At 37.8% G+C, this 71,938-nt stretch overlaps 4 protein-coding genes across 7 annotated transcripts; all 4 read right to left on the bottom strand.

Annotated features, from left to right (window-relative positions):
- Window positions 1-30,877: 30,877 nt before the first annotated feature.
- Window positions 30,878-41,074, bottom strand: LOC117423276 (glucagon-like peptide 1 receptor). 2 transcript variants are annotated; one of them, XM_034038804.3, is made up of 13 exons: window positions 40,674-41,073; window positions 40,008-40,107; window positions 39,799-39,906; window positions 39,284-39,408; window positions 38,544-38,650; window positions 37,499-37,655; window positions 36,587-36,746; window positions 35,834-35,894; window positions 35,387-35,456; window positions 34,691-34,779; window positions 34,205-34,343; window positions 34,044-34,085; window positions 30,878-33,602 (listed from the first exon to the last, which is right to left on the bottom strand). In XM_034038804.3, exons 1-13 carry the CDS (start codon window positions 40,716-40,718, stop codon window positions 33,420-33,422), a joined length of 1,386 nt encoding a protein of 461 aa, XP_033894695.1. In that variant the 5' UTR covers window positions 40,719-41,073; the 3' UTR covers window positions 30,878-33,419. The 2 variants fall into 2 exon arrangements, with proteins under 2 accessions (XP_033894695.1, XP_058845865.1); XM_058989882.1 differs by lacking the exon at window positions 39,799-39,906 and having other exon boundaries at window positions 40,674-41,074.
- Window positions 41,075-42,437: 1,363 nt separating this feature from the next.
- LOC117423093 (mapk-regulated corepressor-interacting protein 1-like) lies at window positions 42,438-47,963 on the bottom strand. Of its 2 annotated transcripts, none has more exons than XM_034038526.3 (5): window positions 47,828-47,963; window positions 46,498-46,598; window positions 45,622-45,740; window positions 45,226-45,324; window positions 42,438-44,712 (listed from the first exon to the last, which is right to left on the bottom strand). In XM_034038526.3, exons 2-5 carry the CDS (start codon window positions 46,503-46,505, stop codon window positions 44,648-44,650), a joined length of 291 nt encoding a protein of 96 aa, XP_033894417.1. In that variant the 5' UTR covers window positions 46,506-46,598; window positions 47,828-47,963; the 3' UTR covers window positions 42,438-44,647. The 2 variants fall into 2 exon arrangements, with proteins under 2 accessions (XP_033894417.1, XP_058845864.1); XM_058989881.1 differs by having other exon boundaries at window positions 46,498-46,593; window positions 47,824-47,959.
- Window positions 47,964-48,271: 308 nt separating this feature from the next.
- Window positions 48,272-50,730, bottom strand: LOC117422890 (protein phosphatase 1 regulatory subunit 27-like). Its single transcript, XM_034038104.3, has 3 exons — window positions 50,244-50,730; window positions 49,628-49,778; window positions 48,272-49,460 (listed from the first exon to the last, which is right to left on the bottom strand). The coding sequence occupies exons 1-3, from the start codon at window positions 50,425-50,427 to the stop codon at window positions 49,337-49,339; spliced, it is 459 nt and encodes a 152-aa protein (XP_033893995.1). The 5' UTR covers window positions 50,428-50,730; the 3' UTR covers window positions 48,272-49,336.
- A 2,659-nt stretch (window positions 50,731-53,389) lies between these two features.
- Window positions 53,390-70,662, bottom strand: LOC117423582 (protein disulfide-isomerase). 2 transcript variants are annotated; one of them, XM_034039624.3, is made up of 11 exons: window positions 70,362-70,662; window positions 67,886-68,092; window positions 67,501-67,634; window positions 67,164-67,301; window positions 59,052-59,156; window positions 58,798-58,923; window positions 57,236-57,436; window positions 56,814-56,934; window positions 56,087-56,268; window positions 55,316-55,405; window positions 53,390-53,800 (listed from the first exon to the last, which is right to left on the bottom strand). In XM_034039624.3, exons 1-11 carry the CDS (start codon window positions 70,498-70,500, stop codon window positions 53,723-53,725), a joined length of 1,521 nt encoding a protein of 506 aa, XP_033895515.3. In that variant the 5' UTR covers window positions 70,501-70,662; the 3' UTR covers window positions 53,390-53,722. The 2 variants fall into 2 exon arrangements, with proteins under 2 accessions (XP_033895515.3, XP_033895514.3); XM_034039623.3 differs by having other exon boundaries at window positions 53,390-53,803; window positions 70,362-70,661.
- Window positions 70,663-71,938: the final 1,276 nt, after the last annotated feature.

Genomic DNA, 71,938 nt, shown 5'->3' with positions numbered 1-71,938 from the left:
ATTCTTACTTTACAGCATTTTTTCACACCTGCCTAAAACTTTGTATATATATATATATATATATATATATATATATATATATATATATATATATATATATATATAATCTGTGCACAATTTGTATCATTCCTGACATAATGACACATTTCACAGAGATGCACTGAGCTTGCACATGATAGCATTTTTTTCTTTTTTTAAATAGTCCAATTAGTTATAATATCCACTTTGCAAACTTCTTCTGAAGAAAAATAAACAATCTGGACTACCTAACTTAAAAATATGTAGCCCGTCGCAATGCAACATACAGTAAGTATAGATCACCGCTGGAAATTTGGAAAAATGCGCATTTAGTACAATCTAAGGAAACTAGATGGAATAACAAACTCCCTGTGTCACCAGGATATTCATACTGAACTTGGCATTTCACATAATATTTCCACTGCATTAAAGCTGGCCATGTTTGTTCTTTTCTGCCTTGTACATTTAGTGTCCATTTATGGAATATATCCTTTTTGAAACAATTGACACCATATTAGTAAATATGAATCTCTATCAGAAAATTAGGATGACATTATAGTAAATACATTTTGGCTAAATTCAAAAGTTTTTTCTTTGTTTTGTTTTGGGTTTTTTTTTTTTTGCACAATATAACGAGAAAAGCTTGGAAGTTAAATTACATTTCTGGTTTTGTAGACCCTTATTAGTACTTTACCTAAAATAACATTAGGTAGATCAATATTAGTGCTAATATAGGTCTCTGAAACCAGCCAAAAATGTTTAGAAAGCTTATTATAATGTTCAGTGAATGACAAAACAGAATCCCCACTATTCTATAAACTGATGCAGATGTGTTTTTTATAGCTCAGGAGTAAAACCATCATTATTAATAAAAAAGCATTATAATACTCTTAATGGATCCCAGATCTCTGCTGCATAACATTAATTGTGGTTCACCTTACCCATTCTTACAAGATCAGAGCTGAAATCTACATTTGACCTTTATGTAAGTGCTTAAATTGGACCAGAACCAAACAGTTAACACCAGCCATCAGAACTTAATCTTAACACAAATGGCTTTGTTAATTCATTATGACATAAATAAAGCCTCTGTTAATGAATTCATCTTCCCATCAAGCCATATTTCTTGCTCCATTAAAGTCTGGATTTCCCATAAGTGAATTTATATTTCCCATAAGTGATTTTATATCCACTATAACAATCTCTAATCGTCTTTGAACACATTTTTGTTAATAATTATTTTTATTTGAACCCATGAAGCCACAATCTATTCTGAATGTGAGTCGCAACCATAATCATCACATGTAAGGTGCATGCATTTCAAATCCAGGTTGTAGAATTCGGCTAAACCAGGCTTTTCAATTAGACGAACAGTTACTCTGCATTGAGAGCACCATCCAAGGTTATTAAATACAAATGTGTGTCAAATCCAATATGACTTTTAATGATGAGAATAAAGGATACCATGGAAACATGGACTTCTTGGCTGGGTCAGTCTTTTATTAGTCTTAGTAAAAGGGAATCTCTGTCGGATTATTAAGATCCATTGATCTATATCAGGAATAAAAGTGTTCATTAAAGTGCTCTATGTGCAACAGTAATTATGATTAATGGATGTACTGATGTCTATGTTGCATGCATTTTATATAATGTGTTCGTACATGGTTAAATCCTTTATTTCTATAAAACCCAACAATAGTAAAACAGAGACATACAATATAGGCTAATTACATGAAAACAAGCAGTACTGTTTAACTTCTCATTTATTCCCCATAGAAACAAAGGTTATAGATGCAGAAATAGCATGCTACATTCAAATTAGCATGAACAACTAGATGCACAAGCAAAATATGAATATACAAAATAGCACCAAAGCAAACATACCATACTGATATATTCAGTATCTGAAAAAAAAAAATGTAAAAGGAAGATAAAGGCAGAAATGGGTTTGGAAGGGCACATCTGCAAACTCCTATGACTCATACATATTCTTTTGTAAGGAACACCTAATATTCCACTGCATAACTAGTCAAACTGTAACTTAAAGATACAGGCCATTTATTTCGATAGGAGCATAGATTTCCTGTAACTAGTAGGTCGAGAGCTTAACCCCAGACCATGCACTTGCCACTTCACATCCCTGTCCTGGTCACTCAATAAAATACAATACAGAAGCATGCAAAAATGTCAGAGTCATTACACTGCACTTCTTATACCCAGCCTTAAGGCTTATCAACAATATGCAGACTGAAGACTTCACCCCCGCTGGGTATCGTTGGGTTGTTTATCAGCCTGGTTCAGAACAATATGTCATCTGTAGTGGGATACAGTTCTAAGGTGTACACTGATGCTTTTTATTAAACTGATCCTGTTTTTGATCAGCAATCAGCAATGTAATTAAAAGGAATAGGTCTTGATATCAAAATGGTATGAGTACACAGTATAAAAATAAATCGGAGGTGCAGATGCTTTTTAAATACTATATGAACTGACTTGCCGTTTTGAAGCAAGTATCCTACCTTTCTTTTCCTTTCTCATACACCCAGAACTATATACTGTAAATTTTACTATATCTAAAGTCCTGTAATACTACAAAACTAATTATAAAAAAGTTGGGTTTCAGTCTTCTTTTTTTTGGTCTCCATGTATTCACTACAGGGTACACAAATGACTGCATTCAATGCATGCAACAAGCTTTGTGAACATTTTCCCCCACTGTAATTACTGATAAAGGAGAAAGCTAGGGATCAGATTCAGTTGTCAATTAATGAGAAATGCAATTACAGAAATCACTAACCAAACACTCCTCTGATGGGAAACCAGCAGTGCAATCACATTCTGCTGCCAAAAAAACATTCTTATTTAGCAAAAAGATCCTTTTTTTCAAGACCATTTTTTCTATGAAAAGGGTAAGAAATTAGTCCTTGTTTTAATATTAATTGAGAAAAAATAGTCTTGCATTTTTCTTTTTATAGGAAAAACAGCCTTTCTAAGTTAAGACATGATTTATTGGCAGTGAAGTCATTGCCAGGCTTTCTTTGTATAAACTTTGAATCCTCATTTTTGATTTATTATTTAAGCAATGATATCCAACACAGCAGAAGGTGAGCGCACCCAGTGAAAGACGAACTTAATTGTATAGCAGGTAATGACCGCTGCCGGGGATATTAATAGAGGGTCAATATTCCAGAGTTTGTGTCTGTTCCAAGACACAGGCCTTGGTGGAGGTTATTTTTCAAAGTGCATCAGCTAGTTACTGCACTGTGGTATGCCAAGCAGATTTCAGTGAGCTACGATTACAAAGCTCAACATCTCTACAGACTGTTTCTTTTTTTAAAGCGATTCCTTTCATCTCCAACTCGTTATCAGACTAAAGACCTGTGGGTCTGAGGTGTCCACGTTTATTTTATTATTAATATCAACACTGCCTTGAATCAGAGGAACAATTATTTCAACTTCACAGCTAAATATTACCAGGACTGACTACGCAGTCATCCTGTAGAAACAATGATACATTGAACATGATCACTTACATTCTAGTACAAAGATCTAATTAATCAACTACTACGACTACTCAAAAGAATAAAATCACCATCACATTAACAGCAAACATCTTTCAGTAGGAATGAAGTGATTTAGATTCCAGAATCTTGTTCAAAAATAACTTACGTTAGTGAACTGGATCATGTCAATTTCACTAATTTCATATATAATGTTTTATGTAATAATCGATTTTTTGTCTTATAAAATGGTTCACATTATAATTATCACCCACATTTATTAACTATACTTTTAATACAGTATAAGGAATCTTCTAATTTCTGTCTAGACAGTCTAAACAAATAAACCCAAGTTGGTCCTTCGCCAGTTTGTATCATGTAATATCATTTTAGAATACAAAGGGCAGCTCGCTTGTGGAATCAGATTCATTAAAAAATAAGTTATTTGGAACGCAGAAAGAATTATTTTCAGTTTATCATAGCAGCTAGTATCAACGTCATTCATTTATACTTTCATTTATTACCAGCTGAGGTCTCATTTAGTCACATAAGGTTTTGAACACGATCATATTTATATATTTTTTAAAAATATTAGATTAAATGTGTAATGCATCAACACAAATAAAAAGTATAGCTCTGAACCTCCTGCTCCTAACTGATTGTATTCCTCTCAGCTCCCATTGTGGCTGAATTGCTGTCCACTGTACAGTCAGAGGCATAAATACCAACGCAATATAATCAACAATACTGGAGCTGGGGCTGTCTATTAAAGACTATACTGTTTCAAATCTTTCAATAATAAGGTTATGTAAAATAGTGTTTGTTACATGTATGTATGAACATAACATGTACTTCAGGATTAAGAATCGTTTGGGATCCCACGTCAATATAAAACTCTGAAAGCAGTGCAAACAAGGATAAAAATGTCTCCCTAATGTTTTAAAACTGCTGCATAATAGGTTAATTGTTGATTTTGTTTTAATTGTTTATAAATATGTTATATATATGTTATATATAAACCATTTGTTGTTAGTTTGTAATTCAGTTGTTTACAATAATTGAACTAGCGTACCTTAAAGAGTAGCGGGGTTCCAAAAAATATAGCATTATACGTCCCCATGTGTTGCCACAACTGTTTAAATAACGTACCTGTCATTTTAATTTTCATTGTTAACATGCTGACAACTTTTTACACTTATACCTTTAAAGTCAGTTTCAAAGCTGTTTTCAAAATGGCCACTCTAGTGCACTAGGGATTTAGGTGCACTAAAGCAGCCATTTTGAAAATAGCTTTGAAACAGAGTTTAATATGTAAATGGTTGTCAGGACGTGGGGACGTGTAATGCTATATGTTTCGGAACCCCACTACTTACTCTTTCAAATGAAGCTTGACCTAATGGGATACCTTCAACTCAACTATACACTATAATCATGATATGTTTAAGATCCACAAGCATTTATTTCCAATGGCCAAAGAAAGACAGAAGTGAGAAACTAATAAGCATTAACAGTGTGGTTCTTCACGGTAGTATCTCAAATAAACAAAGTCTTAAGGTTGAAGTAGTTGAACATTTGGTTGCAAGTTGGAATGGCCTAAATCCACAAGCTGTGTGTTCTTGTACAGTACTTGTAGAAAGGGGGGAGGTCTACAAATCAACTCTCTCTGGCAGGTAAGACATTGGCTTTCCTGGGTTGTTTATGCTCTCTATCAAACATTTCCATCTAAAATTCATTTCAGGGTGTCAATTTTATTACGAGGAACTGACAATATTTTTTAGATGTTCCACCTGGCTACCTCTGTGAGATTGAAAGCTTTTTTTCTTTTCTTTTTTTTTTTTTCTTTGACAACATACAAAATGTATGAGATGCCGTCAATTTTTCAGATTGTTTTTAGCAAGCAGCTCACGAAGAGATGATGGAAACACAGTTGGAAAGTTATAGCAAGGAATACACGTGTTTAGAATCTGGCAGAGCTAGAACTGAACTAGAACGGAAACTCTAGTTAACTGCACATAAATAAAGAGATTTCACCTGAGCAACATTGTTTCATACATGTTCTAATTGAAGCTATACCCATTGTTTTTGGTTTCAGAAATCTGAAGAATTGGTATTTAGGTTATGCTTCCAATATGCAAAACAATCTCTCTACAATGGCAAGCCACTGGTTCTGTACTAAATAGCTTAATGTAAAGGGTATGAGAGTACAGCTATGGCCAAAAGTTATGCATCACCCTATGAATTAACTCATTTTGCTTCATAAAGTTGAATGAAACCTGCTGAATATTGTTACGTTTTAAAATGTGACATTTCATAATCTAACATTAAATACTATACTACTATTATGGCTTCTTGTAGATTTTTGCAATATCATTTTGGAATTTATTTGATAACATGATGTTAAATATAATAACTAAATTATGTTCATATAGTTTTTTTTTTTTTTTAAATGATGTCTCAATCCTAAAATATTAGGTGATACTAAACGTTTGGCCACAGCTGAATGTTACCATAATGGTTAACATTTGGGCAGTTTGACATTGTAAGAAGCACAACTGGTTAATGGTGTTTTCCAGTAACAAACTATTCAGAGACCAAAAAAATATTAAGTTCAGCCCACAGTATACCCAATAAAGTTTACTCAACAGTTTTGTTTTTCCTTTTGAATCTGAAAACTGCTGAACCTCTCTACATTTTTTTAAAATTGCTGAGATCTGTACCTGTACATTATGTGGTGCAGGTGTTTTCCCTAATATCGATGTGTCAGTTGATAAATGGCCTTGAAAATGAACAATGTGAAAGGCAGGGCTTGCAATCACAGGGAGCGAACAATCCGATTTAGTGCCACTTCAGACAAATCCATCAGCCAGCCTCAGTCTGTTGACAAATCATGCTGAATGTAATTGACCATATCCGAATCAAGTCCCAACAGATGGATGCAGTAAGCAAATATTAACACAACTGTTTCAAATGCAGATGGTGTGGAAAAGCCTTTACTTAAAAAATGGTAGGGAGGATAAAAATTGCACATTTTTAGAAGAATTTGCTGACAGGTCCTTTGAGTTTACCATATTATCTGACAAATAGGTGCATGGATACACTATGCAATGTTTTCTGTGAAAATGCAGCTTGGTTTCATATAAAGCCAATGCTATTGTGTACTGTGTATAAATGGCCCCATGGCTGGAGAATGAAAATAAGGTGGATTTGTTTATTTGAGTTGTTCTGTATACAACCATGTGTGCTTTGTGTATAAATGATTGTTCGAGTTTACGTTTTTATTCAACAGGGCTTGTGATTTACTGGGACATCCTCCTGCGACGAATAAAAAACGCATATCACGAACGATCTTTCAGTATTCTGTTTATACATTTATATATTTAAAATAAATAGCAATAAAATGTGTTATTTGTTCATATTAAATCAAGTAAGGTATTATTTTATCTGGCAAATCTTTACTTTCATTGTCAACAGACTATGCTTCAACGTTTATGGCCTTTTCACAACTGTCTTTTAAGATAGAATCTTGAGCTCAGTCTATCAATTAGCAGCCTCTCTGCTGTTTTCTATAGTTACCGGTGTTACTGAAGGGGCTGCTGGCTTTTCAGATGAGTTAGACGCAGGTCGGTCGGTAGCTGGCATTTCTTGACTAAAGTCGTTCTTAAGGATATCGGAGTCCAAATCAAAACAACAATAAAGATTTTACATTATTTCAGACATTCTAAAGTTGTTATAAAACACGTAACTGGAACCCACCCGTCTTCACATGTAGCCTTGGAAACAAAAACAGACGTGGTTGAGAGTGACTTTCTTTTTTAACAAAGGAAAGCTGCACAATGCATTCAGATGGGGAAACCTAAGTAGTAAAGTCTCCAGTTATTTATTGGTTTGTGACACTCGCCTTTCACATTCAAATATATTTTTTGAGTGTCTAAAAGGCGTTACACAATTGATGTATGTCACAGGGGTTTTCAATAAGAAGAGAGAAGCAGGCTGTAGACTTTCACAGTAGATATAAACTATTATTATACAAACAGTAGAACAAGCTTTTAGACAAAAAAAATTCACCCAGAACTGCATGCTCACACACGGTCCTGCCACATCCATCCTAACGTACACTGGAGACTGCAAATAAGTCATGGGAATGCACTGGGCATGCATTTATGACTTTGCTTGTCGTTTTTGCATTACAATGTCATTCACTGTAGTGTATTTATTCACTGAATTGCTGAGTCCTGTTGTTGCACACAATTATGAAGAATATGCCGAGATTGTTCAATTCTGCTGTGGTGACAGACTGGCATAATATGCAATGTGGCACCAGTCATGGTACTATTATAGAAACATATTTGTGAGGTAAAAAAGGGATGAATCCTACTTTTTTGTGTGGCTTTACAGACTAAAGCAGATTTTATTTCAAGACGTCTTATTTGAGCAGCACCTATTCTTTCTATCTAGTTTTTTCTAGTCCTTCCTCAATAAACTCAATAATAATACTTAATAATAACTAGAAGTTGCAAGCAACTTTACGGCTTCCAAGGAGTTATTGTGAAATGTAAGCATTTTGCCATCCATTGGTTGCCATTCACTCATTTTATAAGCAATATGTGCAACTGGAGCAATGCTGAAATTTGACTGGCAACTTCATTTGGGCAAACTTTAATGAAAACCATACTTGGATCATGTATGCCAAGTTTTGCTTCGATCAGATTAGCGGTTTTGGAGAAGAAGACATTTGTGTGTTAATTAGGTTATCCAACATGGCTGCCATGCTACTGAACCAATCAGCACTGTGCATCTTGGACAATCCCTAACCATGTATACTAAGTTTCAGAACTCTGCGATAAGTGGTTTCCGACAAGAAGATGTTTGTAAATTGTCCAAAAATTGTCGTAAAATCCAATATGGCTGCCAAACCATATGACCAATCGAGTTCATTCAGCTGTGGACATTAGTTCCCATTGTGCAATGGTTTTCATTTTATGCAACTTTTAAGGTTTTGTTGGTGGAAAGAAAAATAATAATAATCTTAACAACAACAATAGGCTTCCTAGCCATGGGCTTGGAAACCTAATTATCACAAGATGTCTGCTAATCGGCATATGATAAACCAGACGTTTATGTTTAAGCCCTGTGTATGTGTATGACGTGTAGAGTTTTAAATGTGTATTCCGTGTTTTTATGTGATTGTAACTTTCTTTTGGGTGGGTCTGTAAATGAGCTACTTATTGCTCATATGGCCTTTTTTCCAATACAATTTAAAATGAAAAAATATTTAATCATAAAGTTTAGACATTCAAAGACCATTTAATTGCCTAGTAAGTTCAACATTGCTTGTTATGGGGGCAAGTTTTCTTCCCAATTTCTTCAAATTGAATCTGTAATTGGTTTTAGTCGCAGCCAGCACACTGAATCCCTGCCAGGTGTGTGAGTTTATTCACCATAAAGTACATTTCAATTTTTCATAATGAGGATGTTTTCCATGAGCTGTGTTTCTCATCATATGATGAAATATGCTATAGAATGAAAGATGCGTTCTCTTCTTATGTTCAAGACAGAACCATATATTTTTCCAGATCACATATTATTTTACTTCTTGGTTTTATAATGACGTTTAACAACTAGTTTAATTTCCAATTGTTTTTCATCTTTGTTAATTGGTATTTAATAGATAGTAGTCGATTCGTATAAGAAATAATGTGCACCAAGTGTAATAACCTAATAAAACACCTTTATTAATAAGGGCTGGCATAAAGGTGTTTAGATACGTGGTAGCTTATCTAGCCGGAATATAGCTCTGAATTCTGGTATTGGCACTGAACAGAGGAATAATAGACAGCTAATGCTTCAGCTTGTCTCATGTTTTCTACAGTAAACACCATTTTTATGGATCACGTTTGTTTGCAGCTGAAAACCCACACCTGTATTCTTCATCACCCACTCTCATTAACGTGGGAGTAGAAAACACAATCCTGGCAAGCAGAATTCGTTTTTGTCAAATTATAGTCTTTGTTAGACTTAATGGTCTGAATACAATCCTTTTTGCTTTATAAGTTTACACGTACTTTGCATTATTTGATATTATTCTATTTAGCTTTCAAAGAAACAGGCTGTATTGATTAGATTATGTCTAATGGCTCTATGTATGAAAGGATGTGGGTGTACTGTAGTTGCTCATGCCACGGTTTAACAGAAACTCAGGAGTTTGCAACAGCCTGCTGGTCTGCAGTTAGTCACAAATGTTTAATTCAGTGCAAATCAGTCTTTTTCAAAACTATAAAACACTCAATTAATAAGATAAGATCAAATACTTAAAAGAAAGGAGCAAAGTTATTTAACAAAATGTATCAATGTCTTAAATGGAAGCATTTTCGTCAAAGCATTTGCCAAAGAATTGAATTAGTTTTATTTTAGTATTTCCTTGATGTTTGCTATTTTTAAGGACTATTTTTGAGAATAGCCTCAACATGGCTTTGAGGTCAAAGATAAGGTTTACTGTAGGTGTGAAGAGATATCTACAATACCGAGTAGGGGTGCTATTAACATCTGGTTAAATGTGACCCCACAAATAAAGAACTTTTTCAGTAGTTATTAAGAATGTATTATTACTTCTGTTTATAACATGCTATATAGGGCCTTTCTGATACAATTCAAAGCATATATTAAAATATATATCCATATTTAATACAGTATGACTCCTTCAGTATGACTCCTTCAGAATGTGAGTAAATTCCCTCAGCAAATGATTTCTTTCGTTTAATATTTATTTTGTTTAATTGTTTGTTGCCTATTTCTATTAGTTTGTTACATTTTTTTGTCACTGGCCTCTTTTCTTTCAGTAGCAAATTTTTTAAAACACATACCTTCATTAAGACGAATTAATTAATCATTGGTGCCATATAAGGTAAATTTGTCATCTCCACTTGTTTCCTGCACTGGGCCATTCTGTCCGCTCTCTCTGATCACTGATGAAAAATGCTCAGGAGCGCTCTGAGCGGCTCAGCGGGAGAGGAACTGAGCGAGTCGTTAAATTGATTTTTTTACTGAGCCGCTCTGAGCCGCTCACTTACTTAACACACCCAGTGTGTTTTTTCCCCACTGTGAGCAAAGTTACCTCATTAATACAGTAACAGCCTTTTAGAATGTCAAAAATGACTTTTGACAGCTGGAAAATCTTCAGCTAAAAGGCTTAGAAATTAAAAACTAGCTCTAAAGTTGCAAGTAAGTCAGTTAGTTCCCTGTAGTAGGTATTTTTTGTTTGTTTGTTTTACCATAATGACGGATGGCTAATACAGAAACAAAATACAATAATTTGTTTTTTTGGAGTTTTTACTTATACAACCCATTTTTAAAGTTAACAATACTATTTTTTTCAATACAATTCAATAAAAAAAATACTCTTACTCCAATGTAGACGAACTCAAACCGAATGGAAAAAATGGTAAAAACTGAAATCACAAAATTCTGCCATAGTGCCCTAACTGTTATTTATGAACCTGTTTTTGCTTTAACTCGCTGTCAATGTTAATTTTTGATGTTAAAGCTGAAAATCATGTTAGAAATCACGTTAAAAATCTCAATTTCTGTAATGCTAATAATACTGAATACTAAAAAAACCTACTTTGTTTAATGATTATTGATGACCTTAGAATGCCATATATAAAAATGTGATACATTGCACATTCTATGAAAAAAAGATTTGATCAACTTATACCCTGCCACTATGTTACTATACCAGGAAATCCACAAGGTGCCTCAACACCGATCCTGGGAAAACAGCCTAGTGCTGTAAAAAAACCACTCAGATCCAGCTGTGACTTATTTCGGTGGAGTATATGATCCAATCAACCGCTTAGTCCAGGCTGAGTGTCTGTATTTATTTTCAAGCGAGAACTGGGATGCTGGGATGTAGCTCACTGAAACCGAGGTCTTTTCATTCATTATCTTTAGTTTTGTTTTTACAGAAAATACACTTCAAATGCTTAACTTATTATGCATACAAACACACATAAATACATACGTACATTGAATGAGCACAGAGATTAGTTGTATGATACACAATCATTGTATTGCTAAGACATGATGAAACTTACACTGAATAGCATTATATATTACGATTATATACCTGTAATGACATTTGTAGTTGTTCTAAATTGCATTCCTATGGCCTATTTTTAACAAAAGAATATCTTAATGTCAATATGTTGTATTGTTTGTATCCGTGGAAACCGAATGCTTCCAATTCAGATTGTAAAACCTGCATGCATAATGAATGATTTAGTATAGAGTTACTGGTACAGTAGGGTCATTGTTCCATTATGTTAATTATAAATTAGTCCTCCAGTGAGGATCATAAAATCCAATAATTTATTATTTTATTTGATGTTTTTCAGTCCAAATTTATTTAGATGATAAATTATGCAATTGGAATAAATTGGATGTAATAAAAAAAGATAATTTGATTAAAAGTATCCATAAACCTGGTTGTTTGTTTGTTTATGACTATGTTTGATTCTCATTCTAGCATTGGATTTCAGTGCTGATAAAACAAGTGATGAGTGTGTCACCTGCTTCATAAAAGATCTCAGCAGCCGTTCAATATCTCTTCTGTGTTACATGTTCTTGGCTTTGTTTAACGATTCTGTAGTGCATCCTTGTCTTTCTTTCACAAAAGAACTCAAAGACTTCAGCCAAGCTCTGAGATCACAAAAGCCTGTCTTTAGTCATTCCCTGTTCCCCCATGCTTGCTCAACAAATTCAATCAGATATAGTCCTAGCTTTTAAAAACAACATGGAATCCGAGAATGACTCATCCGGTTGGGATTTGTGACCTTTATGTTGCAGTCTATGGCTTCTTTGTCTCAAAGGTATTGTACAGTGTTTCTTTAGAATAAGCCCCCGCAAGTGTCCTTGATGCAGACATCTTTCTTTTGTAGGAACATCATTTGAAATTGAAAGAGCTTTTTAATGATGGTTGAGCACCTGAAGAATCTACTGTATATTCTGCCACATTTCATAAAATCTTTTTTATTTCTGTTATTGCAGCCATTGCTAGTTTAAGGCACAAATCACATTTTTTATTTACTTGATAGCATAGATATTGCACATTTTCCCTTATAAAAGTGTACCACTGTTTTTTGTTTTTTTTACCACGGCTATGTAGTTACCATACTTTACCTTGGTTTGCCATGTTCACTATTCTTTACAGTGCTTGTCTATGCTTTATCATGTTTTCACTGTGCTTCATTACACTTTGCTATGCTTTTACTATTGTTTTTGAAACTATGGAGGAACCACCTTAACCCTGACAAATCAAGCCTGGGTCTTGCTCCAGTATAGACTGAAAATTGTATCAAATTGAACAGTGGTTTTGTGATGAGGGCCAAATTCCACTGGGGGCTAAGCTGAGACCACCACACTCATTTCACTTGCGAGCTGAGATGGATTTAAACCTATTTTATTTATAACAGACCCTATTATATTTCTCTTTCAAAACCGCACATTTGAGACTATTATTATCAATGAAGGTGCATGACAGGTAAGATTTATGACAGGAAATTTGTTAGCAACAACCACTTTAGACAGAGGCTGTGTGGTCCAGTGGTTAAAGAAACATTCTTATACCCAGGAGGTCCCCGGTTCAAATCCCAGCTCAGCCACTGACTCATTGTGTGACCCTGAACAAGTCACATAACCTCCTTGTGCTCCGTCTTTTGGATGAGACATTGTTGTATGTGACTCTGATGCATAATTCACCCACCCTTGTCTCTGTAAGTTACCTTGGACAAAGGTGTCTGCTAAATAAGCTAATAATAATAATAATAATACAGCCTAATCAATCTTCAGCAGGTAAATATTAAACATACAAAGAGTCACACTATTGCAGTATTATCAGTAATAACCGCTTTAAATGATAGATGATGAGACAATAAACTGTATAAATAGTTAGCAGATACAGAATGAAGCTATGTTTGTTTCATAGCTTTGCACACATGTATGACAGATTGCAATTATCAGAGGAATAACCTGTCCAAATAAGATCACTAAATAAACTGAATAAAGCAAGCGCTAATCTACACCAAGGCCGTGAAGTGTGGAGCAGATCATACAGCACATTATGCACTTCATGAATATTTTACACAATCTCTGAAGCCTTAAAAAAAAAAAGAATCGAATACACTCATGTGGACTTTGAATAGATTTATAACCAATACAATTAAGCAATGCAGTGGTTCACATTTATAACCTCAGATCAAATCATCTAAACTTCAAGCACTTTAAGTGCTCAGATCAAATAGTTTCGGTCAAATAGCTGGTATTTTTTTAATTTGCTATTTCGATAAACAATATGTCCAATGATTGGCAAGGGAGGGATTTATATCTTACCCCAATCCATTCATCCCTGCTGTGCATCAGAGTTTGCCTCCTTCTCCCCAGCTTCCATCTGCTTTTTGGCTTCGTCTAACTGGGAGGGCAGCTATCTTGCACCCCTGCCCATGGCTTCCCTACGGTTAGCCCCTCCACTTATCTGAAAGCTAATTTTGGAGTAGGGGTACCTTGAAAGGTTAGGCCAAGGCCAACGAATGTGGTGTGAAAACCCGTATAGTATAAGGAACACCTATACACTCTATACTACTGTATTTCAATCCATTGGGAAATACTGTACATATTTGGTTTCCTATATAGTAATAGAAATATTTAATTATTGAAAAAACAGGGCAATTTACCAACCCTGTCAATGTTTTCCTTGTCACCCCATGCCTTTTTAGAAAACCCATCAATAAACTATTTAAATTGCACAACCCCCATGCATAAAATGAGGAGAAATGAAAAATATTCTTACTTGTTTTCACTTACTGTGCACCCCTTCTGAGATGGAAATCATTTTATTAATGGAGCCTTTTCTGGTTGTTGTCTGGATAGAATATATATTTTACATTATAAAGCATGCAATGACATTATCATGATCTACGAGAGATGCAATTGAATTTACTGTGTACTCCATACTTTTCTGCAAAGCTATTAATCATGTGGTGTGCTGGAAGCTAGAAGGACCTATTGCAAAAACAAAGCAATTTCAAGAAAATCTTTCCAGTCTTTTTTATTTAACCTTTTCAGTGCATTTCTGTGCATACCTTTTATTCCAACTCATCTATAGTAGACAGTGGCTTGGGTTAACGCCCATGATTGCCCATTAAATTTGTATTGCATTTAAGTGGGTTTATAAATCATCAGGAATAGAGTGGTGGTATTTAGATCTGCACTGTTTAGATGAAGTCTATCACTTAGTTGTTTAATCCTAAGAAATGCCTGTGAAATGTCATAATTTAAATAAACACATTGTAGATGCATTGATTATTGTTAATGTTTGGTTCTGAACAGACGACTGAAATATTGCATGGAAGTTTATTCTTTTTTTTCTTTGTTTTGTTCTCATTGTCAGACATTCTGGCTTATCAAGGTATGTGATATCCCAGTCTACATCTTCTGTCTTCTGTGATCGCTTGAATACCCACCCCCATCACCCCTACCCCCGAACTTAAATGATCTTCGGAACGTTTATTAGCAGAAAGTACAATTGGTTCTTTTTCAAAGTTTCTTCTGAACACTCAAAGCCTTTGGCAACACAACGCATGGATGTTATTGGAAAAGGATGCTGCCGTATGACTAAGCGGCAGAATTAATAGCACCACTAAAGTTGTTCCATCTGCTCCTCTGTACTTTGGAGAGAGAAAACAATCAAATTAATGTAATTTTGTGCAGGCTACTTGTTTTAATCTGATTGATGATAATCCCATGAGACAGAAAAAAATTGAACTGTGCTGGCGTCTACATTTTCCATTTTGGTTCTTCATTAAAAAAAAATATATATATATACAAATTATTTGATCGAATAAAAAATAATTGATTGATTAATCTGGTCTACCTGAGTGGGTATCAAAAACAGTGCACGAAAAATACTTCTAAAGACTTTGGCAGAAGGGCAACTGGAAGGTATACCTAAAATTTCATAATATCTCAGAATGAAGAAAAAAAGTCTGCTACTTGCAATATTTGCTCCTGTACTTTCCTTTCATCTTAGTCGCAAGTAAGCAGATTTTTTAATCAACATACTTCTTTCAAATAGCATCAGAAAATGAACAGCTCATATCATACTTTTTCTTCAGCTAACTAAATAAAAGAACACTCAAATTAAAATTCTCTTCAGCTAACCCAAATAAAATAGCACTTAGAAACATGAACGCTTACGGTATACAAAAAACAGTTCTGTTAAATACCGTATGCTAGGTTGTAGTGCAGCTGGTCATTTACAGTAATATATATATACAGTCTTGGTGTATTTTTAGTCTTTTGGCTGAAGGAAATGTAAACGGGCAATACAGCTCAAAAGAAAATGCCAGATTACACCACTAAAAGTGATTACTTGTCACTAGCAAACAGGTGTGATTAATCAATTAATCGACCTTAGATCGGATGATTAATCGACCAATAGAAAAATGTACAAATGTATCCTTTCTGCCAGGCAAACAAAATAATACACTGTAGGGTGTTTGATTATGGACTTTATATTAATCTTGGCAGAATACATATTTTCTTTATGGTACAGTCTGGTGGACAATGATATAAATTATATATTAGCTGTGTAAATATTTTCTTTATTCCAATACTATGGTAGATATTCAATATAATGAATGATCTTACATGAACTATTACATTCTCACTATTTTATAGTTCTGTCGCTGAGCAGCAGGAAAATGTCCACACATTTCAAAGCAATTACAATAGCAGCACACGTCTGTGGTCAACAGGGTCATTATAGTCATATTCAAAGGGTTAAAAGTCAAAACAGAATATTCCAAAGGTCATGGATATGCTGTCCCTATAGATACCATGTGGTCAGTTTCACTTGCAGTTTTATGATTAAGACTGAAAATGAAATGTGTTTTAATCTTTTAACCATTTGTTTCACATGTCTGTTTGTTTTACCCAATTCTCCTAGGAGACGAGGAAGCAGTTCAGTTTCTATGCTCATTCAATTGAATCTTTTTTGTTACCTCCACCTATCAGCACAATTAAAATAGTTTACTGAATACACTAGACAATGGAGATCAGCGATTATCATCAGTATGCCATGTACATAAACTTTCCAAAGTTAATGACTGCTGGGCTGGGTTAACATTTAATTAAACACTGATTACTTCAATTGTAAACTTCGAAAAGAATCAGACATATAATTACATTTAAATACATAAAATTATAAACAGTCTAGTGTAACAGGGCACAGGAGTGTCATGTTTCATGCAGCATTTGAAAGTGAAGTTATCATTTAAATAACTTTTTGGCATAAGTTGCAGATCTAATTCCAAACCCTGATGTATAAAGCTAAAGTATTTTACACTGCAAAAAGAGAACAATACATTATCTATTTTTTTTTCCCCAAACTTTTCTGTAATGTTATAAATTAAAGATTTTCAGCTTTCTTAAACCGTCAATGCCTTAGGTAATGTTTAGCACCTGCTGATAACTGCAGTAATTTCTTATTTCTTATGGTGATTATTATATAAAGTGACAGAAGCCGGGCATGCAGTATATCAAGGTGTGCTACATGTCAAATGTAAATTATTTGAATAAGTTGCAACTTATTTATTACCAGCGTTTAAATCATAGATTGTAGTTCAAGTAAGGCTGCTTGTTTTATTTTAAATTATTGTACATTCCTTGTTTTTGTACACATTTAGGACTGTACTTAAGTGCTTTTTTAGCTACAGGCCATTTGTGCAGTATGGCGTGAAGTACTCTACAGATCAGGTATAGTTTGGGCAGTCATAAATATAGAATGATTATAGGGCCTTTAGATCAACAAGAAGGGCAATGTTAATCTGCTTTGAATGGATTCGGTGTTAGTTTAAGATCACATACAGGTACTATAACACGTTATATATATAAACAAAGCAACGTGCCCGAGTTGTTTGAGCTGAGAAAACATCAGATCCAGGGATCAGTTCCAAACAAGGCCATAAAAAATCACATTCTTTGACTCCGAAAGTTAACCTAAGTTGTATAACTATACTTTCTTTTACAGTTGGTGGAAATGTCATATTTAAGGCATAGACACACATTCGCATTTTGTGCATAAAATGCACATCTTGTCGTGAAACACTTTAACTAAAACCATGCTTTAAAAGGTATTGACTATGGGTTAAATTGTCTAGAAACCGAGTTCCCAATCGAAGTACCTGCCTTTGTTTTATCCACCATTGCCCCCCCACCCCCCACCCCCTCACCCCAATCTCAAGGGCTCCAGAACCACATTGCACACAACAGAATTTGTATTGGATTGTTTCTCTGTAATGGACATGTACCTAGTCGTGCTCTGCTACAGACCCTGATTAACAGGAAGATTCCAGAAGTTTCCGCACTCGCATAGTAAAAATGTAAAACCATTTAAAGCATTTTGCATTTTTTCTAATGACAGACTGCCTTTCACAAGCTGATAAGCGTGGATGAGCTGTCCACTTCTCAAAGGGTTGAGGATAAAGTGAATGCAGGAGAGTGTTTCTGAAACATCACAAGACTGCAGTTTTTCTGTTTGTTATTTAGCACTCCTGCTTCCTGTTCCTGGGGTCATTTTGATAGACGGCTGCAGCTTGAGGGACTTCCAGGGGTTCTATAGTTAGAGTCTGTGTAGAAGCAGGTAAAGTCAGTGAGACCTAGAGACAGAGCTAGCAGAAGCCAGGATTGGCAACAGACAGGTCTAGGGCACACTGTACAGAGTATCAGAGCTAACAGTAATAAATCCCCAATAACTTTCCTGCAATATATTCACTGACAGCTGTTGTAAAATACCCACAGGACAGTAATTATAGAAGGCAGAATAATGATATTAATGAAGACATGATTATACCCATTAGAAACACCAATGTAGAGTAGTGTGATGATGAAAAATCCCCTGTAGTACCAGGAAAGGCTATTTTTCATTCTGCAGTCTCAAACCAGCAGTAGAGACTTGATGGTGCTTCCTCTACTGCGTCACTCAGCTTTTGTCATGTTGCTCCTTGGATTTTAAAGATCAACACTCTTTTCTCATTTTGTCACACACATGTACTGTATATGTTTTCAACATGGATTCAGAGAGCCATGACGAGATCATGATTCCACATGAAAGAAGGCAGCCCTAGTAATGAGGAATCAAGCTGTGGTTCAGGTAGGGAACTCACTTTAACCTTTGATCAAATCACATAAACATCAAGCATATTTTAGGAGCTTCCAATACCAGATCAAATCGTGTAATAGAATAGCTAGTATCTTATTTGTCCTTCGATAAACAATACGTCCAATGATCGGCAAGAAAAGGATTTATATATTTCCTTAAACCATTATGTCCCCGCTGTGCACTAAAGTTTGCCTCCTCCTCCCCAGCCTCTACCTGCTTTTTGGCTTTGTCTAACAGGGGAGGTCAGATATCCTGCCCCCTGCACATAGTCTCCCTACGATCAGGCTCTTCACTTATCTGCAAATTAACTCATGGGCATGGGCACCTCGAAAGGTGAGGCCACAGGGTGTAGTGTAAAATATGTGTGATGTAGTAGTGTTGTCTAGTCTATGTTTTAATACAGTCACAAGAAAAAGAGCATTTAAACTTTATTCACTTTCCAATTCTCAGTTTATTTATTTACTGAACTGATAGCTCTGGCTAAAAAGCCTATCAGGCAGATCTGAAAAAGAAATGACTAGCTCTGATTTTCGCCCAAAGCTAATCCAAGATCACAGATTTGTTTTGAGGTTGTCGTTGGGTTTTTTATTTCACAAGAAAGCTGCTGAGGCATGAATTCAATTAAACCGGTCTCAAAGGTAGTGAAAAGGAAGTTCCAGCCCCAAATAGCACTTTATCATTATCTAAATACTTTGCTGACTCTAAGCCAACTCAGAAAAGTTAAGTCCCTCTAAAAGCTGATGCTGGTTAAACAAATACTTGCTGAGTCTTTTTTTGAGTTAAGTTTCCTTTCTGATATCAAGTGATATCGAGATAATTAATTTCATTATCTTAACTGTGTGCTCCATAAATATCCAGTACTAATAATCCTTATTAGCAGTAAATCAAGTGGCTAGGACAAGGTTTAATAAATGTCAATATTTAACTGTTATTGTCATATAATTCTCCTTTTTATTTATATTTTATTTTTATTTATCAGTTATATTAAATAAAGCATTTTATTAACATATGTGAATCCAAGACTAATAACTGCCATATATTCCAGCTTCTGTGGTCTAAATAATAGATTTGTCTGTCATGTTTGATTTCATCAATTTCTACAAAAACTGTACCATGCTCTCACAGTATACAAGGAGGCTAATCATGATCTACAAAAGGGTATATTAAGTCACCATGAAATATGCCTCATGTGCTTAGCCAAAAGTTTAAAAGAAACTGAAGAGCACACTGTCACTACATGGCTAAATAGTGTAATTGCATCAACAATTATATTTTTTATATTTTATTTGTGTAATACCAAATAAGTTAACAAACTGTTTTTAGCATTTAAAAAAATGTTTGCCTACCATGCAATGCTGTGTTTTTTAATTTTCATATATCATTTCTCAAATCTCATTTGCCCCATCGTGCATAACATCAGATTTTACTCAACCTTGTATGAATGAAAATAGCCGTTCTTGAAACCATTAACAGGGAAAATTGCCTTTCTTTTCCACTGAAAATGATTTCCCTGGGGTTGTGGAGTTTAATATTTGGAATTATCTGTGGAGGATTGTTTATTTTGAATTACTTGCTTTGTAATGCATTTTAATGCTAGTGAGAGGCATTGTCTCGGCAGTCCTGCGGTCTGAAATCCACCACTATTTATCTGCAGAGCATGGATAGCACAGGCAGTGGTAAATGTTGTAGGGAAATATGATACAGATTATTGTCCAATGAGGGATTAGTTAAGAAGATCAAACTCATTTCACCTGTGGCCTGCAGTAAGTAGGATCAAACCCTGGCCAGCACTTTAACCGCCTAGGCCTTAACAAACAGACCCTTCCCCTAATCTTTAATTAAAGGTTTCCTTTATCAGATGAACTGGTATCCTAAGCAACTGCACATTAGACACTTGCATCGGAGTGTGTATTTTCTAGGTCTGTCCTTGTACTGGTTGGCTTTACTAGAGAAAGTAATTTATATAGGAAGGATAAGTTTATGTTCATCATCATGCAAAGGCAAATAGTCCTAACCTGTAGGGGTTGCTATTGCACGGTGAGGTGATCCAACCCCAGATGGTTTTCCCTACCTTTCGCAATAGAAAGCAAATGTCAGTGCAGCGTTGGACCCCTAGCCAAGATAGGAATTTGAACCAGCAAGTTCACGATCACATGACTCACTCCACACTCCAGGGGGTAGTGCCTTTACTAGATGAGCTACTGGGGTTAGAGATTATTCTTCATATTACTTCATCTGAATGTATGCTGTTTCCTACAAACCTACACTGAAATAACACTGGGTTTTTGATTGATGTTTACCTTTTAAAATTGGAATTTCAGATATGTGTTATAAAAAAACTCCTGACCAGTCTACGGTAATAAAAAAAAGAATGAACACGTCTGACTTGTTCCACAACTAAATAAATATCAATCTGAACAGTAGCACAGAGGAAATTGTGGCTCACCTTATGCTCTGATTACAGTCTGGTCAGTCAACAAAGGCAGTGTGTACATTGGTTCTTGTTGCCCCTGGTTATGTCAGTCCTTCTGGACTAAACTCAGACTAATTGTATTAGACACTGTGATTGCACAGATAGAAAAAACACACTGAAAGGTTAGAATGGGGAGAAGCAACCTTCCGTGACTAAATGTACACACCGTACAGTAACAGCAGATGTAACAAGGTGAAAAGAGACGAGCAATCGGAATGATTGGTTTCATGTTTCACAAAATGAACACGCAGTAAGGGTCAACCAAACTCAAGCACAAGAAAACAAAAATCCAAACTAGTGCGAACACTTTTAATATTAAAGAATGCATGTCAATAATGGCTTTCTTTTACCCATGACTGGTTTGAAAATGTTTATTTCTGGCATTATCAATTTATGCCCTTAATAGAAAATTACCATTTGACGCTTGTCTACAGCTAATTATGTAACATTGCCATTCATTTCCTTCACAATTAAAATGTGATGAACACACATTATTTGGGTAGCATGAACAGGGTATAAGTAGTAGAGATATTATAAAGGTCACAGGTGTGTGCTATACGGCTATATAGAATTAAACTAATTGTGTGGGAATTTCAAGACAAGTGCCAGAAGTTGCATGGCACATGGAGTCAGACTGAGGTCACACACATGGGGTATCAAATATAATTGTATGGCTGCCTATATGTGTGGATATTACCTATTATTATTTATTTCTTAGCAGACGCCCTTATCCAGGGCGACTTACAATTGATACAAGATATCACATTATTTTTACATGCAATTACCCATTTATACAGTTGGGTTTTTACTGGAGCAATCTAGGTAAAGTACCTTGCTCAAGGGTACAGCAGCAGTGTCCCCCAGCTGGGATTGAACCCACGACCCTCCGGTCAAGAGTCCAGAGCCCTAACCACTATTCCACACTGCTGCCCTAGCAAGGGTTGGAGGGTAATTGGGTAAAACACTTAGGCATCCGAATGCCTGTGCCACAGTCCTCACAGCTTCATTCAAGAATACAATGCTCAATGCTTATTATACCATGTTTCGGTAATGAATGAGTTTAGATCTTTCACATGGACTGTACAGTAAATTGTAAATGTGCAATACTGTGTAAGGACCCTTCATTAATTCACTCCCCTGGAAATGTCTATTTAATGTGTCAGTCGGACAGCGAAGTAACATATGATATGAAGACCGAGTCTGAATTAACAACACTCAGTAGTCGCAGCAGTAATGCTAGGCCGAAGCTAAGTATCAATAAGGTTTTCACTCTTCAGGGCAAGTCCATGTACCCTCTGGAGAACATGGAGATAAGCTGTAGTTGCCTGGGGCGACAACTATTGCGAGTTGGGATACAGACAAAAGAGTAAAACAAGATTCCTCTCAGGTTGGATTGGTAACGGCTGCTCAGTTGATAGTAAACAGTCATGTAAAGGTTACTTTTAGATGACCCCCCCCTTCCCCAGGTGCTAGGCAAGAGCAGACATAATGAGAGCTTTGAACATGTCCAGCACTTCCAAGAACTTCCTTTTCACTAGTATATCACAATACAGTTTGCAAATGTTACCCACAGTGGTACCATCCTACCAATGGCTCACTGGAGATCATTTCATAAGGGTTTTATGGTACAGTAGGTTCTGGTAAGTTCTGCTGGGAGATTAAGGAGTTAAATGCATTGTTACTATCTGAATTGCTCCAAAGGAAAGTCTGGATGGCAGATATAGTTTTTTAATTTAAACAAACAAAGTAAGAGATTGGAACAACGTATTCTAAACAAGGCTGGGAGTTCTCCGTTTTGGTGTGAAAGTTTAGTGTTTATTTATATGGCACCTTTCACACACAGTCTCAAAGTGCTTTACAATACAACCTACTGTACCATGGGCAGCAGTGTGGAGTAGTGGTTAGGGCTCTGGACTCTTGACCGGAGGGTCCTGGGTTCAATCCCCAATGGGGACACTGCTGCTGTACCCTTGAGCAAGGTACTTTACCTAGATTGCTTCAGTAAAAACCCAACTGTATAAATGGGTAATTGTATGTAAAAATAATGTGATATCTTGTAACAATTGTAAGTCGCCCTGGATAAGGGCGTCAGCTAAGAAATAAATAATAATAATAATAATAAAAAACAACAAAATACAGAATTAAACACAATTTTTACAGCAAAATTGGTAATATTAATAAAAAGTAAGCAACAGCGTGGTTTAAAAACAGAAATACAGTGAACAAGTTGAAAATAATAATAGATTGATACATAAAATCAGGATTCAAAAGCTAATCTAAAAAAATGAGTTTTTAACCTTGACTTAAAAACATTAAGTGACTCTGCTTCTCTGATGTCAGATAGCAATCTATTCCACAATCTTGGTGCTAAAAGCTCTTTCACCCTGTCTTTTGGTCTTAATCTTTGGAACAAGCAAAAGACCGGAGTCGGCTAACCTTAGAGCATGGACAGGTGCATGTGGGCACAGGAGCTCTTTAGATAGTCAGGAGCCAGACCATGGAGCGCCTTGTAAGTCAGCAGCAAGACCTTCAAATCAATTTTAAAATGTACTGGAAGCCAGTGAAGTGCAGCCAATACTGGAGTTGCGTGCTCTCTTTGCTTTGTTCTACTTGGCACCCTGGCAGGTGCATTTTGAACAAGTTGCAAACGGAATAAGGCATGATTTGGTAGCCCAGATAACAGAGCATTGCAGTAATCCAGTCTAGATGAAACAAATGCATGAATTAGCTTCTCAGCATCAGGCAATGCCAAGTTCAAAATATTTTATAATACATGTGTTTTAATACATTTGTACTTGTGTACAAATACATGTATTTCCAGTCTTTCATTACCTCTGCATTTACATTTGGAATTTCTTCCTTGAATTTGCTTTCAATGAATAAAAATGAATGGAAGCAGCAGTAAGGAATCTGTTTATTATAACTAGACAACATTTACGGCAACATTTTAGCATACTGTATAAATCCTGTATGCTTGTCTGCAGCTATTTTATGTAGCATTACAGTTGAAACTATGGGGAAACAGCATAGCTTTGAACTGAGATAAGAAGATGTCTGCTATGAATATCAGATATCTTTTTAAGTATCATGTGGGCTCTAGTTTTGGTCAGTGCTGAATCACATCATTTACAATATGTGTAAAGCTTCAGATATTGTTGTCTAATTACTATTGAACCACTCAACCACCCAGAAGCAATAAGGACTGCATGAACTCCACTTATGAAAAGTTATACATAAGTGTAGATGTATAACCTAAAGTGGTTATATTTATCAAAATAATAAATGTATCTATTGTGCGCTTCTATTCGTTATATACAGTATATCTGACAAATGCAGTTTTGAAATACTATAGCAGGTGAAGAAAGCTTTGTTTGAATGTCTTCTCTTGGTCATTTCACCTGCAGAGCAAAATTTCTCCCACAGTTTAATCGCCTTCCTTTCTGTCATTAACCAACCAGCTGCCTCCCCAAATGACTGGAATGCTTTACAACCAATTACATGCTTTAACCCTAAAAGTACTGCTGAGGTGAAATGACCTAGCATGTGAAACATCAAAACCTGAAGGCAAGTATCAAATTGAAAATATAAGACTGACAGAGCAATTGTAAATGAATAACAGGTAACAGTAATGATATTGGTTCAGCTAGAACTACTTTTATCCATAACTTAATTAGTAAAGACATTAGCCAGAGCATTGTTGTCTTGACTGTTTCAACAACATTTGAATGTGTTACCTTCAACAATACATATATGGGATATTTTAATTACAAAACATGATTATTACTGGTCCCCAACAAACTGCACTGCACAGAAACAGGGCGGTAATAATTTATTTAATGTTTGCACAGTTGCAAAGCTAGTTCAAATGACATACTGTGTATCATGTATAACTTTTTAAGAGGGGCTTATGCAGCCTTCAGTCAGCCAGGGTGCTCAAACCAATAGATAATCAGAACTGTTATTATAGCTTGCTGAGGGATAAGCATAAATATAAATACACTGTGCTAAAAAACAATTTCCTATCAGTCAGAGCTTTATATGACATCTTTATTACCCAGCTGAGACAGACAGAGACCTCTAAATGTCTGGAAGGATGTAAACAGATCTCTCTTCAAGTAGTTTTGTACCATTGTATCTGCCCACCAGGTGTTGCCAAGAAGCCGTGCTCTACTGCAGCGTGGTGGCCAATCTAAGGTATTACAATTATATTTGATATGTATTTTGTAGATGTAAAAGGTTGTGAAAGAAAATATATATACATATATTTTTTTATTGAGTTTTATTAACAACTTGGTATTTTTTTTTTAAATTATTATTTTATATTGGGTTAAATAATAGGGGTGGTGTAGTAGGTGAAAGTAGGAGTGATTGAAATCGAAGAGTCATCCATAATCATACATAGTGCCAGGAACACCAATTCTACGACTACAATGAATACTTGTCACCACTATTAAGCTGCATGTGTGCCTTGTTAAGGTTTTTATAAATTGCAGTCTTTGTTGTGTTAGTAATAAACCAACACTGACAAGCCCTCTCCATTTGTCTCTAGTGTTATTATCCCCATGAGATTTATTAAGAGAACCATGAATCCAGTTTGGCAAGCAGATCCTATACCACCCATTCTTCAGATTCTCAGAATCTAACTCACAGTGTCCTACATATGCATGATTCTTACTTTGTGGTAAAGCTAATGAAAGCTATATTGCTGGAAGCCTGTGGCGTGCTCTACATCTACGAATGTACAACAGTGCATCGTACATTCGTACATGTAGAGGACCCCACAGGGTTACTCATATCTGTAATTTATTTATTTGCAATGTAATGTGCGTTACCATGTCAATACACACTTTCCGGAAATTACATTATTTATACTTAACACACTTTTCATAGGAAATTAGGCTTTACATTCTGGGAAGAATTACAGTGTCTCAGATAAACTTCAAAATAAAGTTTTTAAACCATGGCTTTAAAATCCCCTTTCTTACCCCTTACAGTCTCCAGCAGCAATTACTCATTGATTACCCACTTATAACTATCACATATTATATCCCAAAGCAATAGTGGGCACATGTGCTTTTTCTGATATTGCTGCTAAACCTGAGTGGTGTCTTTAGTCTGCGGGCTAAAGCACAAACACACAATTACATTGGCATGTACAGTATGTCTAGAATGTTCCACACAGTTAAAAATATAAATACTAAACTGCCAGTTCCCCTATAAAACGTCACGTTTAATTACACATGCGTACCACTGTGGTTCCCAGAGGAAAGCTAGTGAGCTACGACTCTGTTTAAATTGGCAGCCCACCATTTAAAACCATGTCAAACTGATGCTATCAAATTACTAAACCTGCACAAGGTGCCAACTCGGACTTTCTCTGCCGTCCCACACACAAACATGTTTTTGTGATGTATTAATAATTTAATATGTCACATGCTCTGCTCTGCCTTGCTTTATGGTCCTCTTGCCCAAACTGCATGACATGACAATTCTTATCTCAATAAGAAATACCCTATACAAAATGTAAAGTTATAAAAAAAATAAAAATAGCCTGATATAAAAAGCTTAACGTTAAAGTCCCTCATACTGTAAGCCTCCTATGCAGCCTGGACCAGTTTTGCTCTGCTGTCAACACCATTTATTGATAAGTATGTATTTAGGAAGAAAATTGACCTGATGGCTGCCTTTTTACTTTGAATTGTGGAAGCTTGTGCTGCTTCAAATGACAGATATTTAATCACTTTCAATAACCCTTATCAGAACCACTCGGGGGGAGAAAACATTAAAATGCCATTTTATGCCATATAACCTCTGCATTGTATCTAAAACTAAGCTAAAATAAATTACATATTTCATGGTCAGAAATGTCAAGTGTTACACGGCAGTTTGCTAGTTAAATACTTCTGGAAATCTAGCTGTAAAATCAATTCACATAAATACTAATTTAAGTTGCACTTTGGCTTAAAAATGCATTAGGTTTCATAAGAAGTAGTCCATTTAGAGCTAAAACCCATGCAAATTTAACAGATATGATCTCATTTTTCCTTTTAAAGTAGGTGACAATAATCTCATTTATCCTTGTCAGAAATATCAAATATAGCACAGCAAAAGGGTTGGCTATGCTTTGGCTCTGGAGCTCTGGAACCAGCTCCGGGATCTGGAGCCAGAGGAGCTGGAGCCAGCTCCGGGACCTGGAGCCGGAGGAGCCAGAGGAGCTGGAGGCAGCTCCGGGACCTGGAGCTGGAGAAGCTGGATCCAGCTCCGGGACCTGGAGCCGGAGGAGCTGGAGCCAGCTCCGGGACCTGGAGCCGGTGGAGCTGGAGCACAGCAAATCCTGCTGTACTTTTTTCTATAAGCAGATCCTTTACTTAAGAATTAACTTTAAAGAATTAAAGAATGCTTAAATGGCACACAACCACTCTAATTTCAGTGCCTGGGCACCGATGAAGCTATCTCTTTTCCTTGTTGTGTCATGGCAATAATAAGCCATGCGGAAATCAAATATTTTGTTCTGTGCCTTCAAGCATTGTTGCCAATTTAGCGAATTTCTCGCCAAATCTAGTGACTTTAAGGGCTGACTTGACAAGATTTGTTACCAAAAGCAACTAGCTACAAATCTAGTGATTTCCAGGACAGTCATCGGAGAATTTCAGGGATATAAAATTGGTAAAACGTTTATCCTGTATTAGCAACGCCCTTTTATAATAATCATTGTCAGGGTAATTAAATGAAATCCAATAATGGCCACCCCATTTGAATACGCAAGGAACTTCAAAGCGTCCTTTGCTTAGCAACAGGCTCAACAACCACGAGCCTGTTCCCAGGGGAAACCAGATTTGGCTTGACACCGTGCCAGCATGATCACCTCACCCACCAGCATTCCCGTGCTTCCAGATCTACACCACTGCTCATGATATGGTTCTGTAACATCAGTAATACGTTTTGCAGAACAAGAAACAGTGATCCAAGATGTTGAAAATGTTAAGACTAAAGAAATATGAAGCATAAAATGTAATTATGTACCGTTTTTGCCGCCCCCTTCAATTTGCCGTCCTAGGCGGCCGCCTGTTCCGCCTATATGGTTACGCCGACCCTGAGATCTACAATCCAGCAGGATTTATAGGTAACCCTTAAATCATCAATTCTTGAAGAATGTAAGTTGTTGATCAATTTAGCAATTTAATTTGTTCAATTAAATCAGGAGTGGTCAGCTCTGGTCCATGAGGGCTACAGGGAGTTCCAAATTACTTAATTGAACAAATTACTACTTAAATTGAAAAATAATACTGCTTAACTAGTCAAAATTAAATTGTTCCAGAAGTGGAATTATTTTCCTATGGAAGCCAGCATGGTTATTTTATTTTATATGATAAGTGTTAACACTCATAGCATTTACCCTGGTATTTACCTCATAGACATCTTCAGTGGCATGAAACTGCAATTGTACAATAAGATCCACGATTCTCAACTCCAGAAGTGTGCACTCTCTGAAAAGGGAAGTTCATCTCATATACAGGTGCACTCCACAGATCCTGTTAAAACTGAGTTCTGTTTGCAATGTATTGACGAGGCCAGTCTTTTGCATTGAATACATACAGTGTAATACATCCAGTACCATTTAATATGTACAGTTTTCCTGTTCCACAGGTAGATATTTTACGCAAATAAGGTACACCCAGGACAGTAAATGACAGTCACGACGCCATTTGTGACGTCAGGCAGGAAAAACAGTCGCTGTTTCCACAGATAGAGGAGGAGAAGACCTGCCTTGTAGAGGGAGTGTCAAGCAGATGAAAAGGAGGTAAGAGATGAGGGGGGAGAATGGAAGGTGTCTGAGAGAAGAGGAAAGAGACAAACAGTACTTTTATTTCCACTAAGATTCTTAGTGTGTGCATCCAATAATAGAATGACAGCTGAAAAATGATTGAATGCACATATGAAGAATCTTTAAAACAGACTTGTGGAAAAAAGTACTGGTTGTTGCCTTCCTCTTCTCTCAGGCAGCAGCTTGGTTTCATTTGTGACTAACTGGATTCAAAGCCAAACCTTTTAGGTTTATAAGGTACATTGAACAATATTTTTTGAAAAAAGGGATTAACTCTTGTGCTTCATGTGGGACTTGAACCAAATTACCCTGGGAATCAGTCCAATGCTCTACTAACTGACCCGAGAACTGCTTAACACCCATGCACAATGCCAACTAGTACTTGAATTCATTGTATTCTTGTTGGCCTAGTTAGTTCAAGAGGTTATATTTTAGCAACTACAAATATATTCCAATAATAAGTCACGTTTTCTAAGCTGATTTTGCAATGAAACTGAGTAGTGTTGAGTGACAGGCAGAATTTTCCAATCTTGCTCTATTTTTAGTTTAAAGAAGCTTTTTTTTGTATCGTACGGTGTACTGTATGAGATTCCATCGACTTTCTGAAGATGTCGCGCTGCTGTTTGTAGAAACACATTTCAGATTTTAGACGTTATTATTGTATTTATTTGAATGAATTGTGCATGTATTTGCAAACTGGGGGAATACAGTAACATTTTCCACCAATGAACAATACATTTTATTTTAAGTGGTGCAGTCTTTCTGTACCATTTACCATTCAAATGATGACCCATGATATACACTGATATTGCAAACCACATTGCATCAGAAAGGAATTTAATAGGCCGAAGAAAAGTTTTAAACATACACACTGAGAAAATAACGGGAGCTTGCTGCGCTGGAAAGGAAACAAACATTCGAGTACCCTTTTCCTTGACCAAAAGTATAAAATATCATGAACTGCGACAAACATGACACCTCTGGTGGCGATACTAGTTTTGCGGCTCTGGAGCTGGAGCTGGAGCAGAGGGTCTCCATCAGCTCTGGAGGCAGCCTGGAACTGGAGCTCAGCTACCGGAGCTGGAGTTATCAAAACCGGAGCACGGACAATCCTACTTTGGTGTATCTGTTTCTTAATAACCAATTCAACTGAAATAAAATGTTTTTTGGTTGTTCTTTTTTTTTGTATTGCAGTATCCAAGGGTACTACCACCCTATCAGAAGACAGGTAACACATTTTGCACTGTGGCAGATTGGTTTGGGAGCGCATGAACATGGATAATTGCTTAATAATAAGAGTACAAATAAAAAAAAACAGCACTATGGTGTGGATGGCAGCCCAGGCTAAGCAAGCAGCTCCTGCTTAGTATCAATGATGTGAGTTTTAAGACTAAAACAACAGGAAGCAATATTAATGTTTACTAAAATCAATAATTAGACCCTATTAATAAACCAGTGTCATTCTTGTGTGTTTTCTTCAGGCTGTATATAACAATAACTTCACATGTGAAATATGTTAAACATGCCAAAATGTCTGTCTGGCTGTCTGGTCCAATCCGGTTGATCTCTCCGTTATGCTGCACTTGTCAGCGTTGCTGTGACTGCGAGTAATCACCTCGTCATCAGTTTCAGCTCAAGTTTCAAGCATTTGCTGCAATGCAGAGTTAGCACCACCTACTTTCTCAAATGAAGAACAGTTGAGCAACCGTTATAAAAGTTTCCCACGGTAAAAGCATAGCAAAGTGTAATCAAGCACAATGAAAGTATGGTAAATCATTGGTAAACATTGTAAAGCACAGAAAGGTATGCTAAAGCATATTAAAAAAAAAATGGCAAATCAGTGTAAATTATGGTAAATGCATTATTATTATTATTATTATTTATTTCTTAGCAGACGCCCTTATCCAGGGCGACTTACAATCGCAAGCAAATACAAATACATTCAAGTGTTACAATATAAGTCATACAATAAGAACAAGAAATACAATAATTCTCAAGTGTGACAAACCACAATTCAATAATACAGCAGATAATAGTGAAAGTTACATCAGGATATGATTAAGTAGTGATAGTTACATCAGGATATGATTAAGTACAAAATACTACAGATTAAACACTTGGGAGATTACAATATTCTGAGGTACAGGATTAAATGCAGTAAAATAGGGGGCAGATAAGAGCAAAATAAAGCATATTTAAATGAAGGGTGATAGTGTCCCAGGATACAACAGAGGAGTTCTACAGGTGCTGTTTGAAGAGGTGAGTCTTAAGGAGGCGCCGGAATGTGGTCAGGGACTGGGCAGTCCTGACATCTGTAGGAAGGTCGTTCCACCACTGCGGAGCAAGGGTGGAGAAGGAGCGGGCTCGGGAGGCAGGGGAGCGTAGCGGAGGTAGAGCCAGTCTTCTAGTGCAGGCGGAGCGGAGAGATCGAGTGGGGGTGTAGGGAGAGATGATATTATAACATATTATAACCACGAGAAAAGTATAGGAAAAGCATGGGAAAAGTGAAAAAATACCATTCAGAAATAGCATAGTAAACTTTTATAAGGGAAAGAAAATTGGTTTTAAAATCAATGTAACTGTGCTTGTTCTTTAGAAGATCCTCTGGCATCATTTCCAAAACAGTCCTCTCCTCAATGTTGCTCCCTTGACTTTTAGCTGCTTGCGAGTCTCTTTCCAGAACACAAATCACATTTGCTTTACAGACTGTAGGACCTGTGACAGACACATTGTTAAATATTTATTTTATGCTCTATCCAGCATTGGTGGGCTTGACCACCTGCGTCCCAATGTGGAGGAGAAGGCATCTCTATTCAGATGTTAAGAAGATGCATTAGAAATAACAAGCTGAACTAAACAGAGGAGCAGGTGAAAAGGGACAGTTCTGCTGTAGTAGCACATGTAACTGGTACAAACATCATGCTACTTCACAGGCTTACAAGTATGTATTGCTTCGTTTGTAGGAACTTGTTAGCAATGCGTTAGTATTCTACCAATGACTTTACCATTGTACCCCTGTGCTACCATTGCCCCCAAGTACAGAATCATTGCATAGCCACCACTGTAGTGCCATGGCTGCACTTGCATTAAAAACTGAAACACCATATAAAACCTTTCATCTGCTTCTGCCTGAATAAAACTTTCATTAGATGCTATAACGCTGCAGCTCGTTACACTTACTGGTCTCTTAGTATGCTAATTCAGACACTACCTCTGTGTAACCGCCTCATATATTGCCTAGAAGTTTAACAACAACAAAAATGAGATTCACAGCAGACTGGAGTTTGACATTTAATAACAAGCTGGTGATTTCAGGCCATCCAAGTGGAGCTTTTCCGCCACTTTAAACCTGATGGAAAGCAAAGCTGACATCTCCGGAACATTAAGGGCCTCATTTGGTTGCTTCTTTCAGCTAAAAGTTCTCAAATTAATTTCTTCACAGGCATACAAAGTGCTATTACCACCTGACACTGCTTCTTAATGGTGCTTTACTCAATGTTAAATGCACTACATTTCAAATTGGAAACCAGAGGGACATTTTTTTCTAATTTCCACAGGAAAAACAAGGTGAAATATGAATTTGTACATTATAAATATATAATGTGGAAAAATGATGAATGTTGATGTCACTCAAGCAAACCAGAGGAGCATACTGAGTTCAATAACATGCATTATTCAGTCGTGTTCTGTGGTGCGATGATGCCTCCTTGTGTTTATAAATCAGTACTACCCCTAAGGACCGATGAAATGAAAAAGGTGAAATCTCATTGATAAATAACCCACCTGTGCTATTTAATGTACTTGATCCAGGAAACATTAGAGTAATATGAAATAGTGATATACAGTATAATATTAGTATTGAGACAATTGTCCTTAAATACCTGACATGGTCGGTAATACATAATGCTAAAATAGTTACATTTATTACACTAAGTTTAACAAATAACTGCTCAATGTAATATTTGCCCTTAAAACTGAAATTATAATCACAAAAACACAATAAAGATCTCTTGTGATAGTTTTTTGAGTATTCACATATTTACATAATAACACAGTTAATATAATATCTGACAGACTTGACTTTACATACTTTGCAGAATCTTGTACTTAATGTTTTTTCATGTAATAGTTGGAATGTAATACATATATAAAATAATACACTAAAATATATCTAAAGGATTGTTTGTCCCTCGGTGTGCAGGCTCTGGGAAGCAAAATGATATAGATATATAAACACACACACAAACTTTCAGAGGATGGTCTACAAGATATTATTTGTTTCTCCAGACCCAGTAAAATATATGTGCTCTACAGTATTTCAGCTGCATCACACCTGAGAATGTGTGCTGTCAGCTGGGTCCTGCACCCTCTGCCTTGGTTTTCCAGTGGGTTTCAGGGGTAAATGGCAGTCTGTTTGATACAGGCCTGCCCATCTCTGCCGGTCGCCTGGAGGTCCCCATTCAGGGGTTCAGTGTCATATCGGGAGTCGCTGAGGAAGCTGACCACAGATCCAGAGTGTGACGTGCCAGGCTTCCTGCAGAGTACCCCACAAAGCTTCTTCAGTTCAGACTGGACCTGAGAGAGGCAGGTGTGGTGATACCTTTACAGAACAGTTTGAAATGCGCTATTGGATATCATTATAATACTAGTGTTACTCTGAAGAAACCACAGCAGAGTCATTCACAGACACCAGCACTACTGGCACACTGGTGGTGCTGTGGTTCTGCAATGGATTATCCTACTGAATTTCTGGTTAACAAGTTTTATTTATCTAGTAACACTGAATATGTCTGTTCCATTGCTTGCGACAGATTCCTGCAACTGTTTGGCATTCAATGTTGGAGCTATATGCCATTTCCAGTGTACTGTATAGAATTTCACGCTGAAATTTCACACTGCAATTATATACTGTACTATAGGAGAGTGTTCTACAGTACTTTAGTATTTTTATGGGAGAAAGTCTATACAGTATAAATATAAAATCCCCCGTGGGATGGGCTGTAAAAGCGAACTCACCTCATGGTTTGCAAAGCAGTAAAGAACAGCCACAATGAAGCCCTGCATTGAAAGAAAACCAAAAAACTGAAAGAAAAGCTGTATATAATTCTGCCCATTGAAAATATAACAGGCTAGATGTGCCCAAATAAAAGCATACAGTATAAATACAAGGGGAGTACCTGGAAGGAGCTGAGCAGCAGTTCAAAGGTCAGTTTGACGTTGCGAAGAAGACCAACAGCTGTCTCATCCGTGACAAACACGAACAAAATCTCATGAACACCAAGCAGGGGGATTAGGGTAAGCGTGGACTTGGCCAGTCTGACAAAGAAAAAATAACACATTAGAAAATATGTGGGGATCACTGAATCAGACACACATATTTTAAGGTTCTCTAACACTGCATAGGTCAGACTGTGATTAGTGCTGAGGAGTTCATCTCAGAGACACATGCATGTTCCAAATACAAGAACCAAAACATCTTCTACTGAATCTCTGGTGCTAATAAAGGAAAAGAAAAACTGATTTTAAAAAACTCGGGTTTCTTGGTGCTTTGAACAGCTGCAGATTGGATGACCGTCACAAATCTAGCCCAGTGTTTGGTATTGCTATAAATAGCCTTTTTTTCAATGAATAAAGTGCCTTGTCTTTGTGTTTCTAAATCTCACCTGTATTTGGTGTCCGTGTACGTCAGCTTGTTTGCATTAAATTGCAAGAGCAGCAAGACAATTGCATGGATAAAAATCACGCCATTTATCTGGAACAAAATAAAATCAGAACAGAAAACAATTCAACTTGTGAACACTAATATGCAAGCGTTCAGATAACAACATAATCATTTATCAAATCGGCAGTCCTCTACTCAGCCCTATATTGGTTTACATGTGTTGTAATGTACATGTATTAAACAATATACAGAATGTCAATAGATACACACACACACACATATATATATATATATATATATATATTTAACTATTTTGAGAAATCTATAATTCCATGTAGTCCAATACATTTCAAAACACTGTGCAATAAAATATACACAATAAGGAATTAAAGGTGATGCTTTACTGTGTATATATATATATATATAAATAAAATTGTTGGTAAATATTGCATAACTATTAGTATATCTAAGCTGAGCTCAAAAGCTCCCCCTAGTGTGATAACACGCTGCATTTCACATGATCTCATTTCACAGGATGGAGAGGAAGTGCAGCATGTAGATACCTGGAAGGAGTAGTCGGTACTTAGTTTATCAGTAGAAAAATGTGACACCTATGAAATAATGGTATTATAAACAATGTTAGATTTCCTGGAATTGTGTTGTCAGCTCTACACAACAATGAACAATGAAGGCCTACCAGGACAGCAGCCATGGCAGGGGCTCTGATTATCCACCAGATCCTCATACTTATATTCTGGCTCCAGCACCTGGAAAGCAGAATTCACACAGAAAAGGCAAGTCTCTTTGCAGGCAATTAAAAAACATGAGATGTTCTTAGTCTCAATAGAAGCACACACACAACGGAGTATATTAAATTGATCTAAACTGAGGAGGATATCATCATAATTTAAAGAATTGAGAAATTAACCTTTCTGGGTTTTTTCATATAGTCAGAAATAAACTACAGACCCAAACAGAGCCCTGTTTAGATTGAACACAGTTTATTAAATTGAATAAACACGATTTGTTCTAAGCACATCTTTCATCTTAAGATAGCTGCCTAAATAATATTAATTATTAGTGTGCACAGGAGGTAGCCCATAAACAAAGCCAGTATGAATGACCTGCTGACTGAAGCACTTACTCTTCATTTTCATGCAAGTATTTCACAAGGACCCAGGGTGCTAGGGAAAGAAAGGGTGCCCCTGAAAAATAAAATCCAAAACCTGCATTGACGTTTTCATTGAGAGCTATTCTACAAAAATATGTTTTATATATTTATAATTGATTCAAATGTTACAAATTTGATTTGCCTTTGAGGTATAGTACATCAGTACAGGTGTCTTTACTTTTTACAGTCTAATTTATCACTACACAAATGTTAGACCAAGTGACAAGCAACAGTGACCTAAAAGCATCCTAAACTTCAGAACTTCTCCCCCAAAATGCAGTCCGAACAGTGTTGGACAGTGGATTTTTTACTTTAAATTGATTCTCCATATCTACTCCTTGTTATTGTTACAATGACTTGTAGGATTCTAGGAAGCACAGTTACTGCAAAACATCATAAAAATTTAAAGCACAAGCGAAAAGCTTTTTTTCCCATTTTTTGGGGTTTTTTTTTGGTTTATTATTAACTTGAACTGTACTAGGATAAGCCACAAATAGATTTATTTAGCTCATTTTACAGCAACAGTGAATCCCTCTAGTTTGTATCCAACACTGATTTTAGGGGTAATCCTGAAACAACCATGCAAATGATACAATCCAGGGTGATTCCCTGTGCTGTAAAATGCGCTAAAAAAATCCAGTTTTGGTTCATACTGACGGGGAATACAATATGCTGATTCAAATCAACTTTAGTTTACTTGTTTACATTTACAAAAAAGCCTCTTACCCCAGCCGAGTATGATGTGGTATCTGAAATATCTGTTTTCAGCCCATGAGGAGAGGGAGAGGATGGCCTGCAAGTAAAGGCCTTCCACCAGCAGCCAGTAGTAACTGGCCCCAATGCAGTACTGCATCAGGACCTGCGCCACACGGCACCCTGCTGCTGTCTGCAAGAGACACACAAAGGAATCGGTCACAGCTGAAGGGGCACAACAACCGTGTACATGGCCCTCATTGCCAGACCTAAACAGTGATAGTTTCCCTATCATATAGAGCCCTATTCACAAAACTTGAAGAACTATTGTAAGGAATGTTGTATTAAAGAGAGGGGTAGAAGTTGTCATTTTTCAAACCTAATCTATGATATTTATAAGAACAAAAAACAGTCCTTAAAAACAGTGCATAAAAATTTGTGATTAGTGCCAATAGTTTAAATAAAGTCATATTTCTAAGCAGTAAACATTCCAAATAAAATCAATGATCAAATGAAATACAAATGTGCTATTATATGTTAGGCTGGCCAAAAAATACACCACAAGGGTTAAGCTAAAAAAAAAAAAAAGAAACGGGTTCCTTTTTTTATATTGACACGTGTTCCTTTGCCTGACCTGTCAGTTTCACTGTTATCTCACCCTTTCAGTCATTGACCTACATATAAAGAATACTGCGGTAACCTTCAACTGCTGCCACTGTTAACCACTGTGTGTTTTTAAACAAACTTACTTCATAAAGAGTTTAAGCAATGGGTTACAGAAAAAACTGCTATACTGCCAATCTCTGTTATAGTACCATGTTAGTGCAATGCATTACCGTGTGTGGGTTCATACCATTGTGATGCCATTGATGAGTCAAAATACGACAATAAAGAGGTCTGAAGGGCTGTGGAGTCAATGCCACACCATTGGAAAGAGAGCGATACCTGATCTGAAGTGAAGGCTTCCCAGTCCATGGCGCTGTTGTACGGGGGGTTGTATCTCTGGTGCAGAAGACCGTCTTTTACTAAAACAGAGACGGCCCGCAGCATGAGCGCCACAAATAGATTGAGATGAATGGAGTTCCTCATGCAGTGTAGACTCCTGGGGAACAACCAGCAAGAGGAATTAAAGCTGCCAGTGCAGGGGCTATCTTGAGTTATCTCAAGATAGCTTGTCTGCTCCATTTTCTGTGAAAGGAAAATATGCCAGTAATCTGACAAAACTATAAGAAACAAATCCATTGAGAAATGAATTGTCCAGGTTAATGTTAATGTCTAGCTACTCACTGGCCAGTTTTCTAGTTTTATTTTTCTTTCACAAAAATGGAGCAAATCATTTGCCATGCAAGGCACAAGTAAGTCACAGACTCGTACAAGCAAGATTATTATGGAAAATCCTTATATTTTAGGTGTGTGTGCATTTTATATTAATATTGTAATAACAAATGTGTTTGCATTTTCCAAGAGACTTATTTATTTTCAAAATGTAAGTATTTGAAACAATGAAACATGAACCATAGTTACTGTTCTGTAGGTGCAGTAGCAGCATATATCCACAAGATGACATGCAAACAAAAAGGAACCCTCTTACGACTAGATTCATCCTTTAGCTAAAATTGTACCTTTTAGATTTTTTTCTGTCAAATTACTGATAACTGAGTTACCCAGAACATAACTCTGCAATCTCACCAGTGAAAAGGAAGCAACAAGTAGCACGGAATGGAAACTGATTAATTTCTGGACGCCTACAAGTGAGATTGTATCAGATAAGGCTATTTTTCTCCATTCGCATTGATTCACTGCAATGTGCACATACAATGCACTGGGTTGTTTATGGGCTGTGATTAGCACAGTGCAGTATGTGCTCTGCTTCATAAAGCAAAACCAAAAAAGATCTTGAATCTCAGTCTAAGCGTTTTATTTTGAGTATGTTCATGTACTGGCATATGTTTAAGCAATGCATTAATAAAACACACAGACAAACATGTACCTGAAGGAAACGAAGATACCTGCTGAGAAGCTTAGCGATGCTATAGACAAGGAGTAGCCCGCTGTGTACATGGCTTTAACATTTCCCAGGAACTCTTTCTGTGACTCCTAAAATAAAAGGGTTTGAAGACAGGCACACCATCAAATAAAATATAAATTGGTCTCTTTGGTGGACCAAAACTAGAGATAGAAGCCTCACCAGAGCCCCTAAAATCCCACAACCTACTTTAGAAGCACAATTATATTTATCCTATTTAGTTTTAAGCACTTCATTTAAGGCATGAAAAGGATCTCAGCAAAGCTATGGTTCTGCACTAAGGTTCAACAGTAGCATGAGGGCAGCTACACTGGTTTTAGACAAGCTTCATATTTCATATACAATGGAATGAACTACCACACACCGGTAATTCATTATCTTACCATTGAACTGAATGAGTACTGTGGAGTTGTACCTTTGATAAAAATCTGTTGTGTTGCCATTGCTGGTAAAGTTGTGGACTTCTAGTTTCTGCTTGGCGTTTCTTCATAGGAATACATTATAATAGTAATAGTACTGTTCAAAAATGGAACAATATTAAAACCACCAGAGTAGTTTTTAATCACTAGCTTATAAACATTATATAGCCCTTATATCCAGCTTAGTTGGTTCTAAGGCACAGCAACATACTGTAGTTTCTAACATTCCCAGAACCATGTTACCATGTTGCAATGTTCTGTATTGGACCCATGATTACTGCCTACCATCTCGTGCTGCACAGAGGAGTCCTCCAGACACTCGGTAAAGTCTCTCCAGGGCAGGGAGGAGTTCTCCAGGAGCAGCCAGCTCCCATTCTCCATGCACCTCCGGTACACATGGCCAGACTGCACTGGAGGGATGAAGGCAAACAATCAGCACACAATACAATCGGAAAGGAATCCGTCTATAACTTGGAAAGCATTCGATCATAACGTCTGTGATAAAATTATATATATATTTAAACCCCCATAGGTCAAGTGCATTGTACGTCAATATTGGGGGCAACATAATTAACTTAGAACAATAGAAAACATTATAAGAATGTAAGGAAAGGATAATAAGCAAATTAAAATAGCAGTTAGAACTATACCTTTTAAGAGAATAACCTAGTACAAAGCAAGATACTTCATAGGTACTTTGCTTGACTATGCATGATTCAAGTGGCACAGACAGAAAGCATGTTAGCATGATGCAGGTCTACCCAGTACAGTGTTCATTAAGAAAGTGATGTGTATGTTACCTCTTTCATACCAGGGCAGGTACGGAGGACAGGGCACACGCATCACAGATCCCACAAGAGAATCTGGCCAGCAGGCGTAGTTGTCAAATGTCCGGTTGCAGAACACATCTGTTTACATGCAGAAATGAATCGACAGCTTACAAGTATACTAGGCATTTATTATTTTTGAAAAGCTGTATATTTTAACAATAATGAATGCACATAATTACCTGTGTCGGGGTGTGGGTCGCTCATCATCTTAGCCCAGCATTCAAGCTCATACTCCTTCCATCGGGCGACAGTCTGTTCCACCACACTCTCCCCAGACACCTAGGACACAGGCTTACGCTGAGCATGGTCACTCTCCCCAGATACCTGGGACACAGGCTTTCACTGAACATGGTCATTCCTGTACTGCTCTCTGGTTATTTTTTGCTTCATCTTGAGTATGGAATAATCACTGTCTGTCTTAAGATCCGCCACTATTTAGATACAGAGAAGAGACCCCACGGAGCGTACGTCATTAACTGTAAATGAACACAACTATACAAAGAATTCTTCTGCTTTTCAAATTCCTAAAGAACTTGGTGTCTCTCTGTGTGTGTGCACTTTTATACAGATTACAAACATGCAGCACTTATGATGGCATTGTTTTGCTGTTATTGTAACTAGTTTCAATCAGTAATATGAAATAATTTCTATTAAGACAAACAACACAAGAATTTGAAACTATTTCAAGTCCCACTTTTAAAACCAAACAAGTTATAACTTTACTGAGCCACTACTACATCTGATTATAATGACAGCTCTACAAAAAGAAGTTTGCAAAACAATCCAGGCCGTTAGTTCGGATTGATAAACTAGAAAGTTCTCTTATTGATCACTGTGCTACTTACCTGTAAAAGCTCCATTGGAAGGCACAGCAGTAAAAGCCCAAGCATTGTAGGTCATTCAAGGTCTTCTGTCTTGTTCTATATTAAAGCAGCAGATGCATGCAGATCCAACAAAACCTGGAGTTGTAAATCCTTTCTCAGAAGTGTGTGTTGCAGTGCATCTGTGAAACAAATTCAAGTTCACTCCGGAAACAGTGGAGTTTTAATGCTGCTGACTGACAGCTCGTGTTTGACTACTACCCCTCCTGTATTGGAAAAGCCAAGGTCAGCTCCCGGAAGAAATAAAAGAAAAAAAACACTTACATAGACAATCCAGAAACTTGCTTATGTAACATTTCGTTTGCATGAACTTTGAGTGGTCAAAATAAAATGATTTATCAGTGTTTTACTGATTTATGTTTTGTTTATTTCTTTTATTTACTTAAAAATGTGTGGTCACAAAAGCTTTAATTCATGAAAATAATAATATCAATAAGTCTATTTTGAGAAGAACCCACCCTAAAAAAACTTTTTTTTATTGACCTTACATTACTTATTTTACTTATGAAAAAAGCTAGTTTTTAGATTTTTTTTTTTAATAAGGGTGTGGGATTTATTTTCCTGTTTTCAAACTTTTAAAATAGGAAATAAGCACATCTTCACAATGATTAAAAGCAATTGGTTCTTTTTAATCACTTGTTTTGTAATGTTAATTTAGGATATGCAACTATTTACAAAATGCCATAGGTAAACTGCTGCACCTTGGTACCTTTGCTGTAGGTGACATAGCCTGACCATTGGAGGGAATTTGAACTTCTGTACAATAGTGAAGAAATTAGGAATCAGAAGCAGCCACGCCTTTTCATCAATAACTTTGCCTTTACTAAACCAAAACATCTTAAACACAGTTTGCTAGCATTACAAGGTGCTCTTGAAGTGTGGTTGCTTAATTTTATACTTATGACCTTAACAATCATATTAAAAGGTAAAAGACTACTTGAACAGGAAATCCCAAGCTGAATTGATGCTTGTTTGGATGTTCCATAAATATTTCCTTCAATGTTCATTTTGTTTAAATTTAACAGCTGTGAATGGTGGAGGCAATGAATTGTCCAGCTGTATTTTTCTCGGTTGCCTGGGCCCCAAACATCCCAAGTTCTTTAGTGCAGGTCAAAAACATGAGAAGCACGGAACAGATAATCAAAAAATAATACTCTGTAATTAAAGCCTTTAAATCAAATTTAGACAGGAGTCAAGCATAATCACTTCCTGAGATCATGCGAGGGTGGTAATCTTTATGCAGGTCTGCTTATCTGCAATTAGTTTTCACTGAAATGATTTGACGGTACAATAGTCAAAAAAATGATTAATGAAAAGGTCCAAAGCTGTTAAATTGTCAAATACTGTACTGTAGAAAACAAGGATACCTTGCCCACAAAAGTTTTAATTCTAGTGCAGTTCACCATTTAGATTAAGATGAATTAACATCAAGTATTAGTGCCAATTAGGGTGTGAAATCAGCCGTAAATGTTAACAACAGCCAGCTGTGTTTCATAACCTTGTACTTGGCAAAGGCAAGACCTACTTGCTCTGAATGTGTAGCTCTGTGCAGTATGCAAACAAAGATCAATCCAACACTAACACTGTATCTCTTAACATGCGGCAGTAATGCATTCTGGTAGCACAAGGCATGGGACGACTCTGCCTTTGGTAGAATTGTATCTCAGAACAAAAGCACCACCCCCACCACATACACACACACACAAACGCACGCACAGAAAGAAAAAATATGTCTAAAGAAAACATTTTATTTACAGTACTTCCCCAGTTTACAAATGTGAATTTCCTTTTTATAATAAAGTTTACAACTTGTTTCTCTTCAATTTTAAGAAAAGCAATCGATAACATTTTGTTTTGTTTAAAACAACATCCGAATGTCTAACTTTTTATGTCAACTTTATCTCTTTCATATGATCCTGATAGCAACATCTGTCCAAAAAAACATTTACATCCTTGGGGGGGGGGGATAAAATTGCCATTGAACAATCCCTCAAATTATGAAAACATGCAGCTCCAAAATTATTCCTTGAAGTCCGGTTACAATAGTATCCTTTTCCTTCAAGATACATTTTAGTTGCATCTCGGTATTATAGGTGCTCTCATTTCCCAAACTTTTCTTATCACTGAGATTTTCAGTTTGATTCTTCCTTAGAAAAAAATAAACTGCTGTTTCAACGGCCTTGAAAAGCTTGTGAGATAATGGGCACATTTAAAAGAAATAAGAGCCTTGATGCTGGATAGTGGAAAATATACAACAGGTATGGAAGAGGCTCTGCCTTTAAAACAAGGGCTAGAAATGGGACAGGCTTCCGGATGCTGTGAAGTCAGACTCCAATTCTGCGGCCAACTAGGAGATACTGTAAGCGTTTGAGAAGCTCCAGTGTTTATACAACATCAATGCTGCAGACCTGCTGCTGAAATCGAATGCCAGTCTCCTTTTTATTCAAACACCTAATCACAACGCAAATATGTTTTGCGCATTACTTTCAGAATCAAAGTGAAGAATTCATATAGAAAAAGGCTTACAATGCGATAGTATCTCTGAATAATTTGCAGAAATTAGGTCTCAGAAACTGTCATACTAAATTATTTTTATGCATGAACAACTCCAAGTTTGACAGAGATGCTGTCACAGAAATGATAGTAATAAGCATCTATACAAATGGCCATTAGAGCATTGTATGGTGACTTGCAAACTCATTAAGAAACAGCATGGCTGCAATTTATCAGTAAAAGTTCAGACTGTTTTTTACATCTCTTAACCTTTAAGACATCCACAGGTCTGCTTGTTAATTGCCCCTGCCAGTCTGAAAGCTATTAACTGCCACCAAGATGAAATGGAAGCAGTCCCCCTTTGTAACTGATTTTTAGTGGAAGCTCATGTGTAAATTCACAAAGTATGTATGCCTTTATGTATATACACATAATATGCAAACATATACATGTATATACACATTTATATGCAGGTGTGTTAACTCCCCCATCATGAAGTCCATTCTGATGTAATGGATTTTAGTTATTTGTGTATTTAAATTAAATTGGCTTTGTTGACATGAGTTGGTACTTTTTAAAAAGAGCTTTAAAATCAAAGGTATAAAAGATAACAAATCAAATATTCCACACAAACGGGCATTACATTTAAAAAAAACCCTGGGGTGACCACAACCCCCTCCCCCACCAATGCAGCCCCACACCTTTTGGCTTAACTGCTGCAACAACCAATCAGATTTACTCAGATGCAAGCGGTGCCTGCTACAGATTCATGGAACTCTATTAGCAAACAGAAGGGGTTGTATTTCAATTTCTATAGGTGAACCAGTAAAGCTTGTACGCATATACAGCCTTGATTCCAGTGATAAAGCTTGTTTGCTCACTGTCAATTAGAAGACAAATACAACAAAGTTGCTATAATCCCGCTGCTAATAAGATGCTGCTTTTAGACAACTTGAGTAAACCCGGGTCAAGCGAGGCTTTAAAAAAATATGTTAAAAAATGATGTTGTATTCTTTCTCTCTTTCTATCTATAACTGAATTGTATAGCAAGTAGGAAGACGGTTTCTGGGGTGGCTTCCTTTGCAAGACTCATAGAGCCACAGGACCAATTTAAGACAGCGCTTGGAAAAAAAAAAAGCCAGTAGCTCAAAAAACGAATAACTGACACGTTGAACACGTTTAGAGCAGATCTTCATTTTTAAACTAACTGTGTTTTTTTTTTTTAAGGGGACAAAGATTTCAGCTAAAATACATGCACTTTCAAGAGAGCCAGGAGAAAGACCAGTCATTGGTTTCTTTACTTTGAAGCTGAAGAGGGTGGGATGATATTGGAGGGGGGGGGGGTCATTCCAGACTGAGACTGACAGAGAATATCATGAGAAAATAAATCTCCCAAGGACTCCCTATGGAGAGGAATGGGACCCGGCCAGGCAGGCACACGTTTCTTAAGATTTCTTGGAGTCCTGTGTGTTCCGTCTCTTTACATCACTCAAGTCAACAGGAGTAAATGCTGAAGGGAAAAAACACAAAACAATAATCATTATCGAATTACATTTAAAAATGGTTCTTTTGTTTATAAATATGAGGACTGTTTCATTTTTCACATAGCAAACATTAAAATACATTTCCTTGAAATACTTTTTTTTATTATTAATTACTTTTTTTTTAATTTTATTGAAATTAAACATTGGATAAATTCTTGAAAAAAAAATGCAACAGCAACCAGACTTACATGCAAAAACTAAAGGAATAGACCGCCCTTAAAATGGTTTCATTCTGTGTTTTTGGATGTGTCATTAATTCGTATATGTATAAGTGTGACAGATGAATTCAGACATATTGCTGGATCCAAAGAAAGATTTCAATGTGTAATGTAAATGTAAAATTTGTCAGGGTTGCTAAAATGTGATCTGGTATGAATTAGAGCAGATATTTCTTGAGATGACCTTAACAGATATAGTCTATACTTCACTGAACTGGTGCTGTGACAGAAAGCCGAGGGTGCAGTACTGTATATACTCACTGTTAAGCCCAGGGTTTGTCGTCTTCTCAACATACTGCTGGGGTCCTCTCTCACTCCGATCACTGGAGGACGCAAGGTCTCTCAGGACACACTGCCATGCTGGAAACAATAAAAATAACCAATATATAGCATTACTTTTATACCTTGTTGGTTCATCTTTTCAAAAGCAACAATAATTCTTCTCCTCTAGACTATTCTTGAAGACAACTGTACAGACAAAAAACTGACTGCTAACCTATATTGAATTCCACGTTTTCAAATTCAATTGTTTCTTTTAATGCACCTTGTCCCTATAATAAAGCATGCAGTCAGCATGTATGTAAGTGAGCAGCTCATTTTAGAATTCCTATGACAATTTGTTTGGCATCTGGGTGTCCACGTGAATGGAGAATTTACCATCATATATAAATCGAACGTTTTCTTCATGTGCTGGAGTGAAGAGCTCGCCAGTGTTGGTAGGGGACCGGGGGCTGGTGTTCCTCTTGCCATTTGAAACAAATCTAGAAGCAGGTGAGCTGAAATAAAACAGTTAACAGGATTGAAATGGCAAATCTGTGTGGGCATCAGTGTGGAGTAGTGGTTAGGGCTCTGGACTCCTGACCGGAGGGTTGTGGGTTCAATCCCCTGTGGGGGACACTGCTGCTGTACCCTTGAGCAAGGTACTTTACCTAAATTGCTCCAGTAAAAACTCAACTGTATAAATGGGTAATTGTATGTAAAAAATAATGTGATATCTTGTAACAATTGTAAGTTGCCCTGGATAAGGGCGTCTGCTAAGAAATAAATAATAATAATAATAATAATAATAATAATAATAATAATAATAATAATAATAATAAATCTCTCTGCCTTTCATTCCGATTCCAAATCCCTCTTTATTCTGCGATACCATAATGACACAGTACAGTACAGGATCCACTGAGGTCATAACAGAAGTCTTTCACTGTGCTGAATGGTCCATTCAGCTGAAGTCAAATCAGAGCAGCACATAACTGACTGAATTATAATCCTAGACCTTAGAAAGGAAAAACAGCTAAACCATAACTGGAGCCCTGTAGTTATCACCTAACTAAACAGCTCAGATGAGGTCTGTTTCTGTTCACTAAAATACTCCCAATACACAGACTTAGGAATGGCTTATTTATGTGTATTGTCATTAAAACTAGATACCAACAACCCTTGAAAAAAAAGCCTTATATTCCTTATAGGAGAAAAAAAAACCAAAAACATTATGGCACGTTTGTAACAATTTTGCTTTAAAAACAGACCTACCTGGTCATTTCTTAGATCTAAAATGCCTTCCTGTTTCCTTCTTTTCTGTCGATCCACTTTACCTTCGTTAGATATCAGCAGGAATTTGTTTTTTTTCTTCCCTGTAAAAACAGTTAAAGGACCAGATTAAAAAATGCAAAGTGCCTGCATATTTATTCCCTGCAGCGTGGCACTGAATTAAATAACTCAGAGCGCTCTGGGGGTGACAGTGTTTGCGGTTGGTGCAGCGACCCCCATTCAACTCCTACAACATGTAGACCCATTTGTTTTTAAACAGAACCCTGCACATCTGTTTTGTGGATTGTACCCTTTCTTTTAATATTAAAAGGGGAGGTTGGGGCTATTCCACCCTAACCAAATTTGTATTTAAATTCACTGCATTTTCTGTTGAAATGCATAAAAGACATTCACCCATTTACACAGGACAGCTGTATGTAAGTAATAATTATATTATGTTTAATTATATTGCTTCCTGGGAGTGTGTGTATATATATATATTATATATATATATATATATATATATATATATATATATATATATATATATAAACACAGTAATCTTAAAAACATAAATTAAACAAATAAACACCAGAGATTTATTTTAGAAAGTTCATGAATGGTGACGGTTTTATAAAATGACACCTAATTAGTAAAGATGGGAGTGGAGCCCCTTCCTAGAGACTATTACACTTGTCTCTGCAGGGCTACTGGCAAATAACACACTTTAACCTAATTTGCTAAACGCCGCCCGTTTGTTGTCCTACATCTTAAGTTTTGTTAAAAAAAAAAAAAAAAAAAAAAAAAAAAAAAGCAAAAATCCTGCAAATGACAAATCTCCACTTGCCACTTTTTCACCCTTGACATTCAGACGACTGGTAGCATAAATTGAACAGTAAGCTGATTTACTGTACAGCGGGATCAGCAAATGCAATGGTTTGAATGGAAATAAAGGTGTATTATCACAGATACTGCCTGGTTAAATAAGAATCTGTTGAAAAACATGACATATAACCATAACTAACTTCAATGTAACACATTTAATAGATTTTTTTTTTTTTTTTAAACGGGTAACACTTTTAGCGGCATGTACATTGAAAGGCCTAATCTAAGCGGACTGCTGTATTTCATTGTCATGAAATCTTTGGACTATTGCATCTTTTTTTTATTGTTTATTTACAGTGGATCTGCACCTTTCTCTTTTGCGTTCACCGCGTCGTTCTCACCCCCCTAAATTACCAGGCCAACGTATGAACCAATAACGAACTAAAATCTATAATAATGGTGCAGTTTACACAATCTGTACAATAATATATCGTTTTATTTCACTTACCGGTTACTTCTTTCTCTTGTTTCCACCGCAACTGCAGGCCTCCACAGGCCGTGACGTTGCTAACCAACCCCTTCCGGGAAATACACAAGCGAACAGTGCTCTGTTGTGTTGTTCGCCTTTCCTAGGATAAAGTTTTGTTGATAGATTTTTGTTTTGTTTTTGTTTTTTTAAAATAACCTACAAGCGTTAACCACTGACGGCCAGCAGGGGGAAGCAAACACTCAGGGATAATATAGGAATTAATTCCTGCAGGGAGTTGGTGGTAGAAATATGCAGAGAAGACTAGTCTGCAGTATGACCCATATAACCATCTTTTTTGCAGCATTTAAAGAATAGAGTAATCCGTGAATCCCTTTGCATTTCATATTAACCAGAAGTGAAAGCCATCCCATTTTACTTTTAGGCAACCGTGTATGCGATGTATACCTGACTTTTCCAGAAAAGACATGACACATCTCTGTTTTACTGTAATAAAAACTTTATTTTAGAAAAAAAGGCATTCCACTTGACACAAAAAAATAATAAAAAGGTAAGACGTTCATATAAGTCATTCAAAAACATAATTGTTACCGACAGCTGATATCTGCTCATAGCTTCACTTGTATGAAGGATAATTAATTAAGAAAGATAATTCATCTGGCATGGACATAATTGAAATAATAAAAAGGTATTTGTATTTAGTTGATCTCCATATCAAGCATCACGTTCTGGATCAAGTTGCCAGCCATCTCCTTTCTCCTGTTTGTGCATCTATTAAAAAAATCTGAAATCTTCCTTTGGTGGTCAGTTGGAAAAATAATGTCTGCTGTTGATTGGCTGAAGACCAGCAGAACCCAACGAGTTAAACTATTATTATGCATGCCTATTTAAGTGCCTAGATGTTAGTTGATCCTGTAGTTTGTAATCAGACACTGGGCACATGTAAAATACTATATAAGTACACTGGCAAATGTGCACAATAAGTTCTACATTAGTCAATTACTGACCAAATTACAGATTGATTTTGTTGACCAGCATTACAAATAGTGCATATATTAATATACATAAAGTGCAATACACAGGGCTGCGAGTGCAAAATGAATTGAAAGCTTGCTTGGACATGCTGTTCACAGGGAAACTGACCTTCATGTGATCCTGTTTGAGCCTGTAAACATCTTAACGACGGAAGTCAATGGGGGATTTACCCGGTATGCAGAAAAAACAAGTGGCTGGCATTTTACTATACAAAGCAAGATACAGTGGTAAGAGACATTGCAGTATCTTCTGTATATCGAGCACAGATCTCTGTTTCTAATCTGTTATTAGCTTGGCACAGAAGAAGCGCTTTTTTTTTTATAAAAATACTCTTTTTACATCCTTATCTTGCAACACAAATAGCCAGCCAATCACCATATAGTTTCAGCTTCTGCTTCTCCCGCAAGTAAACCAATGGCAGAGCACCCCATGTGCCCTAAAGGACACAAGTAGAGTCCTTTTCAGTTAACCGTCTGTCCAATAGGAGCTTGTCATTCAGACCACGCCTAAACCTTTGAAGAGCATGACCAGTTCTTTGCTGTCAGGGTCGATGAGGTCAGCTGGTTTTTCACCGCCTTCATTCATCGCATCTACTTTGGCACCCAGAGAGATGAGGTATCTGGAGAATAAGAAGGGAGATACAGTCACTATTACATAATGAGATACAGTCAACATTACATAAACCAAGCTTCGAGAATACCCAAAACTAAAGTGGAAGATATTCAAGTAGGACCCTTTGAAAGCACCAGTGCAGGTACCAAAAAGGCCAGCATGTCAAACACTCACCTCGCGATGTGAGGGTAGCCATCACTGCAGGCCATGTGCAGCGGAGTCCAGCCGTTCTCATCTTTCTGGTGAATATCAGCACCATATTTCACCAGCAGCTTCACACACTCAAGGTTCCCCGACAGCACAGCCTCATGCAGCGCTGCCATGCCTGAAACAAACAGCAAGATAAGCAGTCTGGAAACAGTGACATTCACATCCCCATGTATGTTAAATCTAAAACATTATTAGCAGTACAGCTAATTTTGCTTCATAAAGTCGAATGAAACCTGCTGAATGATGTTACGTTAACATATTAAATTACATACCACTTTCTAGTTATATACTGGTACTTATGGCTTCCAGTAGACTTTTGCGATGTTGTTTTGTAGTTTCTTTGATAACATCATGTTAAATAAAAGATACAGGTTTTATTTTAAATTATGTCTCAATCCTAAAATCCTAGGTGATGCAAAACTTGTAGCTATAGCTATATACATAGCCTATCTTGTCTAATATATAAGCAATCTTTACATAAATAAATGGGGTGACTGATTTGTACAAATCTTACAGCACATGTCTCTTCCACGTATGGCATAGCCACTCCATAAAACCAGTGCAATTGTAATTCACCCACCTGACAGGTAGATGGTGTCCAGTGTCACTTTCCTGGCCCTGATGAACCTCCCAACCTGCTCCAGGTCCCCTTGTCTGATGTGGTCCTGGAAAACGATGTCATTGGGGAAGTGTACTGTCCTGGCTGGCTTCACAGGGACTGCAGTGTTGTACTGCGACACTGGGTATTGATAGTAGTACTTCATACTGAAAACCGCTGTGTCTCCCTCAAGGGAAAGTATGCCAATTCTGCAATCCACCTATGTAGTCCACCTGTTCTTCTCCTTCAATAAAAGGTTAATTCCTCCGCTGATGCACGGGGTGGGGGGGTGGGGGGGTGATATTTATATCTCGAACAACCTGGGCGGATTATTCATTTGAATTATCTCTAGTGTGCTTTTCTCAAAATCACCTGTTTTTCTTAAGATTTTAACAAAAATCACAATTATGTCTTCTTTCCGTTTGTTCCTGTATCCGCTTCGCAGACTTGTGTGAATAGATCAAGTACTTTGCAAATGCTTGCTGAACGCAGAGACTGGGACCCTATATATCCTCTGCAAGGACTATTTTGGTGACCATCACCTCATAGATCAAGTGACCCTGCCATGAACATTAGCCAGCTTCTTAATTTACAGGTTATGTCCCATTGCATATCCCAGCTGTAGCGTGTATGCTACAGGGGTCTCCTACCGGTAGCAGACCACATTTACACAGTTCTTGTAAACAGCAGAGGCAGAACATTGAAAACATTTACTGTAAGGATGTGCCTTGGATCAAATTATGTTGTTGCTGACCTTTAGCCCAGTACAGAGCAATAGTTCTGGATAAAACACATCTGGGAACAAGAAGGCTGTTGACTGGGGTGGGGGGCACCTTCACGTGGTTTGTTAAAATATATTGCTGTACACAAAACCACATGGTCAACAACCCTCTTTCACATGTTTGGAGGTTTTGACAACACTCTAGAGGTCATTAAGTCATGCTATTTGTGAAGCTGTTGCTGGTAAAAAAAAACAAAACAAAAAAAAAAATTCTAGTGTCTTCTCAGGGTCAACTCCCAACATCCCCCCATGAATGGTCCTGCCTGGGAATGTGAAGGTGTATATTGCAACCCTTGAGCCAGACTGCCATATACAACCAGAACTTCAAAAGTCACTTGTTCATTGATAGGGGGTAAAAAGCAATGAGACACGGAACGGCAGGACCATAGTGTAGAGGATGGTACTGTATGGCTGATACTTTGTTTCAAGGTGCAGTTGGACCCATAGAGCACTTACTGACATTACAAACCATCCTCTTCGTCATTATCTCCAGTTACAGACCGCAAATTTCTATTGACTGAAATACTTCCAAAACCACCAAAAAAAAAAAAAAAAGTAAATCTTACATGCGGTGCAATCACTCCCATTTGCTCTCACAGGTGGTTATGAAAGAAATGCAACCTAATTTAATTTTTGAACAAGCTAACAGATGGGTGTTTTTTTTCTTTCTTTTTTAACTTGATATACTTACAAATTGCAAACCAGCTGCTTTTCAATAAGGTTCTGAACCTTAGTTCTGGCTTTTACCAAGTTTTATGAAAATGTACTGACAGACCGCTCAGTGGTTATGCTATTAGCACTTACTGGTATGAGCAGCCATGGAGAAATGATATCTAGTACTGTGTACTCTGTTAAATATGTCTTTGTATGCATTCAGATACAACTTCTTTCCTGTCCAATTGAAGATAGCTTTGAGACTAGTTTAATACAGCTTTATGGAGCAAATCCATCATCTACTAACCTTTTCAATGTGTTTAACTAGCATGCCTTTAATTAATCACGTACATGTCTAAAAATGTAGTTTCAAAAACAGTAATAAAAAGAAAAACATTTGATGTCATGCTCCCAAAAGATTGGAGACAATTGGAGCTTCATTTCCCTCTGTGCTGTAAGACTTATTTAATTTATAGCAGGGGCTGTCCATGCACCATCGAAGCTCCTCCACCTTGCTCTCTCAGGGAAGGTAAAGAACATGCTTGTGGGAGGTTTACACATGACAAAATACTTGGTATACAACTTGTAGTATAAAAAGGTTTTATCATATAAAATGTAACACCTATTGGACCACAGCCATGTTAAAATAATTCAACACGGTTAGACTATGCTTACTATTTAAACATGAATTAAACATTTTAGCACAGTTAAATGCCACTTTTTTTTTTTTAATTACATAAAATGCAATTTGCCCTTTAGTATGAAATGTTTCCTATACAATATTGACCCCAAAACCTAGTAAGTTAAACACCAGATCACAAAAACAAATACCGAACACCAAGAGGTTTTTTGGTTTTATCACTTTAATTGGCCACCAGTTTTTTCACGGTGCGATGGAATGCTTGAAGAATTGCACAGGTCTGCCATTTTAAACACCTCTACCCCACTCCCCACCCTCCCCAGAAACAAAAAAATATTCTTCACTGTATTACATTGTTACATAGTTTGCAAAAACTCCCCACCCCACCCCACCCCACCCCAAGAAATAAAGATCCAGACAGCTAAAACAGGGAAACCCTAAAATGCAATTTCCATATTAAGTTAATTTGGTGTAATGGTCATGTTCTTAATGCACTGGCAATCTTCAAAACCCTGAAACACACCTTATGCATGTCAGTGGATATCCAGGGAAGTTCATTTTCAAAAGACTGGTACTTGGATCATTTATTAGGTGTGTCCAAATATAACCTGTTAGAAATAGGTCTCTCCCAATTAACTCCAAGAGAACTGGTACAGTGGCAATTGGTTTTCTTATCAACTTATTGGCTCAAGTACCTGGAACAGTGAACAGTTGGAACAAATTTGCCAAAAATACAGTATAGCAGGATTAAAAGTGTAATGCCTTCAATATCTCAGGTTGGCACTAACCTGTAGACTCGTACAAAAAAAAAAAAAAAAAAAAAAAAAACGACTTGTACTATGCATTGTTACAGCGTGTGTTACAGCGTGCATTTTACAACACCAACGATCCATACAGACCTCAGGTTACAGTCTACAGGTTATTGCATCGAATGGCCATTAAATGTATACTGCCTTTTTTTTTTTTTAAGGCATTGGGCACAGGTGGTGTTCAAACTTTGGGGGGGGGGGGGGTTAAAAAGCAGGGCAGCAAACATTAAAAACAAGATTTGGGAAAAAAAAAAAAAAAAAAAAAAAAGCTTAAAAAAAAGCAGGGCAGCAAACATTGTTAAACAAGATTTTTTTGGGGGGGGAAAACAAAAAATAAAAACACCACACAAAAAAGTCCAAATGAACCACTTTGAGAACCTCCCCCCCCTCCCCCCAAAGATACAAATCAAATCCAGAACTTGATATAAACATTGCTGAATGAGTGGCTCTGATAAATCCCTGGATTAAGGCATTTGACTTTGTTTTGTATTTGCCATCAATCTTTTCCTGCAATAATCTTTTACATTTTATACAAAAACCAAAGTTTAGTGTTTTTGCGATGTGTCGGTGTTCCTGTTTACAACTCGTCATGGTCCACATCGTCGTTGCCATCCTCCGCTCCCTCTGGAGATTCATCATCTAGATCTTCCAAATCCTGCTGTCAAGAAGAAAATTCAATAGCAGCAAATTAGCATGTTAAACATAGTCACCACATTAGGCTGGTGATGAGTTTGTCATAAACAAACTAAAATCGGTGCTATCATCACTTATTTATTTATCACTTGTTATTTTTGCCCCTCTCCCCTCCCTGAGGCCTCTACATTGCTGCCTCTTGCTCACTCTGGCTGGAAACAGCTGCTATAAAATGAACTGGCAGCGAGGCTTTGGAATTACTTCTAAAAAAAACATCCAGAACTAGAATACACTGGATCCCTCTTGGACTGATACCCACTCGCAGCTGAAGGTCGGAGGAGAGGCAAGTTGCAGCAGTTATACATGCAAACACTGCTGACAAACATGGCAGAAGCAGTCACATGTGATTATTTTTATTACTCAGTTACTGTCCCCGCCTGTCAGACAGTAACTAGATGTTAGAGACAAATGTTATCCTGGTGTTGGGATGGGGGTGGACTGCAGCACATGGAGGACAGTCTGCAGTGGCTGCCTGTCAATACCACCTCTGGATCCATAAATTCAGATAGAGATCTAGCAGTCTGGAGTGTAAACAGCACATGGCTGAGCAACAAAGGCTGGTGTCTTTAAGCCACTGTACAGTCAGTTGAATATAAATACCTTTAATTTCACAGCCATTGACAAACCGATTAAAACAAATATGTTTTAATTTGGGGTTCTGATCCATTTAATCCACATGACAATGCCTAGTTATCAGATTAGCCCAGGCCTTGTTTAACATCCCAACATGCTTAAAGCAGACCCAAATACTATTTGTAATGATTTAAGAACCAGATTTCTTGTGTCCATCAAACAGTGTAACCATTAATCTAGCTGGGCGGAAAAACATTTAAAACAAACTTACAAGAATGTTTTTTTTTGCCAATACTACAAGTATTATTTTATATTATATAACAGAAATTTCATTTTTCGCAGGAAATTAGGTTTCTCTGACTTAGTCATCAAATCCTAATGCAGCAATTAGTTATTACAAATCAACATCCTGTAAATAAGGCCATATTTAGATCTACAAAATTGCTTATTCAAATGGAAAGACTTGAGCAAGTGAGAGAACAGGACCCCCCGCCATTCCCACAGCAGACTGATTTACACTCAGTAGGACCTCAAAGGTCTTGTTTATTTGGGTTGTATCCACAGGCAACCACATAATCCCCCTTTCAGCAGGTAGGACGTGTCAGAAGGAAGGAGCAGTACTGAAAACAGAGCAGCAGCCCTTCTGTGAGGACGAGGGGTCTAGGGGGGGGGGGGGGTTACAAAACGCCCTGGTCTGGCCACTGCAGCAAATTAATTATTGGATCTCCAGTTATCTGGAGCAGGGAAACATACAAATGATATTACACACACTTTATATATACCTTATTTATTTTTTTAAAAAAAAAGCCAATAACTGCAAAGTAGATTTTCATGAAAAAACAGCATCCAGCCTAAGTCATTCTCAAACCAGTGAGAGTTTAAGATGTTTTTTCCAAATACTTACTTCCTCCTCTGTGCCAGCCCCTTCCTTTCCACCGCTCTCCAGGAATTTTGCGAAAGCTTCCAGTGTTCTCTCGCCACTGTAGTCAACGACCTGTGCAGCAAACAATTTATAGAACTGCATCAATATTCCATGCACTTAAAAGGTCATAACACCATATCTGTACTCAAAATGCCTGGTTAACTGAACTAAAAATGTATTGGAGTGTAAAGCGGGACAAAAACTGCAGGACAACTGCATCAAATAAAAGCCAATTTTTTAAAGCTCTCCACTTACATAGCTGTTTATCTCCCCCCCCTCTCCCCCCCCCCCCCCCCCCCCCAAAAAAAAAGAGAATGATAGCATGTCAATCCTTTCTAATTAATTGGTACAGCTGGCCACCAAACAAGATGCCACTCTCATTTTAACATGTGCCAGAGGAATAGGCAGATCATTGGTTTCTGCAGTGAAGACAGCCAAGGAGTTAAATATTTCATTATATAATTTCCTTGCTCTTTAGGTCAGACTCTAGAATGTAGAAAATGAACAAAACCACATGGCTACAAGGGCCACTACAATGCAGCATTCTGAGAACAAGCTTCAGGACAGACCAGCTGAACGGTGAAAACTCTGCAATCCAAACGCTTTGGATCAGTAGTGCAAACTCCATCTCGCCTACACCAACCCCAAGTGGGATATCCTTAATAGGAGCTAAAAACCAAGGAGAGTTACCGAATTCTGGAACCCATCCAGCATGTGCTAGGGTTGCCGCACGTTCACATCCACACCCCTTACCTTTCTGTCACCTCCAGCAGGGAAAAATTTGAGAGTGGGGAAGCTGTGGACCTTCACGGTTTCAATCTCGTTGGCAGTGGAGTCCATCTTGGCAATGACAATGTCCTCAGCTTCCTTGAATTGCTCTCCCAGTTTGTCCCAGATAGGAGCGAGCTGTTTGCAATGGCCGCACCAAGGAGCATCTGAGGGGAGAAAAAATTAAAGTTATATGCAATTTGGATTTCCAAAAAAAATAAAAAAATCCATTTACAGCAATTTTAGGGGAGCAAAAATGGATTTTCTATATTTCCTCATCTTTAATGAGTTTCCTAAATGTAACATCACTATACCATGCAATGACTCTGCAGCACTCCATTAATAGGAGGATAGGAACGTAATCTGTTAGTTAATCCACTTCAAGTCATAAATAGAATATTTTATTCCAAAAATACTTGGACTGGACTTAGTTGCTATGACTTCTAGCTCCATAAACAAGTGTATCAAAATAAATCCCAGGCATAGTGCAACAATGCCCCTTCCAAGAACGTGAGCAGTGGCACAGTGACCGATATACTGAAGAGGGTGTGCAGAAAAAAATGTGGAGAACTCAAGCAGGTCACTAAAACCAAAACCTTGAGCTAAGCATTATGGAGATTATGCTTGGTTTATTCCTTGGTTCTACGGTTCACCAATACATAAATACATTTAAAAAAAAAACAAACAAAACAAACAAACACACACCACTTACAAAATTCAACAAATACATTCTTTTTGGCATCAAAGGCAACCTCCTCAAAATTCTTGCCAACCAGAACCTTGACTGGGTTCTTGTCCCAATCTTCAGGAATGTCCTGGCTCATCAGATGGGGCTTTAAGAGAAGACAGGTTAGATCAGTCCAGAAATGATACATCAGTATTTGACATCCTGGTTGCTATTGGCAAGACTAAAATTGTACACTTGCCATTCCTTCCAAACTCTGAATGCACACTTGCCATTCCTTCCAAACTCTGAATGCACACTCCATTCACACTTCAGATGCTTTTGTTTTGCATAATATTGCCTTGAGATGCATGTAAAAAGATCTGGTGCATTAAAAGGTTAATATGATGGCCGAGTATTTTGGCTGTACCAATACAAGCAAAAAGTAGCCAGTGAGTTCCAAGGCTCACCTTGAGTTTTCCCTCAATGAACTTGGTACAGAAGGCCTTGATGTTGTCGGTGGTGATCTCCTCATTCTCTGGCTTGTACTTGGTCATCTCATCTTCCAGGGTGATGAGTCTCACGGCTGGGCACTCTTCCTTCTTCAGGCCAAAGAACTCCAGGATCCTCTGGTTATCCTCAGATTCACTGTCGATAAAGATGAAGAGGATCTGTAAAGAAGAGAAATGTTTATATGCGTTTTCTTTGTTGCTATGGTCTGTATTTGATCTACAGTACAAGCAAATAATTACATTCCATAGTCTTTATCAAGTGTGTTGTCCAAGGACAGCAATTCTATGCACCTTTGGAAATCAATGGGTCATAAATAAGGCCCTGTGTATCGCATACATTATTTAAAATTCACCAAAGTGTCACAGGTAAAGTATCATATTTAACGGAATGTGCACATAACTATTTTATAAATTCTGTGTACAGTTTTGTTTGTTTTTTTAAAACGAATAGATAGATGAATGCACTGACATCATCAAAATCAACATCAAAGTTACTCAAGCACTTTACAATAGCTTGTGAAATGGTGCTGTAATTAACAGCCCTGTAGGTAAAGTGTATCTGCAAGAACAGCTTTCAGTTCTAGTATGTCAGCTGCATGTTCACCATTTAGGTCTTGCAAAACAAATACAATGTGTAACCCATAGTGATCTCGGGCATCAGTCGACTCGTCAATGACCACCGACAAGCAACCAGACTGTTTCCAATTCCATAATCTCCTGCTTTTGATACTCTGCAACTTTAGGCAAGTATTCATGTCTCAGCTGGACTGATGAAGGAATCACTCCACCATCTGCTACACACTGTCTGAAGAATTTATGTAACTGGTTGTCCAAATCTTCAAGAGGGATATTTACGTAAACAAACGCCTCCGTCAGGTCAAAATAATGTGTTTTGTGCTTCACGGTTTTCAGTGGAATTTTGGAACATGAAAGTCAACGGTATTTTATTTCTTTGCAAGTAAAGCAGTCACAGTACTGCTCCGGAGTTCCGCCTTCCTCTTTCAGTGAATACTTGAAACTAAATGCCTTTCAACAGCCGATTCTCAGCAGTGATCTACAGTAACATTGCAGGACGTACAGAAGAGCTTACCTCCATTGCTGTGTAAAACTCCTGCTGGATACTGCTTTACGTAATCTGCTACAGACACATTTTTAGCCTTTTTAGAGGCATCCATTTTCTGGATTACAGTGTGTAGTATTTTAATTTCCTGCCTTGATTGCATAGTTATATGACAATCACTGCACAGCACTATGTGCATGGCAAATAGTACATGCAGGCACACAGTAGAGCTGTACAGTTTTGATAGCGATATGTTTTGTAGGAAACAAATTATGAATTTATTTTTATTTTAGTATACTGTAATAATCCCAGTATTGGGCTAATTTCACGATTTCCGCGCAGCCCACGAAATCACAATTTATACAGGGCTTTAGCGATAAGTAGTCTCCTGCTGAAACCAAGCTTTTTGTAGAGGTGACAAATTCCTATCCCAGTATTAATCTCAAAACTAGCCACTCACCTTGCCCTTGAAGTTCTCAGAAGCTTTCTTGAATTGGTCCAATTTGTCCTGGAAGTCTGAGGAGCTCTTGGGCAGGAACATGAGGATGTGGGATTTGATTTCTCCACCGAAAATTTTGGGGGCAGTCTGCAAAAATAAGGAGAGAAAAAGATGTTAAATCAAACTCTTAAGGCAAGTACATATTCTTGTGAAGTAACAACTTTATATTAAGCTCATTTCGCTGCTAGGGAACCCCTGGATTGTATTAATCTTACCTGTTCAGTGAATTCAATGACAAGGGGCAGCTGGTTGGCCTTGACGAAAGCAAGCAGGTTTTCCTTGGTAGCCTCTCCTTCAAATGTGTTGCGGCCTTCATCGAACTGCAAGACAAGAGAATGGTCTGTAAGCCACTTTGGGAAAATATTTACTGCTGCTAAAAATAAATAAAAGCCAGCAATGGAAAGTGGGCAGTGGAGGTGGAGGGCTTTCTCCATTCTCAACAGCCCAATAGACAGGACACAACATTACAGTATGCAATATTTGCTGGTGATTATTATCTTCCTCAGTCCGTAACTATTTAAATGGATTCTCAGATTTTCAGTATACCTCAAACTGTAGGTTTTTAGGTGCTGGAACCTAAAATGCATTTAAAATTTAGCCTTTACAGAACCTCCTGGTGTGGTTTATATTGTATTAAAAACTTTGCTTATCTTTGGAAACACTAAAGTATGACCAACTTATCCCTTTAAATCAGGGGTATGTAACACTGGCTCTTCCAATCTATTCCACTGCAGGACTTTGTTCCAACCAGGCCCTTAAAGTATTTAAAATCGACCCTGTTGGAGATCAATTAAATAAAGGTCTGGTTAGAACAAACTTCTGCAGTGGAATATATTGGGACAGCCAGGGTTGCCTACACCTGCTTTAAAAGGTATAAGCTATTCAAGTTTCTTGCTCCAAAAAAGTGAATGTTGGGACACATTTTTCAACTCGCGACGGCTTAACAAAAAAAGTTTTCCAAAAAACGGGACCCTGGGGTCTGAGGTTATAACATTATTGCAAAACATCAGACTCTAAACTGGATACTGCCTAGTGCACACCTTTTTCTAAACCAGTTCCAAGAACATTTTAAACATACAGTACTAAACTGGTAATAAAATCACAAGCCTGCAGCAGAATTATTCTGGGTTTATTAAGTACTGAAGAATAAGGCTTTGTGTGGCAGTCAACCCATTTTTAATAGCATCACAAAGACAGTATGATCAAACTATGCTGGACAGATCAAGAATTTAACCCTCAAAGCAATATGCAACACAAGGAGATCCAAACAGCAGTTTATGAAAAACCAAGCAGGGGTATTACGGGATTTCTGTACCAGGACCAACTGAAAGTGTGCAAATCCAGCCTAAGCCTTTAATCTAGCACACTGCTGACAAATACGTACGATGAGAATGAGGTCCAAAATGAGGAAATTCAATTTTGCTTGCCAACAAGCAGATGAGGTGCTGGTAACAGATCTCTTCAGTAACAGTCAAGGCCTGCACCACCTGTGACAAATAATGTGGGTTTGCAGGAATTATGATATTAACATAAGGAGGATTTAATGTTTAATTCCCATTATATGCGGTTAGTATATTTGTGAGTATTTTTTTCATGGACGATTTGAACACACTTAAACTACAATACCCAGAAGTCCTGGCTGAAAGAAAAGCAAAGGATGAGCGTGAGCAACTGTGTGCAGGAGACCGGTTGCTTTGTTTTCTTTCAACAAGTTCTCTTCTTAAAGTAGCTGCTTTGCATCGCTGGAAGATACAGAAAACACCACGGAGTATCCACACATACAGAGTGGCAGGACTCAAAGTTATAGTAATAAAATAATGACTTGGATCGCATTATTGAGGAGTTTGGTGATAAAACGAGTGACCAGGAGATGATTGATCGGTATGTACGACTGATTGTTATTATTATTTATTTCTTAGCATATGTGAAAGCTATAGCGAATGAAAGGGTGGGGCGTGGCTGGATATGCCTAGTGAGTGCTTTGTTGATATGCAGGGCCTTTTAAACCTGTTTGACTGGAAAAAAAAAAACTTTTAAACAGCGCGTCTAAAATTAACTGCGTGTGTGAAAATAAACCTGACACGCACTTAATAAATTGACTGCAAAGGGTTAAAAGAGTACAGCTGTACAGAGTCATTATACTTACCTATGACAAACAATCCAACAGTTTTAAGGAGACAATGCAGTGAACAGTACTTGTGGGATTGTTTTATTAAACTACTGTAAACAAAAGGAGTGCGATTCCAGGTTTCACCAGCAGAGGTCTTCAAAGGGTGGAAGAGAGAACTGGAGCAAGAGGGGTATTGCTGCAGAATGCCGACTCACTGCGTAGCTCACACAGGGTAGTGCTGCATGCACAACTCATAATAGATGTCATCATTACATGCTACAGCCCGATCACATAACGGCAATGAATTTAGGTACTAAAATTAACCCTAAACTTAAGGTTCGTTGGGTATTGGCAATAGGTCACCAATTAATTCTCACAGGGTAAATCACTATGTTCAGTGTTCTCCCCCTCCCATACCGTTTTTTCATCACGTGGTAGCGGTGTTGAGGGTGAATGAAGCATGACGTAGGTTACGAGTTGCGCACGCAGCACTACCCTATGTGTGCTCCCTGCAAGAGCGACGCTGTGGGAGCCTTTGTTCTGCAGCTATATACTCTTGCCTAGAGCACTTACCTGCAGTAACAACAATACCCTAGGAGGTGCCAACGAGACAGTGAAGGGCCTTTGGAAAGAAATTAACAAGGAAAAATAACACTAGAATACTAAAAGTAAATTAGGTGGACTTATTACCTCTTGCAAGAAGAGATCAAATGAGGCCAGAGTAGAAAGACTGGCCATACTGCAATATTTGGGAAAACCAAGTAACAATGTCTCCAGTAGCAACGCGGGGAGAATTGGCCCAAGGACAAATGGGCTGGCGTACTTGCACCTTTCCTCATGGGAGATGCTTAGAATGTCTCAGGCGAAGAATTATGACCAACTGAAGATGGAAATATTAGCGCGAGCAGAAGTGACCAAGGCTGTGAGAGCACAGAAGTACCACGCAAGTACCACGCATGGAGGTTCAACACCAGTGCACCACGCTCACAAATGTTCCATTTAATTCACCTTGCTAACCTGTGGTTAAAGCCCAAGGTGAATTCTGCCTAACACATCATTGAGATGCAGGCAATGGATCGCTATCTTCAAGTCCTTCCCACACCCTTACGCAAATGGATGGGTCAGGGAGACCCTTCCGATATTGACCAGTTTGTGGCTCTGGTGGAACGACAAATTACAGCAGAAGAGCTGGCTAAACAACCCAACGTTCCCAAGAGTGCTGCAGTTAACCCTGCTGCTTGGAGGTCCCATTCCGCAACACCGGGTAAGAGCTTGCCTTTTAACAAAGGGGTTGAAGCGCGGCCGACAGCCGGGAACGAACGATTAAATGGCATTGGATGATGGAGGGTGCTAGACAGGGAAAATTACCAAGATTATAGTACATAGTTGCTATAAAGTGTCAGAAACTAGGACATATAGCTAGTCACTGTCCAGGTATAGAGGAACCGATGCAATGTAATATAGGACATCATTTTTGAGGTAGCATCATTGTCCCCGGGGTACCATTGGGGAAAACAAAACAAAACAAAACAAAACAAAAAAAAAAAAAAACACAATACATTGTAAATGCCAAGGTGAATGGAAATAAGGCAAAAGCACTCGATTCTGGAAGTGCAATGACATTGGTAGTGCCAGAATTTGTGGTGGCCAAAAAATTGGACAATAAATCTCAGGACCGGTATTACTTGCATTCATGGGGATGTTAAATACTACCCTACCACTTTGATTACTATCTCTTTTGAAAAAGTTTGAAAAACAAATGAGGGCAGGTAGGGGTAATCCCCAGGTTGACCCTCCAAATAATACTGGGTAGAGATTATCCAGGGTTTATGGACCTGATTTAATTTAACAGGGATTTGGTTAGCCTCGAAATAAACAATGAGGTGGATTTAACCTCTCCCGAGAGCTTTTTCACCCTTCATGGACTCTGAGAAAAAGAAAGGGTAGTACCCAAAAAGTCTCGCCAACAACCCAGGGTGCATAAGAAAAGAGGTTCCCCTATAAGACCAGGAGGAAATGTAAAGAGGAAAGAAAGGAGTGAGCATACAACATAGTGAAGAAATTGTAAATGAAACTGGGAAATAGTAATTACCACTGAACCAGATGGCAAGGGTAGTGAACCCGCAAAAACATTTTAGTTAAATTACTTGCTTTATAGAAACTCTGCAAAGGACAAGCATGAGTAACTGTGTGCAGGAGTGCTTTGTTTTCTTTTAACAAGTACTTATCTAAAGACGTTAAAGCAGCTGCTGTGCATTGCTGGAAGATTCACAACATTGTGATAGCAGATACAGAAAACACCAAGGAGTATCCACACATATGGAGAGTGGCAGGACTCTGAAGTCTACGAAGCAGGACCGCAAGTGATTACTATGTGGGGATTAATACAGGGATTAAGCAGCTGGCCAAAAGTACCTGGGTCTGTGATGAGAAGTTTGAGGGAGTGCTTTTTATGTGTGTGTATCTGCATCAGAGGAAACGAGTGATAACCGTTTACAATATAAAAACTGAACAAATAAACCCCCAAGGACTGGTTTAAAAGAAGAATACAGCTGGACAGTCACTGTATTTACCTGCAACTGTGACAAACAATCCAACAATAGTTAGTTAAGAAGGAGACAACGCAGTGAACAGTACTTGTGGGATTGTTTTATTAACTACTGTAAACAAAAGGAGTGCGATTCCAGGTTTCACCAGCAGAGGTCCTCGGAGGGTGGAATGAGAGAACTGGAGCACTTACCTGCGGTAACGACGATAACCTGGGAGGTGCCAACGAAACGGTGAAGGACCTTTGGAAAAGAGGAGAATTAATTAACATGGAAAAATAACACCAGAATACTAGAAGTAATTAGATGGACTTTTTAAACACAACTTACCTTGGAAAGTTATCCAGAGACGATACAAACCTGTACACTGAGGTCAAGAGACCCAAAAAATTGAAGTCCATCTGTTTTTGTTTCTTTGTTTTCTTATTGTCTGGCTTAGCCACACAATATTATTTAGGGACGCAAGTAGTGAGTTAGTGCCCCAAAGAATGGGTTAGACTTATTTTCTTTAGGGACCCAAATAATTAGAACTAATAGTTCACACACCTGATAAACTACGTTAGGCTCTCATTGGTACAAGACAGGCATCCCATACCAAGCACATTGTGAACATAAACAAGAACCAGGCAATCCGGTAGTAATGGCAGGTTTGCTTTTGTCAACACAGGTCAAACACCATATCCAACCCGACGTGCAAATAAAATAACTTTGCAAATCTATTTTGATCACTTCAAATTATATGGTTCATCTATTTGACCATTACCTTTCTCCAAAGACAAAATTTGTCATGTCAACAAGTTATCTTCCCACTATATTTATTAAAAGGTTGCATTTTTTTTTTTTTTTTTTTTTTTTTTTTTTATTTAGTCATTGCCAATTATTTTTTATTAATTTCTCCCCAATTTGGAATGGCCAATTATTTTTAGGCTCAGCTCACCGCTACCACCCCTGCGCTGACTCGGGTGGGCAAAGACGAACACACACTGTCCTCCGAAGCGTGTGCCGTCAGCCGACCGCTTTTTTTCACACTGCGGACTCACCATGCAGCCACCCAAGAGCTACAGCGTCGGAGGACAACGCAGCTCTCTGGCAGCTTACAGGCAAGCCCGCAGGCGCCTGGCCAGACTACAGGGGTCGCTGGTGCGCAGTGAGCCGAGAACACCCTGGCCGACCTAACCCTCCCTCCCCCCTGGCGGCGCTCGGCCAATTGAGCTCCGCCCCCTGGAAGGTCCCGTCCTCAGTCGGCAAAGGAATAGCCTGGACTCAACTCACAACGTCCAGACTATAGAGCACATCCTGCACTCCAAGCAGAGCGCCTTTACTGGATGCGCCACTCGGAAGCCTCTAAAGCTTGCATTTTCAATTAAATTATTGCAGTTGTTAATGGTTAAGGAACCAACATTTTAAGCGTCTTCAGACATGATTCACATATAGGTGCTACTTCAATTACAGCTAGCCAAAGCATTATTAAATAAACAATTTAAAATGCTTACAGTCAATTATATAACATGTAATGAGTATTCCAGATGGAGCCATAACTTTCCTTAGAAATGTTGGCATGTACTTTGTCACGTGGCTGCCAATGGGACGTAGAAAGTGCCTTGGTGTTATCAGGTTTGACCAAGAATACGCACTGTGACAGTTATCAGATTTCTCTTGATTTATGCATGTTCATTTTCCCTTGGGTTTAAAAAAAAATAGTGGCAAAAGTGGAAAAATGAAGATGTTAACATCTGGGTCCGTTAAATCGGTCAAATATTTTCTCATGAGCAGAATTTAGAATTGTACATATTTTGTTGCCCTATCTGCCCATTTCCTGTATGCACCATCATCTATTTGAATACAAGAAATTTGATTACTCAACCCAACCCGACTACCAAATCTTATACAAATGACATGATATCCGATTTCTTACATGTGACCGATTTCAACACTTTCACATGCCATATAAACATACCGATTAAGTTTCAATATCTATTAGTCTTTATATGTTTTGCCTTAATTGAGTTTAAATCTTTTGATGTGAAAGAACTGACACATAGGGAAAGTATTACCCTATGCCGATGACTTAAATTTCAGAACATAGCGTATGAACCCAGAAAAAGTTAGTGACAGAATATCCCCACAATGCATTTCTCATGGGTCAGAAAGCCAATAATAGATTCATGGCCAATATTTCTCAGTGGGTGTAAGCAGTTGATTTCTCTGGTTTCAGACTGTGGAGTGTTCCAAAGGCTTTGCCTGGTGTAGGGTTTCTGGCCTCAGTTTCAAGAGTGGCAGGCAATAAAATGATAACAGGTAATAATCATAGGATTGGGACACCCCCTGAATGGGCAAACTGAACATATTATATAAATAAGGGTGGTTCAAATCTGGTTGCCAGGTCCCAAAATGCAACCATTAATTTTAATATGACCAGTAGATTTTACTGTAAACTCGCAACGTTGGCGATTAAGCGTTTACTGTACGTTCAGAACTTCGGCTCTATAATAAAAGGCTTTCTGCTTCAAAACTGACAGAATCTGCACCGCCCCTTTGATCTCACAGCCAATCCGTTTCTTGTTTCCATTGGAACGCACACCAGCCAATCGAGTTAGGGTAGAACAGCGGAAATGATTATTCTGTAGGTCTTGGGGTGAGGAGAGCGAGAGAAGCCGAGACTCAAGCCCAGTCTGAGGGGACAGCTTAGAGGCAATTAAAAGTAATCCGGTATTATTATTATTATTTATTTCTTAGCAGACGCCCTTATCCAGGGCGACTTACAATTGTTACAAGATATCACATTATTTTTTTTTTACATACAATTACATTATTTTTTTACACATTATTTTTACATACAATTACCCATTTATAGAGTTGGGTTTTTACTGGAGCAATCTAGGTAAAGTACCTTGCTCAAGGGTACAGCAACAGTGTCCCCCATCTGGGATTGAACCCAGAACCCTCCGGTCAAGAGTCCAGAGCCCTAACCACTACTCTATACTGCTGCCCTGTATTCTAAATTCTAAAATTTCACACAAAGCAAGCTGAAGTAAAATCCACTATAAAAGTGCATTGTTTAGGAATCTGATTGTGTTGCTTTCTTGGCATTGTGGAGTTAAAACAAAAGCAAATATGACAGTAGCTGAAAAATAATATAAATGAGTTCACTTCCCTAGCATTTGATTAATAGTTATATTTCCTGGCATTGTATGTTGAAAATGTTGTCAACCATAAGAATTCACTTGACCACCATGTTTTGAAATGTCCACCAGCCTACAAAAAAAGTGATTTGTCCCACGCGGTTAGATAAAATGCCAGCTAAATATTTAACTGCGCTGAAACATTAACCTTGTAGATGGCAATTACAGCATACAATCAATAATTTCAGTAGTTGCCAATTTGTTACATAACCTGCCTCTCTACTCATACTCCACAAATAGCCTGACTTGTATGCGGACACTGCCCTCTACTGGGGACAAAAATCACATTACAAAATCCTGACGGCCAAGCAAGAACTATCCCCTTAGGAGAAAACACTGGTACCACCAGCACTACAAGCTAGTAGAAGAAATAATAAAAAAGGACCTAAAGGCTTAGACTTAATCCACATGTTGCTTAACACAATTGAACCCAGAGCTGGAAGCTGAAGGAGGTTTTAGTTTAGTGCTTGTAGCCCCTAGCCCCCTTACCTTCTTGAAGAGGACGACGCTGTCCTTGGTCACCTCATACTTGGAGAAGACGTCGTCAGAAGAGGTGATTGCAAAGGGGACGTCATCTATAGACTCTGCTGCATTTACAAAGGCCTGGGCATCGGTGGACTCAACATCCTTCGAGAGAAAAAAGGATGTGGTTATAGCTTACCATGCTGTTGGGTAGAAACGCATACATAAACACCTTACACGGGACAATGTATTAAACCAAACGAGCAAGTACATTTTCATCCAATTAGCCAATGCTAATTTGCCCAATATTTTACTTCCCAGACAAGCTGGAGCACCTTCATGACGTGGATGTCCAGTCACTCACCTTGAAAAAGCCGATGACAACGACCTCGCTGCCCTCAATAAGCTGTTCGGCCGCGCTGGCCTCTGTGAGGGTGGTGGCGGCTGGACCTGTGCGCTTCTTCAGCCAGTTAATGAAATCATCGGCTTGTCTGCCAGCTGCAAAACAACGAATGAACAACGGTCATCAAACCCTCAGCAATTCCAAGATAAACCATCAGAAAAACTAAAACCAAGGGGTTGCATTGTCTAACACAGGAATCCCAGTATAACCTAAAAATAGTGTATTTGCACGTTCATTTTATTTAAACCTACTTCAGACAACTAATTCTGTTTAAAACACTGCAGTGGCCACAATGAGGTTTGTACATGTGTTATGAAAATTACACAGTCTCGCACACAGTACTTACCCGAGTATTCTTTAGGGGCAGACTTATCTCCATTCTTAAAGAACTTGATGGTGGGATATCCCTGGACTTTGAACTCCTGAGCCAGATCGCTCTCCTCAGTGGCATCGACTTTGCCCAGCTTGAGTTCAGAGCCCTCTGCCTTCAGTTGTCCTGCAGCCTTGGCATACTCTGGGGCCAGAGCCTTGCAGTGCCCACACCATGGGGCATCTGACAAAGAAGCAGAAAGCACATTTTAATACGGCTTAAAAATCTGTTGGGACAAGCATGGAAATTCTCTTATTTCAGTTCACTAAAGAGAAATATTGGTTCTAAGATTGGTTCTTGTTCTATATAAAAAGAACAAAAATCAATGCAGTGCAGCCGGAACAGTACTGCTGAGAGCGCCAATGTATTCTAGCCGAAAGCCTGGAGACAGGTTTACAGTGCAGGCTTTTGAATAAGGACTGCCATTTGATCAGAGGCCATGCACCAGTACAGGGAGACTTAGCAGGAACTCAAGAGCTGTCTCCACAAAGCATGCAACACAGCTGCTTCATTCATTTATTAACATTCCTTCATATGAAAAAAATAAAATAGCAATGAAGAAACAGAATAAGGCTATACAGTAATACAAGGCAGCTTTTCTGGTTCAATCAATTATCCATCACTTAACCAAATAAAAAAAAAAGGAAAGAAAGGGGCAAAGGAGCGGTCTTGAATGAGTAATGGCATACAATGCTGAACCAGGGACAAAAGGACATCTGCTGCACTGATTTCATTTACACACCATTACCACTTATTTTTTTTAGATCTATCTATCTATATATAGTAAAATAATGCAGACTGAACTGGACAAGGTTCTTACTTTAGCATTACTCACTCCAGCTACCTCCAGGCTAATCACAAGGGACTAAAGTCCAATGGGCTTGGCTCAGACTTGTGAAACGTACACATCACTAAGCTTTGTCTTATCTTTATGTAAAGGTGGAAGGTGGGTCGAGCAGCTTTTTTTTTTTTTTTTTTTTTTTTTTTTTTTAAACCAAAACTATACCGGACAGCTAAAGCATGTTTTACAAACAAACAGCTGTGGGTTTTGTACACCAAAGTGCAGTAAAAATACAGCACACTGAACTCTACTATACAGTTTAAATGCATTCTTAAGTGTTCAAGCGCCTAAAATGTTCACACATTTAACATCAAATTCCGCTGCCAAGTTACAATGGGGGGGGGGGGGGGGGGGTTAATAAATACATTGAAAAGGCTGAGCTCCAAAACTAAGGTAACCCATTTGCCATTCATGTACACGTAAACCTAACCCACCACTCTGCTAGACTCCCCCTCCAAGGATTGGTGGATTCAATCTCATGAATGCAATTGATTGAAAGGGGTGGCCGTCAGTCATGTACTAAACTTGCCTGCTTCAACTACGTCACCAACTCTACGTGCAGTTTTCAGCGCGGTCACTTAACACCAGTCAGACAAAATGGTTGTCTTTTTTTTTTTTTTTTTAAATACGTCAGATATGAAAATGCACTTTTTGTAAAGTATATTTTTGAAAGCCATATTCCCCTTATTGAATACAAATTGTTTTACTTCGAGCCAAGGTCTCACTACAACTCGGATTAACTGTTTGCATAAAGGCTAGCGAAAACATTATTTAAAATGTTAATAGACTTCCCGTCCCGTCTAGTGCAAACGAGTGGTAGGTACTTGTTTGCTATGGGGCAGGACGTGCAATAATCGAAACCGAAAGCTTTCACTTCGAGTTAAATGAAAAACTCCTGCACGCAACAAACAAAATAGTTAAGAGAGACCAGGGTGTGCTTAATACAAAACCGTACTTTGCAGTGAGTTTTGCAACCGTCAATTGATTCACATTACGCCGGCTTCCAGCATTTAAACTAAACATTTATAAACAACATCACACAAAACGTTATGACCATGATGCCTTCAAGCACATATACTTCGATCTTGGCATTGAAATTTATGATGCTACCTTACTGTGTTGGAATTCAGGAACACGTCACGGTCAAAGTGCACCAGCCCACTGGGCGCACCTACTGTCATTCCCCAATACTAAAACCCTTATACTAACCACATATATGAGTTTAAAATTAAAGGAAATACATATATAAAAAAACATGTTCAAAAGGCTATGCTCAGCCTTTGCTTGTAATTTCTGACAGTTATCTGCATAGCTGTATTTCAAATTACACAGAGCAGGCCCAATAAAGAGTGAGAATCCGACCGTGAAACATTTAATTAATATTGAGACACTTACACACCTTTTAATAACGGATTCGATATTTGAGTTGGATTACCTAACCGTGTCACCACAGGGGGATTCCAGTGGATGGCGACTTGTCAAAAACGTTTTCAAAACCCTGCTATCCACCAATTAAATTCGCAATGAATTTAAAATTATAATAACTGAGGAAAAACAACACTTAAGTTACATCTTAACTACTTGACAGAAGCAACATGCAGGTTTACTTACAGAACTCTACGAGGATGTTGGGGTGCGCTTTCAGGGCTTCCTCAAAGTTGCTTTTCTTAAGTACCAGGACATCATCTTCTTCGGCAATCTCAGCGCTGATGGCCACGGCAAATGCACAAAACAGCAATACTTTTAACATCTTCAAACGGCGACAACTCCACAATGCAATTCCCTGGTATACAAATATATATCGTTTTTTTGCGTCAAATCGCTTCAGATATGTTAGTGTTGTCTGTTTTGGGTCTGCCGCAACTAACGTGGCAGTGACTGCATGAAGAAGGAAGAGAGACGCTTGTACGCATGCGCTTTTATTAGGTTGGATGCTGTTCGTGTTGAATTCTGACTGGATTAAAGTCGAAGACACCTGGAAGTGAATGCCCAGCGCTTCCTTTTGCACTGTGGTCTACTGTGTTACGAGCTGCGCTAAACTGAGAGGGATTTTAAAACGCGAAACATCTTCAGAAATGTAAAGACAGCTGGCGGTTTGTGTTTGTATTATACACGCCTCCATCCCTAACACTGTTATTACTGTTAGTAACTGCAAATATATTTTTAGATTTTAACAAACTAAACCCCAAAGAGGTTATTAGCAATAGCTTTTACTTAATTTAAGGGGTCAGGTTATTGATCAGCCTCGATGGCAGGAGACTTGCTTGTTCAGGGTGAAGAATAACGCCCACGTTTCTAACATGGGACACAGGGATAGCATACCCATATAGACAGAGGCCAGGAGTAGCTAAGCAAATGTTTTGGAGCAACAATTGTCCAAGTGAGAGAAATGGAAATCATCGGCATGTTATCCCAAGACTAGCAAGACCAAACCAGTGAGTCAAGAATTGTTTGGTAAATTCCACAATACAGTATAGCAGTCATTCTAATGTGACACACCTAGCAGGAAACATGTAATCCCAATCAGATAATGCAATGTGCTTTTGCCCCTAAAAACGGTCTGTAGTCAAGCAGTCAATAGTGCCCTCTGACATCACACCATCACATTTTTTTGTGGATGAATACTTGTTATTGAGTTTCAGTTAAATAAGTTTAATAAAATCAATATTGACTGTAAGCAATAAAGCCACTGCACACTCACTTTTTCAAGTCTCAGGGCAACTGTTTTCCACTATAAGCATCAATATTTGAATAATAATAAATGGTAGTTCACAATTAAGGCACTTTATTTGGGTGTGTACTGTTTATTTTATTGGGGATTGCTCCTTCTCTGCTCCCTTTGAATAGTTGCTGTATGCCAAGAAAGATGATGGAGTGAATGAAGTTGGGTACTGGAAATCTTTTCTGACAAAGCAGACATCAGTATTTGTCAAAGAGCTGCAGTGGTAACAGAGCAGGCATTTCTGTGGCGAAAAAAACGGTACAGTTGGCGACAGCGTGCTTCAGCTTTTGATATTCAGGATGTGTAAACACATTGATTGTTTAGCTGTGTAAATAGATTGCGAGGAGTCGGACACGTCACACTGAAGTCGTGGTATAGGCAGGATTTGTATTTGTGGAGGAATTGTGAATGCAGTGGGAGAGGGGAGTTGAGACAGTAAAACACAAAATTGAGAGAGTTGTTATAG

The sequence above is a fragment of the Acipenser ruthenus genome, chromosome 17 (assembly GCF_902713425.1).
Source record: "Acipenser ruthenus chromosome 17, fAciRut3.2 maternal haplotype, whole genome shotgun sequence".
NCBI lineage: Eukaryota > Metazoa > Chordata > Actinopteri > Acipenseriformes > Acipenseridae > Acipenser > Acipenser ruthenus.
This window is presented reverse-complemented; position numbering and strand designations above follow the sequence as displayed.

What these genes read in the sequence shown, in the direction of transcription:
- LOC117423276 (XM_034038804.3), bottom strand. Translation starts at nt 40,718, where the DNA reads ATGCTTGGGCTTTTACTGCTGTGCCTTCCAATGGAGCTTTTACAG. An exon ending in GGTATCTTCGTTTCCTTCAG is followed by an intron (nt 37,656 to 38,543) that starts GTACATGTTTGT and finishes GTTGTTCCCCAG; the next exon opens with GAGTCTACACTGCATGAGGA. An exon ending in TACACGGACACCAAATACAG is followed by an intron (nt 34,344 to 34,690) that starts GTGAGATTTAGA and finishes TTTCTTTGTCAG; the next exon opens with ACTGGCCAAGTCCACGCTTA.
- LOC117423582 (XM_034039623.3), bottom strand. Translation starts at nt 70,500, where the DNA reads ATGTTAAAAGTATTGCTGTTTTGTGCATTTGCCGTGGCCATCAGCGCT. An exon ending in TCATTGAATTCACTGAACAG is followed by an intron (nt 58,924 to 59,051) that starts GTAAGATTAATA and finishes TTATTTTTGCAG; the next exon opens with ACTGCCCCCAAAATTTTCGG. An exon ending in CTGAGAACTTCAAGGGCAAG is followed by an intron (nt 57,437 to 58,797) that starts GTGAGTGGCTAG and finishes TCTTCTTTACAG; the next exon opens with ATCCTCTTCATCTTTATCGA.
- LOC117423093 (XM_034038526.3), bottom strand. An exon ending in CGTTCGATTTATATATGATG is followed by an intron (nt 45,325 to 45,621) that starts GTAAATTCTCCA and finishes TATTGTTTCCAG; the next exon opens with CATGGCAGTGTGTCCTGAGA. An exon ending in GACAAACCCTGGGCTTAACA is followed by an intron (nt 44,713 to 45,225) that starts GTGAGTATATAC and finishes TTTTCCCTTCAG; the next exon opens with CATTTACTCCTGTTGACTTG.
- LOC117422890 (XM_034038104.3), bottom strand. Translation starts at nt 50,427, where the DNA reads ATGAAGTACTACTATCAATACCCAGTGTCGCAGTACAACACTGCAGTC. An exon ending in GGACACCATCTACCTGTCAG is followed by an intron (nt 49,779 to 50,243) that starts GTGGGTGAATTA and finishes TGTTTGTTTCAG; the next exon opens with GCATGGCAGCGCTGCATGAG. An exon ending in GGCTACCCTCACATCGCGAG is followed by an intron (nt 49,461 to 49,627) that starts GTGAGTGTTTGA and finishes CTTATTCTCCAG; the next exon opens with ATACCTCATCTCTCTGGGTG.